The sequence below is a fragment of the Manis pentadactyla genome, chromosome 8 (assembly GCF_030020395.1).
Source record: "Manis pentadactyla isolate mManPen7 chromosome 8, mManPen7.hap1, whole genome shotgun sequence".
In the NCBI taxonomy this organism is placed as follows: Eukaryota; Metazoa; Chordata; class Mammalia; order Pholidota; family Manidae; genus Manis; species Manis pentadactyla.
The window spans coordinates 91,619,588-91,691,676 of NC_080026.1; the positions used below are offsets into that span (position 1 = coordinate 91,619,588).

At 40.6% G+C, this 72,089-nt stretch overlaps 1 long non-coding RNA gene and 1 pseudogene across 1 annotated transcript; one reads left to right on the forward strand and one right to left on the reverse strand.

Annotated features, from left to right (window-relative positions):
* Window positions 1–503: 503 nt before the first annotated feature.
* Window positions 504–6,558, reverse strand: LOC130684594 (uncharacterized). The gene is made up of 3 exons (XR_008998927.1): window positions 5,625–6,558; window positions 2,090–2,236; window positions 504–607 (listed from the first exon to the last, which is right to left on the reverse strand). It is a non-coding gene; the product is annotated as an uncharacterized LOC130684594 (long non-coding RNA).
* On the forward strand, window positions 4,609–10,385 carry LOC130684590 (mannose-binding protein C-like; annotated as a pseudogene).
* The last annotated feature ends 61,704 nt before the right edge of the window (window positions 10,386–72,089 follow it).

The following is a 72,089-nucleotide window of genomic DNA, read 5'->3' on the forward strand; positions in this document are numbered from 1 at the left end:
AGGACACCGCTGACCAGGAGAAAGCAGGCTGACAGCTGGCAGCCGTCTCTCCCAGCCAGACCGTGGCATTCTCTGCTGGCCATAAACAGGCTCACAGAACAGAACACAACTCTGACATATGAAGATCATTCTGAAGTCATATCTGGACAAAGCCATGAAGATTGCTCTGAGAACCACAAAAATGAAAACACTCCCCTCTCCCAGCCAACAAGAGCGTCTGTAGCTCCTAACAGATGCCTCTCCTCTGCCTCGCTCTGTCCCTCTGTCCGCCTGGAAAAAAATTTATTAAGCTAACTCTACTAAAAAGTTGCCTGAGTTTCTTGACAGCATCCTATCAGGCATAGACACCTGTTCCTTCAACGTTCCCCCAGATCACCCAGCACAAGGCCAAATCCCATAAAAATCCCTCCTGACAGCCTGTGACTGAGAAGCCCTATGGCTCACCATTGTATGCAACATCCCTGTTTGTAATAAGTACTCCCAACACACACATACAAAAGAAAAGAAAAATCATCATCTGGATCAACTGTAGGGGTATTCCTTGTAGCTTCTGGCTGGATGGCACTGATGCTTGCCATTCGCTGCCTCTGTCCCACCTGTAGCATCCCTGCAGGAAAGAGGGTGGAGTTCAAAATCAAATTTGATAGGTGTGAGATTTGCAGCTGAGCCAGAATAGGTGGACTGTTTAAGTTCAGAGTCATGAGCCCAAATCAAGCCTTCTCATTGCACATCTCAGGCTATGCTTCCCACACAGGGCCACCCCAAACACTGCTCCACAAAGTAAGAGGAATACTGTTCAGTCCTCCTGGAGGCAATGAAGGCCCTGTCTTAAGCAGACTGGGGCAGTGAGCTGCATGCCCTGCGCTCTGAGTATGGGCCAGAAGAGGGCATACCATGGCACAGCCAAGGCCTGGCACACAGACGGGGAAACAAGAACTGAAGAGATAGAATTTGGCCAAGTCACACAGCTGGAAAGTGGCGAAGCTGGGGTTCCATCCCAGGCAAGAGGAAAGAGGGCGCAGGGGGGCAGGCAGTCCTCCTGCAGGTCAGAGGGCAGAGTGTCTGCAGCCTCTTGGGTGACGTGTGTGTCTGATGGAAGTCCCAGAATGGAGGCAGTGCTAGGAAGGGCCTGGGGTCCCGAGCAAATGGGCACAGTGGCTTCATTTATGAGGCAGAGACGGTAATCAGGGGCTGATGTGTGTGGAGGGGTGTATCACGATGGGAGTGGCCTGCTGGAGGCTGTGGAGAGCAGGAAAGAGCTCGTAGTTGGGCAGCACCCAGAGTGGTAGCTCAGTTGTTAGACTGGCTGCCCACCTAGATGCCTACCTCTTACCACAGTTCCAGGTAATGTCAGAGTCTAGAGGGCAGCTGCCTGACCTCTGAACTTAGTGTTAATAAAACGAGCACTGTGACCAAAGTCAACACTTCCAGCATGACCTGGAGTCAGCTACCACATCTGCCCCTGCCACTGTGGAGCAGGCACCAGGGGAAGGTCCGGCTGCTGAAGAGTAGGAGAGATGAACTATGCGCCTGAAGTAATTTTCCAGACCCTGGATCTCCTTGTCTACATAATTTGTTTTCAGCATGTGACTTTGTACTACCCTGAATGTTTTCAGGGACAGGGGTCAGTGGGAAGAAAGGAAACCAGGACCTTCACAGCCAAGGACAGTCTAATAGGAAGGGACCCGAAGGGAATCTCACCCACATTCCTCTTGGTGTTTGGAGGCCCCTACAACACTTCTGCCACACATCACTGCCACCTCCTGTGATGAGCTCCCCCACACCCCAAGTTAACATGACATTTTATGACAGCTCTATTAGAGATGTTGTTCAGAAATTAATAAATCGTGTTTAAGTTACTGTTCCATCCCATCTAGATTGTCCCTCTTGATCACTGCACATGGTCCAAGCCATTTACCCACAAGATACCCATTATCTAAACCCTCCCCACCAAAGTTTCTTTTGTTTGTTTCCTATCCAGTTGAATGGTACCCAGATATTCAAGTCAGAAACTTGGGTGCCCATTAAAATTCCTCTTTCTTGCTAACTATTTCACAGTCAACCAATTCCCAAGCTCTATCAATTACACCTGGTAGATGTTTCTCAAATGCATCCAACTTCTTAATCCAGCTGCCATTACCCAAAGCCTAGCAGGAATCATCTGCTGCCTGTGTGATGGTATGTATTTCCTCTCTGATTCTTTTCCAGTCCTGCGCCTCTCCAGTCCTTTTCTAGGCTGTAGTCAAACAAAGCTTTGAAAAATTCAGTTCTGATCATGTCTCTATTGGAATTGGTCTAATGAACCTTAGGAGGAGGTCCAAAGTCTTTAGTACAGTTTCAAATCCTGCTGTCCACTGGCTCATGCCTCGGTTCTCACCGATCGGATCTCACACTGTAAACCCAGTCACACTGAATAGTTTTATCCCTGGGAACCTAGTCTGCTTTCTCACTTTCAAGCCATTGAGCAGACTAATCACATCTGGATACTTGGACCAAGCCCTGAAGGAAGCAGGGGCTGAGCCTTTGGAACACCCACAACTTTAAGACTCCTTTGGAAACATTTTCATTTGGAATAATTTTAGTCTCATGTATACATCAAAAAAATAATAAAGAAAGGTCTCCTGTACCCTTCATCCATCATTCACCAATAATCAGATCTATCAGACCAAAGCACAAATATCAAAACCAGCAAGCTGACGTTGGAGCAATACGACAATAAGATACAGCTCTTCCTTTGGATTTAATCATTTATCTGCATATTTGTCCTGGTGTATAGTTCTATGAAATCTTACCACAATCATACATTTATGTAACTACCACAATAAAAGTATAGAACTTTCCATCACCCCCAATGGAATTTCCCCATGCTACACCTTTATAATCACCCTCTCTCCAGCCCTGTTCCCTGCCAACCACTGTTCTCCCATTGTAATTTTGTCATTTCAAGAATATATAAAAAGAATCATACAGTTTATAAAGTTTTGATGTTATATTTCTTTTACTTAACCTAATGCCCTTGAGATTCATCCAAGTTATTATGTAAATCAATAGTCAGTTCCTTTGTGGACCAGCAATTGCCAAGGGCAAGGGGTGGGGGAGGGCGGGTGGGGAGGGAGGGAGAAGGGGACCGAGGGGTATAATGATTGGCACACATGGTATGGGGGGGATCATGGGGAAGACAGTGTAGCACACAGAAGACAAGTAGTGACTCTGTGGCATCTTACTATACTGTTGGGCAGTGACTGCAATGGGGTGTGGGTGGGGACTTGATAATAAGGGTGAATGTAGTAACCACATTGTTTTTCATGTGAAACATTCATAAGAGTGTATATCAATAATACCTTAATAAAAAGAAAATAAAGAAAAAAAAATCGTCAGTTCCTTTGTCTTCTGGGAGTTTTCCTTTGTATGGATGTACCACCGGTTATTTACCCTTTCACTTGTGGAAGAACATTTGGCTATAAAAATGAAGCTTCCAAAATTTGGTATATACATATAATATAATATTATTTAGTCTTAAAAGGAGGAAATTCTGATATATGCCACAACATGAATCTTGAAGACATTATGCTGAGTGAAACAAGCCAGTCACCAAAAACCAAATCCTGTATGGTGCCCCTTATATAAGGTATGTAGAGTAGTCAGATTCATAGAGAAAAAAAGTAGAATAGGGTTACCAGGGGCTGGCGCTGAGGTGGAGCAGGAAATGGGGACTTATTATTTAATGGGTATAGAGTTTCAGTTTGGGATGGTGAAAAAGTTCTAGAGATGGATAGTGGTGGCTGTTCTACAATGTGAATGCTTTTAATGCTCCCGAATTATAAACTTAATAATGGTCAAAATGGTTGTATTATGTATATTTTAGCACAACAAAAAATAGAAAAGTAAAGTAAACTGCTAGAATATATTATCATGTAGTGTTAAGTAATATAAAATAAAATAAACCAAGCCAAAAGGATAGAAAGTGGCTGGGTGGGATTTTTAAAAGGAGACCAAGACAGGTTTCTCTAATATAGAGATATTTGAGTGAAAGAGAAAGATCCAGTTGACAGTCACTGGAGGAGATGTCCAGGCTGGGAGAGTATGAAGTGTAGAACCTGAGGCAGGAGTGGTCTTGGTGTGCTAAGGGCTGCGGGGAGCCTGCTGTGCCTTCATGGATGAGTATATGTGCACACGTGCACGTTTGTGTGTATGGTTGATGTGCACAAGCATTTGTGGGTATCTTTATATTTCTTGGTTGGAAACAAGGATCTTGACCTGACCAACTGTAAGAGCCCACATATGGGGGCTCAGGAATGATAACTGCCAAAATGATGGCAACTGAAAGACAGAATGTGCAATATAAAAGCAGACAGCTGCTGCGCACTGTGTCAGAGGCCCCAGGAAATGCTCCCAAGAAGAGTTTAGTGCAGTCCTAAGAGAAGTTGTTTATTAATCTGGGGTTGGAGGCCAGGCCTATGCTGTCGCTCTTCGTAAGGCTGGCAGGGCCATGTGTTGCAGAGTCTGGCCTCCTCCCTCACTGAGGCAGCTGCCAGAACCCCAGGCTGGAGGGCCAGTTTCCCTGTCTCTGCAGAAGCCTCAGTAACCCTCTGGTGAGTGGATCTGGGGTCCTGGGTCAGGACCTTGGAGGGGAATTGACCTTGGAGCCCTAGAGGAGGCTCTCTGGGCCTGTAGACGGGGTGGGGGCATGGCAGACAGAAGCTATGCTGGGGATTTATCTTTCTTGGCTTATGCTGGGGCATCTGTGACTTTCCTGGGCTCACCTACCATGTGCAAATAAGACTGTACCTTCATTTTCAAAGAGAGCCATGAAGGATTAGACCCATGAGACTGGGAAGCTGAGGTTTCTTCTTGGGGGCAGGACAGATTTCAAAGAGAAATTGAAAGACAGATGAAATGCTAAGATAGAGAAATGGGAAGGGGATTCAAGGAAGGTGGTTTACCTGCTAGTGGTTTTGACTCACAGAACACTGAGAATTCCTGCTGCAACCTAGAGAGAGAAAACTACCTTCAAGGCCAAGGTAGTGAGAAATCTCCAGAGAAAACGTTCCTTCTAGCAAGTTTCTACGGCAGTGGTGAATAAAACATCAAGAGGAAGTAAACTCAAATTAATATGGGGCTGGGTTGGTGACTAGTGGTGGCCCCCCTCTCTGGAGCACCGGCCTGCAGCTCAGAGCCTGGTGCCGCCTGAACGCTGCTTTGATGGCGCTGGGGGAGAACGGGCTGCCCAGCCGAGAGGATGAGGTGCAGGCTGCAGGGGGCCCAGGGGCAGAGGTTGGGGGAGAGAGCTCTCAATGAAATAAGCTTCCTTGACTTTCCTCACACCAAGGTAAGGACCATGTCCCTGTTTCCACTGCTCCCTGTCCTTCTCTTGAGTATGGTGGCAGCATCCTTCTCAGAAACAGAAACCTGTGAGGATGTGCAGAAGACCTGCCCTGGGACGGCCTGTGGTTGTCCAGGAGCCAACGGCTTCCCAGGCAAAGACGGGCGTGACGGCACCAAGGGCGAAAAGGGAGAGCCAGGTACCTTGGGCCATTCCGGTTCTGACTCTTACCTTCTGGAGGAAACTGTCTGGAGATGTGAGGAGGGTAATATTCTATTTAGGTAGGTTGTATTTCTCTCACCTGCATATTATAACTCAAAACAGAGATGTAGCTCTGATTCTCTGGCAGCCCAGCTTCCACACAGGAGTTGGGGTGGTCCTCTACAAGCATCCCATTGGGAAGGTTTTCTTCTTGGGACTGGAAGCAGTGATGAAAGTCAGCTCTGGGTCAATATTTGTTTCTTCTGGAATCAAACTCTCATAGAAACAGAGCAAGAACAGAGATACTGAGTCCTGTTCCCTTGTCCTACAGGCCAAGGGGTCAGAGGCTTACAGGGTCCTCCTGGGAAGTTGGGCCCTTAAGGAATAAAAGGGTCCCCTGGGTTACCAGGAGCAGTGGGCCACAAAGGGGATCCTGGAGATTGTCCAGGTAAGGAGCTTACCTCAGCAAGGTCTGGGCTGAAGGGCACCCAGGGTACTGGGACTTTGACTTCCAGGTGGGAGGTGCCTCTTCCCCTGGTGCCTCATGGGAAGATGTCCAACTCTGCTTCCTGACCCAGAACCCCACAGCCCTCCCTAGGCTTCTTAGAGCCTCAGGGAATTCCTACCAGCACCCTCGTGCAGACTTACAAGCCCTTCAGGACCACTCCCTCACTAGGCTCTCTCTGGAGGAGCTAGGCCCTGGGCCTCCTTCAGTCCAATGTCAGACTCTGGTTCAAAAGGGAGAGACCAGGCCATTGAAGTATTGGGCCTCTTATGTCAGCCTATTTTCACAATAGCAGTAGCCAAGGCATGTCAATTATCTTTTACTTCATAAGACACAAACAATCAAGAAAACACAGCCACAGCTTTAAGCCCACAGTTCTGGGAATCAGCCGGTGATTTCTCTGCTGGTCTCACTCATGGATCTGTGGTCAGCTGATGGCCCAGCGTGCCATGGACATGACTGGATATCGTTTATCTGTCAGCTGAGTGATGAAAGTAAATGAGACACCGGGCTCTCATCACCAAACAGGCTGCCTGGGCTTGTTCACAAAGAGGTGATTCCAGGATTCCCAAGAGTAGGAAGAGCAGAAGCATTAAGGCCTCCTGAAGGCTTAGAACACGTACGTTATTGTTTCTACCACATTCTAATGGTCAAAACAAGTGACAAGGCCAGTCCTGATTCAAGGAGTGGGGAAAGAGACTCATTTCTTAATGAGAAAGTCTGTGTCATATTAAGGCCACATTTGCCATTTATAATACATGGCTTGCCTCATTCCCTGCCCCCTTGAATAATGAGCAGCTCACAAAAAATCTTGGATTAAAAATAGAACAAACATGGGGAAAAACAAAACCAAAATTAAAAAAACAACAGAAACAAAAGTTCCTCAAAGACAAAACTCTGTAATCTTTCTAGTCAACATTCACTAGCTCATAATAATTCCCCCAAAGATTTCTCTTTATATGTGATAGAGCTGTTTAGTTTTGGGAAAAAAAAACAATTAGTGAAGAGCTTGGCATATGGAGTGCTATCATGCTAGGTCAGCAGGGAGCATATGTGTGTGCTTGTGAGTGTGAGTAAGTATGTATACATAAAGTGACTGCAGGTATATTCAACAGATGAAGACTGGACGGAAACAGATAGAATTTTCCTTCTTTTTGCTTCATTTTCCTCCAATATCAAAATGTAATTTTTTTGGTTTAAAAAATATACCCCTTACTGAGACCCCCTTTTCAACAATGCTTTCACTTTATCTTAATTTTCTAGTTTGTGAGAGCCACCTGGATAGTTCAGAAAGAAGAGCTTTGCAAGAAGAATTGGACCGTATCAAAAAGTGTAAGCCTCCTTTCTTACTCTTCAGGTAGCTTGAATTTTGGGAACATGGAAGGTAACAGGTATTTATTAAATGCATATAGTATTTTAGGACCTGGATAGGTGTTTCACATATTCTGATCACATGAAATCCTCACAACACCCTTTTGCTAGAAATAGAGGCAGAAAGGAGTTACGTAACTTGCTCAAACACACAGAGCTAAGTGGTAGAAGTATTTTATAAACTGAAGTCAGTCTGACTCTGGAGTCCCTGATCCTTTACTTTTTACTCTCTGGTTACTGAAAATGGGACCTGTGCCCCTTTTTACTGCTGGCGTTGAGACCTGTCAATGGGCTTGAGCTGTTCCTTCTGTGCCCTCCTACCTTGGGGCAAATACTCTCAGACATTTTTGCTTATTCTTGAGATAATACTGAGGTAGAATTCAGTTTCCTAATTGTATGTGCTCTAAAACTGATTCAAAAAGATAAAGTCCTCTGATAGAGTCTGTCTCTTCAGATTAGGGTTGCCAGTTTTTACTAGGAAAAAGACAGGCTGCCGAGTCAAATTTGAATTTTCGGTAATCAACTTTTTTTTTTTTTTTAGTACACATATGTCTCCAAAATTGCATGGGAGATACCTATACTAAAAAAATTGAGTTGTTTACCTGAAATTCAAATTTAACTGGGCACACTATATTTTATGTGGCAACTCTGTTCTAGACACGTCTACCCAGAAAACTACCTTGGGTTAGGCTTAAAGACAAGCCAGCATCATCCAGAGATTTTTACTTTAGGGCTGACCTTCTCTATGGGCAAAAAAGTTGGGAAGAAGTTCTTCGTGACCAATGGTGAAACGATGAGCTTTGACAGGGTAAAGGCTCTGTGTGCCCGGTTCCAAGCCTCCGTGGCCACCCCCATGAATGCTGAGGAAAACAAGGCCATCCAGAGAATAGCCAGTAGTAGACATGTCTTCCTGGGCACCACAGATGAGGAGACTGAAGGCCATTTTGTGGACCTGTCAGGAAGGGGTCTGACCTACAAAAACTGGAAAGCTGGTGAGCCCAACGATGGTGCCAGAGGGGAGGACTGTGTGATGCTCCTAGAGGATGGCATGTGGGATGACATCTCCTGCTCCTCCTCCTTCTTGGCCGTCTGTGAGTTCGAGTTTGCTGGCTGACGGAGCCCGTCCCTCACCCTTCTCACAGACCCACAGTTGGCTCTGAAAGATGAATCTGTATCAATTTCCCACACCCAGTATTGAGTTGCCACTCTGTGGGGAATGAGAAAATGAGAAGAATGGACTGAATGGTGAGATGTGAAAGTGAGACGAGGGAAGAGGCAGACCACACTGCCACAAGTTTCTGGTTCAGACACAATCACTAAGAGTCACTAACCACCACAACAGTAACAAAATAATAATAGCAGTAAAACACTACTATTATTATCTTTTAATGTATGCAATGAGTCGACCCTATGTTATGCATACTACATTCATTACCTAATTTAAATAGGCTCTAAGGTATAAAAATAAGGTGGATTTATTTTTCCATGCAACTATGAACACCAGAGCTTTCCTTTCTCTTTGGGCAGAGGGCTCCTCTAACGACATTCCCAACCTAATTCCATAGCTTTTCTACCAGTCTCAGGTATTAAGAGGATCTATTTTGTTGTTTTTTTCTCTCTGCACTCTATTTTCTTTTTAATGGTGTACTAAACTATGTAAAGACCATAAATCTCAAGCAAATAGAATTAATAAAATCTCACATGTGTATACAACCATGTAACCACCTTCTAGATCAGATACAGGACATTTCCAGTATCCTAGAAACCCCTTCCTAACCCCTTCTAATTGATTTTTCTAAAGGTAAATACTATTCTGACTTCTATTACCACACCTTAATTTTGTCTGTTTATGAACTTTATACAGTCATATTAAATACACCGTTTTATGTCTTGCTTTTTTTTCATTAAAATTTAAATCTGTGAGATTAATTCATGGTGTTATATGTAGTAGTTGATTTTTCATTTTTATTGACACATAGGGTTCCCCCATATGAATGTACCTCAGTTTATCCATTTGATTGTTTTACACACTGGGACTGCCTCCAATTTTTTGATCATTAAGAAAAACTCATGAACATTTCTGTACTGATATTTTGATAGGCATGTATACTAATTTATCTTGGCTATCTACCCAGGAGTAGAACTGGTGGGTTATGGGATAAACATGTTTAGCTTTAGTAGATACTGACAGTTTTCCAAAGTGATCATGTGAATTTTACTCTCCCACCAGCTATGTGTGTCAAGTCTTGTTCTATAAACTTGTAAAGAGTCAATATTTCCAGTCCTTCTAATTTTGGCCATTCCTGTGGGTGTTATGTGACTATCTCACCATGGCTTAAATCTGTATTTCTCTGACATATAACAACACTGGACATATTTTTATATGCTTATTGGTTACCTGGATATCTCCCACTGTGAAGCACCCATTCAAGTCTTTTGTATTTTGTTTAAATTAAGTAGCCAGTATCTTTCTTACTGTTTTGTAAGAGTTATTTTATAATCTGGATATAAATCCTTTTGCTTATAGCTACACATACATTTTTCTAGTTGGTGACCTGTTTCCAGTGTTGACTTTTGATGAACAGAAGTTCCTAGTTTTAACAAAGACCAATCTATCAGTATTTTCCTTCATATTTAGTACTTCTAATGTCCTGTTTAAAAAATCTTTTCCTATTCCAAAATCATAAGGATATTCTCATATAGTTTTTCTAGTATATTGCTAAACCTACCTATCCGCAGTAGATACCAACTTGATTCATTACTATTAATTTGAAAGACCAGTTTTCTCCATTGAATTAGAGAAGTGCTTTTTTGTAAATTAAGTAACTGCCTATGCATGGGTCTGTTTCTGGGCTTTCTATACTCTTTTACTGGTTTATTTGTTGATGCTTATGTCAAATACTATACTATCTTAATTTGTGTACATTTAGGATAGGAAAGGATATCTGACAGGGTATGCCTTCCAGCTTTCTTCTTCTTCAAGATTGCCTTGGCTCTTGGTTATTTGCATTTCCCACAAATTTTAGAATGAGTGTTTCAATTTCTACAGAAACCTGGTAAGGTTTCCATTGGGACTGCCTAGACCCTCTCCAGCAATTTAGGCAGAATTGACAACTTGATTCCAAGCCTTTAATAAAAAATCGTAGTATATCTCTCCAGTCAAATAGAACTTCTTTAATTTTACTTATAATGTTTTGAAGTCCTACATTTAGACATACTGAATATCTTGTTTTGGTTGTTTGAAGAATAATATATTTCTAATAACTTTCATTATCTACTGCATGTTATATATAGAGATAAAATTAATTTTGTATATGGTTTTATAAAATCCAGTCACCTTGATATGTCCATTGCTTAATTTTAATACTTTGTAGATTCTTCTGAATTTTCTATATACATAGTCATGGAATCTGAAAATGTGGCAGTTACTCTTTCCTTCCCAATTGTTGTGTCTTTTATTATTTTCTTGTTTTACTGCACTGCTTAGCAACCTAAATATAGTATTGAATAAAAATAGTGAAAATCCTGGCCTGGTTCATTAAGATGACTTCATTTCACTTCTGCTATTAAGACTTAATCTTTATTTTTTTTTAAATCTTCAAACTCATGTTTAACTCACCTCTTTTCTCCTCCTATCTATGCTCCTATGCTGCAGGGGGTTTGGGGAATGGGTGGAGTCTTATTTTATATCATCTCATTCCTGCTTTCTTGAACAGTCTTCAGATGTTTGACTGAGAGGTGGAATGATGATCCTTAAAGTGACTAGTTGTGATGACTGCCGGTTCTTTCACCGCCACTAACCTCACTTGTTCTCCATAAATCCCCTGTGAATGGATGGAGTCTCAAGCAACTTGCTAAAAATGAGATCAATCCCAGTTCCCCCATTATATGGCTGTCCTCTGTGGAAATGTCCATACCTGACAGCTGCTCTGTATATTCCTCAGTGACATATAGCCATGTCCAAAAATAATCTTAGGTTCAAAGGATTAATACTTGACAACATTGAGAAAATCCAAACATACCTGAAAATGATTCCTGGAGATCTGTTCAATGATTTATATTCTGGCAGGATAGAATATCCTCAGCCGAGGACTTTAAAGGCAACAGAAATTCTTTGGAGGAATTTGGCCTAGTGGGCTTGTTAAAAGAAAGCCAAATTACTTCCTAAATTAGGAGTTAAATCACTGGTAGAAATAAAAGATGTTGTAAAATTTCAGCTACTGTATTCCCAGGTCCAATACTGAAGGACTGCCAAGAAAACTTCTGCTATTATGTTAAACTTTCAGACACCACCAGAGCAGGCATAGACAACTGAAAGACAATACAATGAAATCTTCCATAGTGTACATTCTCTAATTAGGACTATCTAAACTGGACTCACAGCTCAATCATCTAATGGTTGTGAGACATTGGGCCAGTGTTTTGACTTTTTTGTCTCATTCATCTGTACCTGGGAGAAAAGAATGATTCCTATTAAATGAGATTTGTTAAGACAATCAGTTAATAACATTAAAGTGTTTAGATAAGTGCTAGAATACTACATTTTATGGTTATGTGGTAAATAACATTCTGTGATTTTTGAAAACTAAATTAATCTTGCTTTCAAGGAATAAACTCCAGTTGGTCGCATTATATCCTTTGTATGTATCACAGAAGTTGATTTGCTAATAATTTGTTTAAAAAAATTGCGTCTATGATCATGAGAGATATTGGCCACTTTTTTTCCCTCTAATGACTTGCTAAGTTTTGGTGTCAGGGCTATGCTAGCCTCATAAAATGACATGTTCTCAGGTTCCTTATTCTCTGAAATAATTTGTTTAAAGTAATGCCTTTATGTTAGATAAATTCACCAATGAAGCTGTGTTGGAATTGTGTTTTCTTTCTTGAAAGCTTTTAGATTTCAGATTTAATTTCCTTCAGATCTACATCAATTCATATTTCAATGTCTTTTGTACAGTTTTGGCTAGTTCAGCTTTTTAATGAATTTTTCCATTTCATCCGTACTGTTAAATGTATTGACATGAAGTTGTTACCAGTATCTTCCTATTTCTTTAAGTAAGGCCTGCATTATCTCCATTGCATATTTCCTGATTATTTGTATTTTTTCTTTCTTTCTTAATAAGTCTTGCTAGAGAATCTGTCAATTTTATTAATCTTTTTCAAAACTGATTTTTATTGGTGTTTTTTTCTCTATTAACCTCTATGATCAATTCAATTTATATCTGTTTATAGCTTTATCTTTTCCTTGTGATACCTCTTCTTTGGATTTATTTTGCTATACTTTTTCTGACTTCCTTAATTATTCATTTAAGGTTATAAATTTCCATCTAAGGGCTATTTCAGCTGCATTCCACAGGTTTTGATATGTAGTTTTTGTCACCATCAGTCAATTCAAAATATTGTACAATTTTCACTGCGATTTCTTCTTTGACTCATGCTTTATGTATAGTTTATTTATAAGTGTTTTCTATATCCCAAGTATTTGGCATATGAAAAAAGTTATCTTCCTATAAATTATGTAGTTTAATTCCACCATGGCTACAAACATACTTTGAATATATTTAATCCTTTGAAATTTGTTAAGACTTACTTTTATGGGGCACCTTATGGTTAAGAATGTTATGTGTATCTTGTGCATATGATATATAATGTGTTTTCTTCAACTGATAAGTGTATAATCTACTTTATATCTTCTATATTCTTACCAATATTTTCCATTTTTAAGTCAGTTACTGAAAACTACATATTAAAATATCCAACAGTAATTGCATTTTTGTCTATTTCTAGCTTTCGTTCTTTCTATTTTTGCTTTCTATATTGAAGTTTTATTAATAATTGTGTATAAGTTTAGGAGTATTATAACTTCTGTTTTTATATTTTTTAAGTGAAATATTCATCTTTATTTGCCATTTTCTTCCATAAAAGTGTTCCTTGCCTGTTGCTAATTCACCTCATCAGTTTTCTTTTGTTTAGTGTCTGCACGCTATGTATTTTCCCACCATTTTACATTTACCTATTTTTGTCTTATATTCAGAGTACATCTCTATTAGTAGCATATAATTGGCTCATTCTGAAAATCCAATCTGACACTCTAAACTGGATTACAGCTCTATAATTTCATAGTTATGTGATGTTTGAGCTAGACTTTTATTGAACAGTTTAGTCCATCAATTTTAATTTAATTACTAATATAATTTAATTCAAATTTTATCTGTTCATTCCACCTGTTCATTTTCTCCTTATTCCTTCTTTTCTGCGTTATTTTTTATTCATCATTTTCATTACCATTTTATTTACTCAGACATGTTTACATTATTATTTTAGGGGTTATCATATACATTACAGTATCCATCATTATCCTATTACAGTGAACCTAAATTAATACTTGAATACTTCCCAAGCAATTCACAAACCTCACCACAATTTCATTCCATTTGTCTTCCTGCTTTATTTACTGTTGTTGCTATATATGCATAAGCTCCACAATAAATTATTACTGCCGTGGCTGTATAAACAGTGCTGTGGATTTTACACTTTCTAGAGCTCCTTATTCCCTCTGGCAGTTTAATGTTTCCATTCAGGATCATATTCTTTCAGTGCGAAGAAATTCCTTTCAAGTTTTCTAGTCATCACACTTCCTCTACATGACTGCAAGCATCTTGCCATTTTCTCCATGACCCCACCGCCCCAAAACCCTGTATAATCCCTCTTCTGGATTGAAGATAACCTTAGCCTTGTCCAGAACTGTCAATGCATCCAAAGAAACAAACAGCACACAGAAAAAAACAAAAACAGCTCAACTTGGAAGCACTGTTCATAATCTAGAATTCGTTTACCTAGTTTTTGGTGCTTTACAGTATTCTGATATTATTAAAATATCACTTTGAATTGTTTTTCTGGCTTTTGCTAATTATTACAGTGGAAGCATTGGTATCTTGTAACCTACTCTATTCTATCCAGAAATAGAAGCCCCATTATTCAGTTCATTCTCTAATTCAATCTTTAAAAAACTTTTACAAAAAATAAATTTGAGAGGTTCTCTAGTAACTATCTTCTCTCTGCCCATTGCCTCTTTCTTTACTATATTTACAGGAAAGGTAGCATTTGTATTATATAAAAAATAATACATTCAGACTTCTGGTTTTCACTTCAATATGTAAAGGGCTTAGAAGTCATACTCCTTTCTTCACAACAGTAAAAAGCCCAAACTGGAAATGAAAGATTCTTCTTAGATTCTTCAGAGAATTGAGTTCACAAGGCAAACTGTGTAAATATGAAATCCCTGTCCCTCTGGAGTAATTACAGACAGAATACTTTAATTCTTCCCAATGATCCCACTCCATTTTCTGAGTCCACTCAGGCCAAGCCAGAAGACCATCACCAGTGTAGCCTGGCCCCTTCTTCAGCAGTTTAATGGAGGCCACCTGTCCTTGAAGTAGATGTGGCTCCTCCGGCCCCTGCAAGTGAGGCTCATGACCTCTCAGGCCCCTTATGCTGTACCCTTCCACTCTTTGAGAGGCTGAAATGGCACAAGAGCAGGTCACAGGCCACATCCCTGAATGTGAGAAGACTCCACATGGAAGCAGCAACTGGAGGCTGAAACATGGATATGAAAAACGGAGAAGAGAAAACCTCTCAAACGCATCTTCACTATAGTGACACCCACTCAGTGTCACTGCTTGGGGCCACATTCTGTGAGTATAAACACATTTGGGGAAAATTTCCGGTGGTTATTTTTATCAGAGTTCCTATAATTGTAGGGAAACTCACTTTCAAATGGCACCCTTTCCCTCAATGAATGGCTTTTGAGATGCTCCAATGTGAAAAGGAAACACACTGGCTGCTGAGATCCCAGGCTTTACTTATGACCTCACTTTCCCCCTACAATCCTTCATCCATATTTTAAATCTCCCAATCTCAACTTTCTCTTTCCAATGCAAAGTCCTACCTGAGGTCTTCCCATGAGCAGTCTCCAGCTGATTAGCCGGCCTCTCTACTACTGTCCACGCTGTGGTCTCCATTAGAGGGCTCAGTTGGGGAGTGACCATTAGAAAAACAGCAGAACATACACATCATACTCATCAACAAAGAGGTCGCTGGGGGGTAGGGGCTGAAAATAAATACAAATGTGTGTGCATGTGAGCACACCCTGTCCCCCATCCCCCTTGCAAGTTGAAATTCTTGCATAATATTATTAAACTTCCCTTCCTGCTTCTGAACCAACACATCAGAAGGAATATTTTAGATACTCCAGTACTGGAGGAGCAGCAGAGTCAGGACACAATTTTCAGTACACCCCAGAGGTGGCCCTTGGGTACTGATGATAAGGACATCAGAGTATTCTGCCCTCAGGGTGGCGAGCACTCTGACATCGTCAGTAAGTAAGCAGGGATTGGAGCATCTGATCTGTGACTACCATAGAGCAGTGGATGCCTGAACTGCTAAAAGATAAACTGAGGCACATTAAAAGTTGTATGAGTTTATTTAAGCAAACGTCAGTTTAAATTGGAGCAACACGTAATGGGGAGCGGTTACAGCACTTCACCGACAGAAGCTAGGGAGGGGAAAGACTTTTACAGAGAAGATGCAGAAACTAAGCAGAGAAATGATTTGACTACCGTGCAAGTGCTTTTCTGGTTTGGGAACACCTCCTAGGCTGTTCGTGAGATCGGTTGCTCTTAAGTTTCATTTTCCCAGATTCCAGTACATTGACTCTGGCTTAGGTTTCAGTTTGCTTACATAGGCTGCCAAAACATGACAGCCACTTCCGTCTAGTCTTACATTACTTTAACAAGGCCTAGCAGAATCAAAAACAATTTTGTTTTAATCAAAATCCCACATGAAACACCAACACATACAAGAAGTTAAAGGGCAATTTCATTAGAAAATAATTTTTTCATATTTTTGAGAAGTTCAAATATATAATAACTTTATACAACTGGAGACATAATGCTCTGACAAAATGAAAAGTTTTTGAAATCCAAAGTTATTCATGGTAACTATAATCTTTTGTCAGCTTCTCACATTTAATTTACTTTGTTGGTATCTTCTTTGGCTCTGACAAACTGAAAAGTTTTTGAAATCCAAAGTTATTAATGATAACTATAATCTTTTGTCAGCTTCTCATATTTAATCTACTTTGTTGGTATCTTCTTTGGCTTTGGCTGCCCAATATCAGAATGTGGAGCGATGTGTAAATATTTACAAATGATAGCTGGGTGCAAAGTGCATGATGTGGAATCTTAGTTTAAGTCTACTTGTTGACTCACATGACTTTTAAAGGCCATACCTGTTCTTGGCTCCTCTTGGAGGGACAAAAGGACAGGAAACATGGTCTGTCATCTGGGCAGCAGTGGAAGGAGGAGACCTGGCAGCTGTCCACATAGCAGCCCAGGAGCTATTAACTGTTCCCCAGTGGTAGTTAAGGGGTTGACAGAGCTAGAGCTATGCAAGTTGGTGCAATGGTGGCTTAGATGTGCGATCCTGATTTAGAAGCCTTGCACTCCTAAGAGGAACAAATGTATCTACTTTATTATTATTATTTTATATTTTGTTATCATTAATCTACAATTACATGAAGAACATTATATTTACTAGGCTGCCCCCTTCACCAAGTCCCCGCCACATACCCCATTACAGTAACAGTCCATCAGCATAGTAAGATGCTGTAGAATCACAACTTGTCTTCCCTGTATTGCACAGCCTTCCCCATGCCCCCCTACATGCTAATTATACATGCTAATCATAAAACCTCCTTTCTTTTTCCCTGTACTTATCCCTCCCTTCCCATCCATCCTCCCTAGACCGTTTCCCTTTGGTAACTGTTAGTCCATTCTTTAGTTCTGTGACTCTGCTGCTGTTTTGTTCCTTCAGTTTTTCTTCATTCTTATACTCCACATATGAGTGAAATCATTTGATACTTGTCTTTCTCCACCTGGCTTATTTCACTGAGTATAATACCCTCTACCTCCATCCATGTTGTTGTAAAAGGTAGGATTTGTTTTCTTCTTATGGCTGAATAATATTCCATTGTGTATATGTACCACCTTTTCTTTATCCATTCATCTACTGATGGACATTTAGGTTGCTTCCATTTCTTGGCTATTGTAAATAGTGCTGCGATAAACATAGGGGTGCATCTGTCTTTTTCAAACAGGGCTGCTGCATTCTCAGGGTAAATTCCTAGAAGTGGAATTCCTGGGTCAAATGGTATGTCTATTTTGAGCATCTTGAGGAACCTCCATACTGCTTTCCACAATGGCTGAACTAATTACATTCCCACCAGCAGTGTAGGAGAGTTCCCCTTTCTCCACAATCTCGCAAACATGTGTTGTTGTTTGTCTTTTGGATGGCGGTGATCCTTACTGGTGTGAGGTGATATCTCATTGTGGTTTTAAATTGGATTTCTCTAATGATTGGGGATGTGGATCATCCTTTCATGTGCCTGTTGGCCATCTTAATTTCTTCTTTGGAGAAGTGTCTGTTCAGCGACTCTGCCCATTTTCTAATTGGGTTATTTGCATTTTATTTGTTGAGGTGTGTGAGCTCTTTATATATTTTGGATATCAACCCTTTATTGGATATGTCATTTATGAATATATTCTCCCATAATGTAGGATGCCTTTTAGTTCTATTGATGGTGTTCTTTGCTGTACAGAACCTTTTCAGCTTGATACAGTCCCACTTGTTCAATTTTGCTTTTGTTTGCCTTGCCTGGGGAGATATGTTCATGAAGAAGTTGCCCATGTTTATGTCCAAGAGATTTTTGTCTGTGTTTTTTTCTAAGAGTTTTATGGTTTCATGACATACATTTAGATCTTCGATCCATTTTGAATTTACTTTTGTGTATGGGGTTAGACAATGATCCAGTTTCACTCTGTTACATGCAGCTGTGCAGTTTTGCCAACACCAGCTGTTGAAGAGGCTGTCATTTCTCCATTGTATATCCATGGCTCCTTTATCATATATTAATTGACCATATGTGTTTGGCTTAATATCTGGACTCACTATTCTGTTCCACTGGTCTGTGGGTCTGTTCTTGTGCCAGTACCAAATTGTCTTGATTCCTGTGGCTTTGTAGCAGAGCTTGAAGTTGAGAATCGAGATACCCCCGCTTTATTCTTCTTTCTCGGGATTGCTTTGGCTATTCGGGGTGTGTTGCCATTCCATATGAATTTTACAACTATTTGTTTCAGTTCGTTGAAGAACGCTGTTGGTGTTTTGATAGGGATTGCACTGAATCTGTAGATTGCTTTAAGCAGGATGGTCATTTTGACAACATTAATTCTTCCTAGCCAAGAGCATGGGATGAGTTTCCATTTGTTAGTGTCCTCTTTATATTCTCGTAGCACTGTCTTGGAGTTTTCTAGGTAGAGATCTTTCACTTCCTTGGTTCGGTTTATTCCTAGGTATTTTATCCTTTTTGATGTAATTGTGAATGGAATTGATTTCCTGATTTCCCTTTCTGCTAGTTCATCGTTAGTGTATAGGAAAGCAACAGATGTCTGTGTATTAATTTTGTATCCTGCAACTTTGCTGAATTCAGGTATTAGTTCTGGTGATTTGGGTGTGGAGTCTTTAGGGTATTTTATGTACAATATCATGTTATCTGCAAACAGTGACAGTTTGACTTCTTCTTTAGCAATCTGGATGCCTTGTATTTCTCTGTTTTGTCTGGTTGTCATGGCTAGGACATCCAGTACTATGTTGAATAACAGTGGGGAGAGTGGGCATCCCTGTCTTGTTCCCAATCTTAGGTGGAAAGCTTGTGGCTTCTCGCTGTTTAGTATGATGTTGGTTGTGGGTTTGTCATATATGGTCTTTATTATGTTGAGGTACTTGCCCTCTATACCCATTTTGTTGAGTTTTTATCATGAATGGATGTTGAATTTCGTCGAATGCTTTTTCAGCATCTCTGGACATGATCATGTGGTTTTTGTTCTTTTTGTTCATGTGGTGGATAATGTTGATGGATTATCGAATGTTGTACCATCCTTGCATCCCCTGAGATGAATCCCACTTGATCATAGTATATGATCCTCTTGATGTATTTTTGAATTTGGTTTGCTAATATTTTGTTGAGTAATTTTACATCTATGTTCTTCAGGGATATTGGTCTGTAATTTTCTTTCTGGTGGGGTCTTTCCCTGCTTTTGGTATTAGTGTGATGCTGGCTTCATAAAATGAGTTTGGAAGTATGCCCTCCTATTTTTTGGAAAACTTTAAGGAGAATGGGTATCATGTCTTCTCAATATGTCTGATGATGAAATTCAGTGGTGAATCCATCAGACCCAAAATTTTTGTTCTTGGGTAGCTTTTTGATTACCAATTCAATTTTGTTGTTGCTATTTGGTCTGTTTAGATTTTCTGTTTCTTCCTTGGTCACTTGTATTTTTGTAGAAAGTTGTCCATTTCTTCTAGGTTATCCCATTTGTTACCATATAGACTTTCATAGTATTCTCTAATAATTCCTTGTATTTCTGTGGTGTCTGTAGTGATTTTTCCTTTCTCATTTCTGATTCTGTTTATATGAATAGATTCTCTGTTCCTCTTAAAAATAGTTAAAACTAGGGGTTTATCTATTTTCTTTATTTTCTGAAAAAACCAGCTCTGGCTTTCATTGATTTGTTCTAGTGTTTTATTCTCAATTTTATTTATTTCTTCTCTGATCTTTATTATGTTCCTCCTTCTACTGACTCTGGGCATCATTTGTTCTTCTTTTTCCGGTTTCAAGTATTGTGAATTTAGACTTTTCATTTGGGATTGTTCTTCCTTTTTTAAATAGGCCTGGATTGCTATATACTTTACTCTTAGAACTGCCTTTGCTGCGTCCCAGAGAAGTTCGGGCATTGTGCTGTTGTTTTCATTTGTCTCCATATGTTGCTCCATCTCTGTTTTACTTTGGTTGTTAATCCATTGATTATTTAGGAGCATGTTGTTAAGCTCCATGTGTTTGTGAGGCTCTTTGTTTTCTTTGTACAATTTATTTCTAGTTTTATATGCTTTTTATAATCTGAGATGTTGGGTGGTAGAGTTTCAATCTTTTTGAATTTACTGAGGCTCCTTTTGTGGCCTAGTATGTGGTCTATTCTGTAAAATGTTCCATGTGTACTTGAGAAGAATGTGTATCCTGCTACTTTTAGGTGTAGAGTTCTGTAGATGCACCATTTTGTCTAGCCTTTTCTTAATAATTCGGGGACACTGATACATAAGAGATTGAGTGTCTCACAGTAATCCATCTCTGTTGACAAATAATCAAGTTATTTGTCCCTTTTCTCCTTTTTGTTTATTCTTTATTTTCATGCTGACAGATGCCGTCTATGTTTTATCCAGTTCTCAACCTTTGTTTTCTCCACGGTGTCCGTTTTGGTTTGCTCTCTCTAGTATGAAGACAAAAAAAAATTCAGGATGTAAAACTGTATCAGAAAAAGATTAGAGACAATTTTATTAAAAAGAAATGACAAACATGTATTTGTGTGTTTAGGTCTAAAGGAAATACATCTAGATGTTCGCAGTTTTCTCCGGATTGTTAATTTATTTATTTTCTCTCCTTTGCAGTATTATTGCCAAATTGCTGCCATGAGCATGTGTTTATTTTATAATTAAAAAATCATTTTATTTAATATTTCACTGTAGTTCATTGGTTTTGAAACATAGCTATGCCATTACAACATGGATATCATATTGCTTATATCAACCACCGGATGACCATGGTTAAAACACCTCACTGAGCATCAATTTCTAATCTGTTAAATGCCTCCTTCACAGAACTGGGAGAATTAAATGAAATAAACTAAGTAGAGTGCCTGGCATACAGGGGGTGACTTCAAAGTATCATTCCCGGGAAAAAGACGGCAGCATGAGAAGTGAGGCAGAACCCTCATTCCAAAACCACATGTAACACAAATATACAGCAAATACAACTAATCCTGAAAGAGTGACCTGAAGGCTGCAGAACAGAGCCTACATTTGGGAAATAGAGAAGAACTCATAGAAAATAGTAAAGTAGCAAAGCTGCTATCTGGTGGAACACAAGCCCTCCTCAACCCCCGCTCACTGGCGGGAGGAAGAGAAATGGAGCAGGCAGGGAGTAGAAGCCCAGGACTGTAGAACACCCAGCCTGGAGATCTGCTCTGGGAGCACAAACCCACAGTACATAGTGCTATGGAGACTAGAGGGGCAGGAAATCAAAGACAGATAGAATACTTGGAGAGACTGAGATTCCAGCTGCTTGTGGAAAACAGGTATGCACAACCAGCAGCTCTGGGACAAAAGAAAGGTGGGCCCTTTGAAAGACTTCACTACAGTGAGAGAGGTGCAAAAGAGGCAAAGATTCAGGAGGGCTTGCTGCTCATGAGAAAGGGCAGGTGGACAAAATCACCCTGGCACACTCAGCCTGACAGGCTGGAAACTTTCAGGAGCTTCAAATGCTTCATTCCTCTGGCTGGCAACAAAGCCCAGAGGACCCCCACTGTGAAACAACGCCTGCCACTCCTTCCTCAAAGCAGGCATTAGTCCACACACCTGCTGGACCAGCAACCATGCAAGCCAGCCAGAGGGTGGCCCTGCCTATGGCAGCTACAGAGGCATAGTGCAAAGGCTTCTCCCTGTGCACTCAGCCCACTGGATCTGTCAGTGCAGGCAGGCACGGCAGCTGGGAAGTTGGAAACAGATCGGTCCTCACAGTGGGCACTGGTGCCATATGCTTGTAACCCCCGCCATTGCTCCAGGTGCTCAGCAGCTCAAGAGAGTAGAGCTTCTGGGCACCAGAGGATGCCACCTACACAAAGTTACTCTTCAACAGGAATCACCAGAAAATGAAACAGCAAACAAATTTTGTACAAACAAAAATTCAGATGCCAGAAACTGGGCTAAGTGAAACTGAAATCACCAATATTCTTGATAAAGATTTGAAAATAAAAATCATAAACATCATGGAGCTACCGAAAAATATTTCAGATCTCAGGGAGGACGTTAAGAACGAGATAGAAAATTTGAAAAATAAAGTATCTGAAATGAAACAAAGAGGGGAGGGGTTTAAAACTAGATTACATGAGGTAGAGGAAAGGGTCAATGAAATAGCAATCACATAGCAAGAAAAAAAGGAGCTAAGGCACAGAGAGAAAAAAGGATCTCTAGGGCTGGAAGAATCACAAGAGAACTGTGTGTGACAAATCCAAACAGAGCAATATTTGTATTACAGGGGTACCAGAGGAAGGAGAGAAAGAGAGTTAGAAAGTCTCTTTGAGGAACTAATTGCTGAAAACTTCCCCAATCTTGAAATAAAATTATAGAGATGAAAAACAGATTAGTGATTTCTAGAGACTAGGGATGTTGGAAGGGAAAGGTGGGTTTAACTATACAGAAGCATGAGGGACATCTCTGTGGTGATGGAATAGTTCTGTATTTTTATTCCCCCAGTTTTACTGTGATACAATTGACATGTAACATTGTATGAGTTTAAGGTATACAACATAATGATTTGATACATGTATATATTGTAAAATGATTACCACAATGAGTTTAGTTAATATCCATCATCTCACATAATTTCAATTATTTTTCCTTGTGATGAGAACTTTTAAGGTTTACTCTCCTAGCAATTTTCAAACACATGACATAATACTTAGCTGTAGTCGCCATGCTGTATGTTACATCCTAAGAATATGTTTAACTTATAACTGGAAGTTTGTACCTTTCTACTACTTTCACGCATTTTGCACACTCTGTATCCCATTTTTGATAACCACCAATCTGTTCTAAGTTCAGGTTTTCTTAGATTCCATATATAAGTGAGATCATTCATATATCTCTTTCTTTATCGGACTTATTTCACTTCGCAGAAAACTTTCAAGGTCCATCAGTGTTTTCACAAACAACATGATCTCCTTCTTTCTTATGTTTGAATATTCCATTATACATACATACACATACACACACACATGCAAATAGACATAGTATACATACACATACAGCATTTTCTTATTCATCTGTTGATAGACACACAGGTTGTTTCCATGTCTTAGGTTTTGTATATAATGCTGAATGACATGGGAGTGAAGATAAGTCCATGAGAGAGTAATTTCATTTCCATCAGATATATTATACCTGGAAGTAGAATTGCTGGATCATGTGGCATTTTTAAGTTTTGGAGGAATCTCCATACTGTTTTCCATAGCGGCTGTATCAATTTATATTCCCACAGTGCATAGGGGTTCCCTTTTCTCCACTTCCTTGCCAGCAATTGATAACTCTTGTCATTTTCATAACAGCAATCCTAGTTGGTGTGAAGTCATATCTCATTGTGGTTTTGATTTGCATTTCCCTGATGGTTAGTGTTGTTGAGACCCTTTTCATGTACCTGTTGGCTGTTGGAATATCTTCTTCAGAAAAATATCTATTTAGTTCCTTTGCCCATTCATTAACTAGATTATAGTTTTGTTTTTGTTGAGTTATGTGACTTCCTTACATACGCTAGATATTAATATGTATCTTGATGTAGTGGGGCTTGTATGAATCTATACATGGAATAAAATGACACAGAACTATATACATATAGTACCAAGGTCAAATTCCTGGTTTAATATTGTACTGCAATAATATAAGACATAACCATTGGGTGAACTGCCAAGAGCCTACTTTTTAGTGTTCTGATCATCAATTTCTGAGAGCGTGTGTGTGTGTGTGTGTGTGTGTGTGTGTGTGTGTGTGTGTGTCTTTGTGTTGGGGCAATCCCTGCACCAACAAGCAATTCTCAGACACCAGTTAGGGAACCTAAAACTCAATTCAATTCTGAAACAATCTATCTGGGATATTACAGATTACACAGGTTAGGTTTCAGTCCTCTGAGACTGCACCCTCCATTTCAGAAGACAGCCACAATCCCAGGTCATTGCCTGTGCTTCTGACCAACCAGCCATAGACTGGATGTTTCAACATCCCACCTCCTTGGAATTCAGATGCCACTCCAAAGTCCACAAGGCTGCCTGTACTTTTGACCAATTGGTTATAAATCAGAGGTCTTGGGAAGACCCCAAAATTTCCTCCTCAGGTTCAATTAATGTGATAGTGTGGCTCATGGAAATCATAGAAACATTTCCCTAGCTAGATTTCCACATTTTTAAATGAAAGTTTAAAACTCGGGAAAAGCCACAGAAGAGACGCATAAGGCAACATATGCAGAAAGGGCACAGAGCTTCCGTGCCCTCTCCAGGCACACCACTCTCCCTGAAGCTACGTGCATTCACCAACTGGAGGTTCTCAGAACCTAGTCGTTTTGGGTTTTTACGGAAGCTTCATTATATAAGCACGATGAATGAACTCACTGGTCATTGTCAATTGATTCAACCTGCAGCCCCTCTTCTCTCTCTGGCAGTCTGGGGAGTGACTGAAAGTTCCAAGTCTCTAATTGCACAGTTGGTTCCTCTTGCAACCAGTCCCCATCCTTTGGCTACCCAAGGACTATCCAAAACCTACTTCATTAACACAGCAAAACACACCTTTATTCTTTCATCACTCAGGAAATTCCAAGGGTTTTAGGAGTCCTGTGCCAGAAACAGGAACAAAGACCAAATATATATTTCTTATTATAAATCACATTATCACAGCTACATGGCAAGAAGTAGAAGCTATTCTGTCTGGAGGATGTACGAAAGCTGTGGCCTAGGGATCTGGGAAATCAATATTCTTGTTCCATGCACACCACCAAACAGCTATAGGACTCTCAAAAAGTCCTTTAACAGTCCCAAGTCTGAATTGACTCATGCATAAAATAGAGAGAGTAAAAATGTTTGCCATATCTATCTTGAAAGGTTTTTTGTGGAGACAAAATAAGAAATGTGAAATCCTTAGGAACTATAAAGCAGGGTTTGGTGAACTTCTCTGTAAAGGGCCACAGTAAGCAGTTCAGGCTTTGTGGGCCGCTATGGTCTCTACTCAGTGATGTCAATGTGGCACAAAGCAGCCACAGATAACATGTAAAAGAATGGTTTGCTGCAATTAAACTTTCCTTACAAAAACACGCAGAACAAATTTGACCTACAGGCTACAGTTTGCTAACCCTGCTAGAAAGGCCTATACAAACCTTATTTTTATGTTTAGATCCTTTATCTCATGTGGATAGTAAAGCAGAACAAAATTTAACTTAGGAGAGCTGGCTTCCAGTTCTGTCCATGACACTAATGGCTGTGTTGTTTTGGCAAATTTATTCATCTCACTGGTATCCTGTGGGGATTAGGGGGCGGAGGCAGTGTTCCCAGCCCAGGGTGATTAACTGGTGAGACTGAAATGAGTCTAAGGAAAGGCTAGGTCGGGAGAAACCCGTTTACTGCACATGAAGAATACCAGCTCTGTTTTCCCCTCTGGTGGCCGCTCTCACTCCCCATCTCCCTGCAGTCCCCGCACAAGCTTGCCTCCCTAACCGCCCCTTCTGGGAGAAACTCCAGGGGCAGATCCCCAGGAAATGACAGGTGCCAGAACAATTATGCTACAGAGGGGAGGAGAGAACAGTCTCTCTCCATCCCTTGTCCCAGAAGCTGAGGGAGGAAACAACTATTGATATGTAAATGGCTAAGACCTGGTGAGAGATTCTGGAAATTAACAATTTTACCCCACACCTCCTTTTATTATAATCAGGAAAAGGTGAGCACTATCTCTTCCAAGGTCTGAAGTGTTTAAACCTATCCCCAGTTGCTTTGATAATTCTCATGAAATGTGCTTTCTCAGGTTATGAAACCTCAAAACCACTTCATCATTACAAACTCTTTATGAAAGGTTATGTTTATCACATAGATCATGGGCATGGATCTCTGGTCAATGAATATGAATATGTCTACTTTACTGGAGAAAAAGTCGATGCTGAAAGGAAACCTAGTTGAAAGAACATTAATGGTGCAGCAAATTTATTTTTGGCATTTCATAGTTTGTCGAGCTCCCACGTCAGGTTTCTTAAAAAATGAAATTTAACCAAGTAAATCTGAAGATTGTATTGGCTTTTTAAAATGATTCATGACTCAGGGAGCATCCCATCTAGCAAGTAGAGGGAGCTGCTTTGAGTTGCAGAACAGCAAAGGTTTGCAAAGGCAGAGAAGGAAGGAGTGGAAAAAGGAAATTATTAGCAAAGAATTCGTTGTTTTCAGCAAGTTGGCCCTCCTAGGATTGACTGGGAAATTCCATATCGACTGCTTAACGGTTACAGTCCCGGAGGGGGTTGAAACTGCAGTTACGTATTGTGCAGTGGGAGGCTTTAACATCAGCGACTCCATTTTGGGCCCATGGTTTTCTTTTTTAACAGGGTGCATAGTTTAACTGGAAAGTACTCGATTCCTTTAAAATGCAGTGCTTCGGTGCTTCTGAATTTCTTCAAGTTTCATTGAAATATGTCTTTTATTAATATGGCATGATTATTTGAAAGATATTCCAGTTAACATAAGCTATTATTTCAAAAAAGGGATTAAAATGTATTGAAAATTAATATATAATTTGCTAGAAAATCAAAAGACCTGTCATCAACTATAAATTGCTTTAGATACATTAGCGGTGGTTACATGCTTACATGCTTAAAAATAGAAGAGACGATAAAATACATTAATTATAAATGTATTTGAATTTTTAATATGTATTTCATAAAATTCATGATAATTAAAATTTTGGGAATTTTTCTTGAAGACAAGAAGAATCTGGAATAGTGTGCTTCCTATCACTGCCAAAACTCAATAAACAGCTGATTAATGTTAAACATAATATTAAGAAAATGTGTATAAAGTAAGCCCAAAGTCAGCAGAAGCAAGGAAATAACAATCATTAGAGCAGAAATAAACAAAATAGAGAGTAAAAAAAAGACAAAACGGAATCTATCTTTTGAAAAGACAAACAAAATTGACAAACTCTTGGCTAAACTAAGACTCAAATAAAATCAGAAATGAAAGAGAACACATTACAAGTGATGCCACACAAATAAAAAGAATTTTGTAACTCCAGAGGGAAAATCCCGGCGTAAAATACCTTGAAATCGAAATCAGTCAAAGGGAGAAATAAAGTGGGAGAAACCCATTTATTCCTTTCAAGCAGTCATCCACTTCTGCTCTGCCATGTCTCTCATGACCCAGCTACAGAAAAAGAAAGAGCTCCACCCAACCTCTCCAGTCCAGATAAGCCCTCACTTGCCCCTGTAATTACCTATTGATACGGAGATGAACAACTTCTCTCTACCCCTTGGAACCATACTGATAATGGAGATGCACTGAGGCTAGGCAAGAGATTCTGGAAATGTTGTAATTTTGCCCACAGACTGTAAGACATTATTATGAAGAATTATATGCCAACAAACTGGTTAACCTAGAGGAAAAGAAACATACCACCTATCAAGATGGAATAATGAGGAACTACAAACCTTAACGGACCAATAATGAACAGAGACACTGAATCAAGAATCCAAAATCTCCCAGCAAAGAAATATCCAGGGCCAGGTGGTTTCATTACCAAATTGTACCAAACGTTTAAAGAGAAATTCATGCTAATACACCTCAAATTTTCAAACAATTAAAGAGGGAACAATTACAAACTCATTTTATAAGGTTTGCATTACCTGGATACCAAAGCCAGACAGAGACACTGTAAGCAAGGAAAACTACAAGCCTTATCCCAGATGAACATAAATGCAAAAGTCCTCAAGAAAACACTGGCAAACTCAACAGAGCAGCACATGAAAAGGATCATAAGGAAACGTACGCATTTGCATGAGGGTTTAGAATCACCAAATGTGAAGATAACTTCCAGCTTTATGAGTTTATAAAGCCAAGAACTGGACATACTACTTCTTGAACATATTAACTCCAAGGATTTTTTTAATGTTCTTTGTAGGCAGAGTACAGTAGAGAACACTGAACATATGCTAAGACATGAATGAAAAAAATAAAATGATACAGACCTTTTAATAGAGAACGAAGTTTTTTAGCAGGTTTTCAGAGATGAGGAAACTCGCAGGGCCAGAGTCCTGACTCAACTGTATTATTAAGCTGGTTAGCGGCACAGCTGAAACTCGAGGCTGGGATGCTTCATTTTATTCTAAGTTTCTTTCCACCTTGAACCTACATAAAGAGAGAAAAGTAACATAAGAACACTAAAAACAATATAGATAATACCTGAATGTGGAACTATAAGCAGGGCTTTCTTTAAAAACGCACAGACGTAGTCAACGGATGCTGCCTGAAAGAGGTGAAGAGAAAGGAAGTGAAGGACGGGAGATGCACATCATACTAGGTACTGGAAGGAAGAAATTTCCTCTACCCCTCGAGGTTCTTCTAGCCAGTCTAAGAACCAAACTGACATGAGACAGAGTAACAGGACAAAAAAAAAAAAAAAAAAAAAAACCACACAGAGTTTACTTACATATGTTCAGGGAAGCCAGAGACATGGATCCCAAAGACAATCAGGGACCATGAGGCATATATGTCCTGTCATCCTGAACCAAGGAGAAGGGGGTACTATGGGTCTGAGATTGCAAAGGAAGCGGGAAGTAATTCACAGGAATATGAAAAGAGTAAATGTTTGTAAAGAGAATACTTGATGGGCCACAGAGAGAAATGTTAACAGGCTTTGTCACACTCCTTCCTGTCTATCACCCCTCGTTCACAATATGATATAGCCATCTGTGGTGACGGCGCTCCTCCCAGAGCACTACCTCCATCTCAACACTTCTTAAGCAGTTGTTGTGGGGATATACAAGTATCTTCCTGAGTCTCCTGGGCCTTGATAGTTTTCAGCTCAGAATAATCTGCACGCCCAAGGGCCACAACTTGGGGTGGGTGGTCTGCCTTTGGTCCCTACGCAGGCACAGGGAATGCCTGGCAGCAGTCCTTTCAAAACAACAGGAATTAACTGTGGAAGAGTTTTATATCCTCTCTTGACTTGGGAACAAACTAAAAATTGTCTTGTCCATTCACATATTCATTCATTCAGCAAATGTTTCTTAGCACCTACCGAGCACAATTTCCAGTGCTGAGTCTTGTAAACATGATAAACAAGAAAGGCGTGCCTCTGGCCCTCCAGGAGCATAGGAGCCAATAAAGGAGGCAGATGTTTAGCTTAGCAACAGCAAAACTACAAGAGCTATTTTACAGAAAGTAGTGTGTGGGGAGAAACTTGCCTAGTCAAGGAGACTGGCTGAGAAAAGACGACTTGCCGAGAAGAGGGGCATTCATGTGACTCCGAGGGATTACTCAGAGCTACCATGCAAAGGAGGAGAAAAGAGAGTCCCAGATGAGGAATTCCTTCTCAGTTCCCGTCTCTCGACTTCTCTGCGTACTCAACAGAATTGGCACATCTTCCTGCTTGGACCTCATGACATCACCAGGCACCCTTTTCAGTCTTCTATGCAGGCTTAGCCTCTATTCAACATCTTGATGTTGCTCAGCCCTGCATCCTCTCCTATATCTACTTTCTCACATTTGGTGATTCTATCCAGATCACTAGTTTTGATCTCCAGGCCTGTCCTTAACCACTGAGCTACCGACTAATGCATCCAACCACGTATTTCAACTTTCTGCCTGTAGATTTTAGACATTTCAACATAACGTGGCTTGCCTGCGGTAGCCGTCCACCTCTCTTCCATCCTGTGTGTTGAGCATAGAAGCTCTCTTGGAACACACTACCGTCAGCAAGAGCAGCCAAGGTTGCGAAGGAGAGAAAAGAGCTATTTAACCTAAGTGACTATGGTTGAGTAAGTACTATTCAGCTTGGAGTACGCGTTAAAGGAGAAAAACAATATTCCAAACCAATGACGATCTTCTTGATTTTTCACCTTATTTGTTCTCTTAGTAATAATGATCTCTCTAAATCTTAGGTGGTTTTTATTTTATTCTTTATTCTTTCATGATCAGTTCAAATTTTTATAAAATGTAAACGATATCCAAACTCAACCATGAGTCATCTTTAATCATACGTACTCTTCATCAAGTTAGAGACTAGACTTGGTCTTGCACGGCTCCTCCACCCCACCTAGGTGGACATGTATAGCCAGTGATATCTTGCAGCGATCTGAATGAGTCATTATGAAAGCAAAAGACAACAAAAACGGTTTCTAACTTTTTTGAATCCCTAAGTATATGGCCTCTCCCTTCACTGAAAAGAATCCATTCTGAACCAAACCACATCCTTCTCTGACAGTTTTTTGTTGCAAATATGAAATACAGTAATGAAAGGTATGACTGGCTCAACTCTCAGACTGATTTATGATGACAGTTCTCTGATACAAGGTAAATGAAGAACTGAGTGGATTCTGTGAAGTGAAAATTCCCTATTATGTTCTTCCCCTGTGTTGATTAAGCACGTGTTAGGTAGTTTGCAGACTAGGACCTTTGAGACCTGTGTTGTGCAGAATGACTTATGGCTGTTAAATGTTATGCTTTTCTCAATGAAAGCCCTGATATAAATCCTGATTGAGAATCTTTGAGGTACAAAGGAAAATACCTCTTGGGCTCCCGGGAGGAGTCACGGACTAATCCTGAGGCACCTCTTAGATTTTACCAAAATTTTCGTTAAGAAAAATAATCTGCATTGGAGGTCTTCCAAAATTTATTAAATATGCTACAGACAATACTAGTCTCTTTAAACAGCCTAGCCCATTACACTACCACCCTACTCTATTATTCCCCCAAAAAGATATTTTCACTGAGTCCTATACGTAGAAAAGAAATGGTCCACATTTGTAGCCTAATATTTAAGGTCTCTTGGAAACTGGATCATCTCATCCATGTCCATGGCTTAAACTAATACAAGTGCATGACTTCAAAACCTACAGCTTTTGACAAAACTTCACTTCTGATCTCTCTAATCAAAGAAACTACTCAATTTTATTTCTTAGTTACCTTGCAGGTGACTCAAAATCAACATGCCTAAAACACAACTTTTTTCCTTCAATAAAGTCATTCTTCCATTTATATCCTCTGCTTCTCTGAGTGAACACATGGTATCTCAGACCAGAATCCAAGAAGTTATCCTGGAGTTATTCTTTTCCCTTCCCTGTCATATTCAGTCCATCACTAAGTTCTTTGAGTTCTTCTCCCTGAACATGTTTACAGTCACTCCTACCTCCCCACTACCAACCCTGCTGCCCTACTGCAGGCCTCCATCATATCCCATCTGCACAATTTATAACAGCTTCATTACTAGTTGCTTTTCTTCTGGACATGTCCTCCCTTCCCCATCAGACAGTCATACGACTATGGGAACATGTGTCATGGGATTTATCTTTCTCATTCATAAATCTGATCACATCACTACCATTTTCAAGTTCTTTAATGGTTCCCTATCACTCCACATTACCTAAACTCCTTTGCACGGCTTACAAGACGCTCTGCGATCTAGCAACCTGCCTCTTCTCCCGCCAGTCTTAACCTCTTTCCAAATGCTTTCTTTTTTATGTCCCTAAACATTTATTTTCCATTTCTCAGAAAATCCCTTCACGCAGTCATATATCCAGCCTGTGCCCACTTGGGTTGCTCTGCACATGGAATCGTGACCCCTTCTTGCCCATGCATCAAAATCTAATTTATAATTCAAGTCTAAAGTCAGTAATATCTGCTATATAAACTATCCTTATAAGACTCCTGAGATTTTAGAATCTCTTGTCCCTCTACACAGTGAATATATTTAAAATATAATGACTGTCTCTCCTAATGAAATTTTTTCTCATATGCCTGTCTCCTACTCGCTTATACCTTCTTCAAAGTTATTTGTCTATAAATCTTTGTCCTTCTATCACTTAGGAGAGTGCCTGACACAGTCAGATGCAGTATTTTTAAGAAATTGACTTAGATGCGTTTCCATGATGTTGAGCATCTTCTCATGTGTCTGTTGGACATCTGTATGTCTTGTTTGGAAAAATGTCTATTCAGACCCTCTACCCATTTTTTAAGCAGATTGTTTTTCTGGTGTTGAATTGTACGAATTCTTTATACATCTTGGATATTAGCCCTTTATTGGACATATCATTTGTGAACATCTTCCCCCATTCAGTAGGTTGCCTTTTTGTTTTGTTGATGGTTTCCTTCACTGTGCAGGAGCTTTTTAGTTTGATGGAGTCCCACTTGTTTATTTTTACATTGGTTTCTTTTGCCTGAGAGATGTATCCGGAAAAAAATTGCTAAGGTTGATGTCCCAGATTTTACTGTCTGTGTTTTCTTTGAGAAGTTTTATGATTTCAGGTCCAATGTTTAGGTCTTTGATACATTTTGAGTTTATGGAATAAATAAGCCACAGCAATGAAAGGTACAGCCTAAGGAATATAGTCAGTACTATTGTAATAACTTGGTAGGGTGACAGATAGTAACTACACTTATTCCATGGTAAGCATTTTCTAATGTACATAAATGTTGAATCATTATGCTATCCACCGAAACTAATACTATGCCATCTACAAAAAAAAAAAAAAATTCAGTGAACAAACGAATGTATGAAAATATGCACAGGGTTAACGTGAAAAAATAAGGAATTACTGTTGCTTCATTAGCTTTCCAACGCTACCACCTATTAGTCCAAAAGCCGAAGATGATTTATAAATTGGACATCTGAATCCTACCACTCAGTTGAATTACTTGAAGCCATTTTACCACATTTCTTATAGAGGGGCAGGGACACAATGGGAAGAACAGACTGGGGATGCAAAGATGGGTTTGCCTTGATCAGCTCCAAAGCCCCTGTCAGTTCTGTCCTATGTGCGTCTCTGCCCACGACCGAGGCAAATGTGTGCTATTATTAAGGAATTACTTCATGTCCTTTATCAGGGAGACCAGAAGACCGAATTTCATAAGTGCTAAGAAAGCAAGAACTGAGTGAGGAAAATTACATTAAGCAAATCTGCATCCTTCTGTGAAAGAAAGAACCAACCGGGTTTGCAATGCTTCAGCTTCACAAAACCGGAATGCCCTTCTTTCTGACCTTATAGCGGAAACCTGCCCACTGCAGGACCTTGTTCAGTGCTGGAAGACAGGACAGTGCCAAAGGCCTGGGAGTAGGGCATATGCACAATACAGGCTTCCAAACTCACATAAGCAAGAGCAAAATGGGAATATGACATGAAATAAAGTCAACGGCAAAGTGACCCATACTCTTTGCTTCAACAGACTAGAAAGTCTCTATTACACAAGCTACTATTTTGTTAATATATTCATTCAACCTCCTAAAATGTTTCCTCAGATGTCACGCATAGAAGCAGATGCTGTTAAGAGTTACAAATGGCCTGAGACACCATCTCGTTGGATGCTTCTCCTATCGTGATCCCTGCAACCCTGGGTTCTGATGTGACGCCTCAGGGACTAGCCAAGAAACAGAAGAATTCTATTTAAAAGCTAAACATAATCTGATCTAGTCTAACTCCCTTGATTTAGAGATGAGACATCTGAGGCACAGAAAAGCTAAGTGATTCATCAAGTTCATGGCAGATGTCTACGACCTGCCCAGCTCTTACAATGCCCATTAAAATGGGGACATTATACTTGGACATGTTTTAGAGCCCAACTGCCTCAATTCAAACCCTGCTGCTCTTATATGACTTTGAGCAATTCATTTACCCTTTCTGGGTATCTGAAAAGCAGGGTTCATACTGGTATATGCCTCATAGTATTGTTTTGAAGAATAAGTGGGTAATACATAGGTAGAGCCGAGCACATAGCAAGCACTCAAAGTACTACCTATTGTTACAGTTACTCTTTTTCAGTTTTATCAAACTCAAACCTTCAGGGCTAGGCACTGTATTAATTTCCTATGTTTGCTACAGCAGCTGACCATAAATTTCGTGTCATAAAACAATACAAATTCATTATCTTAAAGTTATCAGGAACAAATGTCCAAAATGGGATTCCCTGAACTAAAATCAAGGCGTCAGCAGGCTGATATCTTTCTGTAGCTTATAGGGGAGCACCTTTCCTTTGACTTCTCCAGCTTCCAGAGGATCCCCATATTCCTTGGCCTGTGTCCCCTTCCTCCACCTTCAAAGCTGGCAGTGCAGCTTTATCCAACCTCTAATTCTGACTCTCTACCCTCTATCTTTTACCTCTCTCACTTAAAAAGGACCCTTGTGATTACAGTGGACTCACTCAGATCATTCAGGAGAATCTCCCCATCTCAAGAGCCTTACCTTAATCACACATGCAAAGGCCTCTTTCCATGTAAGGTGGTATATTCACAGGGTCTCGGGATTTCAACACGGACATCTTTGAAGGACTATTATTCTATGTGTCATAGCTAGATAATATATTTAATGCACAAAACAGCTGTGTGTAAGAGAGGAAGGAATGGTGTATGCTTTTAAATATTAGACTAAACAAATGGATACATCCCAGACCTGACTTGGTATGAGGCCACCGGCTTCGGATCCCTGCCCCATAGCATTGCATTGCTTGGTTAGACCAGGTCTCTGTGAAGCAAAGAAGCAAGGTGGTGACTGCCTGAGTCTATGCTACTTAAGAACCCTAGATAATTCAAGATAGTTATCTCATAATGAAATAAAATGGTAAGATTCCTCCCAAATTCACCCAGTCTGCTCCCTACATGTTTTAAATACCTGACATGGAAATGACCAGAGTTTTTAGCTCCCTCTGTTGACTATTTCAAATTAAATTCTTTCACAGCCGGTAACAACAGGGAGTCATAACAACAGGTGCTTCGGTGTACACTCCTATTTGCCTTCTCTTTTTTAGCCATTACACCTGGTGAACTTGGAGATCCTGCAGGGATGGCATCTGTTGTCACCATCTCCCACGAAATGCAGGCCCACAGTTGTTGATCTGCAAGTGTCGGTGAAAACCCGAACCGTACTTGGCTCTGTTGTCTCATGGCTTTGCCACCACATGCTGAATCAAATCACAATTCACAGTTAGTAGTTGAAAGAAACAGAGAAATGGTCAATGCAAAGACATCTTCCTTGGCACTACTGGGAGGCAAATTACGAAACCTACCTAACTACCTCCTCTATTTCGTCTGATGGTTTCCATTGCCAACGTGGAAAGGGGAGTTTTAAAAGGAGCCCTAATGGATACTTCTGAGACCACAGCCCCGTCGCTAAAATGTAGATTTGTCTTCATAGGCAGGAGTGAGGTGCAAGTATGAAAAGAACACAGCGTGCTTGAAGCCATGACACAGAAGGAAGGATGAGCAAGAAGTAACAAGTTGGCAGGACAGAGAGAGAAAATAGAGGAGGAAGTTATCGTCGATGCCCATACAGTGAGTGTGTGGGAAAACGACTCGGGAATGAGGGTCAGAAGTTGTAGATGAAATAAGGAAAGGTCAGTCTTGGTCCACTACTGGCTGCCAACTAGATGAAAGATGCTAATGGCAAGAGTCTAAAGCCCATCGAGTCATTACATTATCGAACTTTATGAGCCACTGCTTGTTCAACACATGGAAGAAACAACTACTGCCACATGTCGTATTTCTACAAACAAAGCCAACTCTTACCCATTGAGTCTCTTCCCTCTGAACCAGTTCTCATCCCACTAAAACTACATTGGTATGGTCAATAAAACCAAGTGGGTGGAGAAGATGCTGGTAGAAATGGGTGTTAAGGCAACTGTTTTTAACTCTCACACAGTGTATTCATTTCCTGTTATGGCGGTGATAAATCACCACTAACCGAGTGGTTTAAAGGAACACAATGTCACTATCTTACAGCTCTGGGGCCAGAAGTCTGAAGTGGGCCTGATGATGCTAGGATCCAAGTGTGGGTCAGGCTGCATTCCTCCTGGAGGCTCCAGAGGAGAACCTGTTTTCCTGCCCTCCTATTTCCCCGAGACCACCTGCGTTCTCTGACTTCTGGCCGCGTCTCTGCCTTCGGGACTCCAAAGCGCGTGACTGCAGCCTCTGCTTCTGTGGCCACACTTCCTTTGCCTAACTCACACTCCTGTGTCCCTCCATAAGGAACCTTGTGGGGACACGGGGCCCACCCTGAATCCAAGATAATCACCCCATCGCCAACTCCTCAATGTAATCACATCTGCAAAGCCCATTTTTCCAGGGAAGGTGGCATGTTCACGGGTTCTCAAGACTGGGAGGTGGATATCCTAGGGGACCATTATTCTGTGTAGCACAGAGTTGTCAAGGAAGACTTGATTCCAGAAGCTACAAATCCAAACATCCACAGAAGACAGGTGGGCAATATACATGAACAAAAGAGACCACAGGATGGTGGAAAGGAAGGTAAACAGAGAGTTTCCAAGGCCTTCAAATTTTAAAAACTGTATGTAATTAACATGTAGGCAAAACAAAAGATGTCTAATTCATGCTTACCTCTTTTCAACCGTTCTTTGAAACCAGGTATTTGCTCTGTTCTCAAAGAGCCTCTTTTACCAGAACAAAGGGAGGTGCTGTCTGCTAAATGGCCAGTGCACTCTGCTGCCAATTCCACACTGACATGAATATATAAAGGCTAAAAAGAAGAATGAGGTTTAGAGGCCTGTCTTAGCTGAGACACTCACCAAGGACTAATTGGAAGAAATCGGCCAGGAAGGAAGATGACATTTCAGGAAACACGGCATAAATAAAAAAACACAGGGACCTTCTTCCCAGCAGACTCACAAAGAATTCCCTGGCTTGGAGCTGGATGACATCTGTCTGAATAGTCTGTAAGGACTGATGGCCCATAAATTTTTGAAAATAGTAACTGTGACATTCTAGCAACAGGTTCCCAGGACACAGGCAAAGAGGATAGAAATACTATGTTTCTGTTAGACTTCATCTAAGAGGGTTTGGGGTGGGTGAATAAGTGAGAGCGGGTAGAGCACAACTTTGTGAAGGCATGCTGAGCATTTGGCCACAGGAAGCAGTGAATTCATCATCGTTTATGGAATTCCAGCTTTACCAACACTGAGGCCGGCATCAAAATCAGAATACACAGATTTTAGAGAGCTTTAGAGCAAGGGCTGTCAAGAAATGATCCCAGGAGATCAACAGCCCATGTTCACATATGCAGTCTTTAGTAGATGTGCAGCAGGGAGAACAAAAACGATGTCGTCAGAGGAAGACACCAGGGGCAACTCCTGTGTGAGGGGAGCGGCGGAATTCAATTATTTCACACGGGGAGGGGGACATGCCCTTCTATTTAAAAATCAAAGTAAACAGACACGTTCATGGACTTTTGGTAATGAAAGGGAAGTTCCTAAGCCTGTCTCCAAGTTGAGATAAAGAAAGATGAATTTACTTGCACAGAAAACATAACAGAAATACAAATGTGTGTGTGTGTGTGTGTGTGTGTGTGAGAGAGAGAGAGAGAGAGAGAGAGAGAGAGAGAGAGAGAGAGGAAGAAAGAGGGAAAAAAAGAAGACAGAATAACAGAGAAAGACAAAGAAAGAGAAACTACTTTGGTGAATGAATTTTACTCAGTAGCAGTGAAATTATAAATTACTTTTTCTGTTGTTCTGTGCCACTGACTTCCAACAAGTTTTGTCAATCATTTTCTTGCCTCTGGATGAAATCTCAAAAATGTAAAAAAGCTTTCCCATCATTCACACATGTAAGTGAATAGTCTCTTTTAATAAAAAATGCCCAGTTCAGTGGCTCTAATATCAATGCCTTAGTCTTCTGTAAATGTCAAACCTACCTCCCTGTCATCTTGCTCCTTGCGCTGACATAGCCATGAGAGCTGCATTAGGGGAGGGGAGCTTGATCCACTTCTGGACTTTGTTCCCACTCTTTTCTTTTCACTGGGCTGTCTCTGGTCTTTCAGGGCTCAAGATGAGGCAGAGAGGAGAGAGACATGGCAGAAACAATTTTACTTGACTGGTATGGTTGCCCCTGACAGTGGTGGCCACTGAAAGAACCCTGCCCTCTCACAGTCTTTCATGGGCACTTAAGTGGGGTCTTCAGAAATGCCTACTCCCGTGCATTTCCCACCTGACTGTTCCCTGGGGAGACAGCACCTCTGCCATCTCCAACAGGTTGCTCACGACTCTCCCATCAGCCCAAGCATCCAGCAGTCTATCCACACATATTCTCACTCACGGGGTCACCATGCCCTCCTGGAGATCCTCTGGGGCAGGATCTTTCCAGATGGCCCAGGTTCAGCTCCTATATCAACGTACGTCTGGTCCACACCTACGAGAGCAGACCATTTTGACTGCAGCCCTGTGTTTTTGGTGTGCTGCCACACACCGCTCCCTTTAAATTCTTTCCTTAATAATTTCCAGATATAAATCAAGTTCTTAACTATTAGTAATTGCTGGTCAGGCTCTCTAGATGATTTCCTAAAACACTGTTCAGGAGATATGAGGTCAGAGTTACACAGCCGTCTGCTATACCCTTCTCTGCTTACCTATAATCTTGCATTCTCTGTACAGATGGTCTGGTAGATACTGTACTCAGTCTTTGGGATCCTGCCAAGAACTCCTGAGTAGAGGGAAAAGCCCCAGTTAATAACTTGTTGGATGATGACAGATGATAGATGATAGATAGATGATACGTGATAGATAGATAGATAGATAGATAGATAGATAGATAGATAGATAGACAGACGGACAGATAAACAGACACATTCCAAGGACCTAAGTGCCTGGAATAATCTAATAATCCAACAAGGCACTATGCATCTACTAGCACTAGTCTTGTGTATCTCATTGACAGTGAGGGATTTTGGACGACTGCACGGATAATTGTCCTTCCTACCTCTTTTGAGCCTCCAAGATTTTAGTGTTTCTTCTTGGACCTCCCACTTCCACTGCCTCTAAATTCCCGATCCCTTATTCGAGCATATGCTTCCAGTCTCACTTTGAGGCTGACAAAAGGATTATGACGGGACTAAAGCAGAAGACAGGAATATAACTGGTTTTCTCAGGACCCCAGCAGTTCCTGGCGCAGGTCTTGCTATGAGCTGTGCAGGGCAGTGTGCATGCCCGATTCTGGTCCTAGACAAGATGCCATGAATTGCATGGTAGGGCCAGCCATGCTAGGCTGAGCTTCAGTTTCCTCTCTGCAAACTAAGATTTTATACCTTCCGATATTCCAGGACCTTGTAGGTTGACTCATTAAAGCTGCAGGAGAGTCACTCACACCACTCAGGCTCACCCAAGGCTCATTTGTAAACCAGAAAATCCATTTGCTAATTGACAGTGATTCAGATTCAGGTACATTTATTTCAAGCAAGCTACATGTCAGACATTGAGGTTGAGGACTTCTCACCCATCATCTCATTTAGTCCTCCTGCCAATGGTCACAGGATGTCCCCAGAGGGAAGCCTATTTAGAAAAACGAATAAGGTTTAAAGAGTTTCTTGGAAATGTTGAGTGAAGGCAAAGAGAAAGAGATGATCTGGGAAGATGCTCTTGAATCTCTGCTCTGGAAGCTGATCTCAGTGAGGACACACAGAGTCTTCCCCATTAGCAGCACTGGACACTCATTGGCCAAACCCTTCTACTCACTTAGTATTGTATGCGGACACTTTGTGCCTCCCCAAAACAACTTGTCCTCTCCCTTATAACCACGCTGCCTCTGTAGAAGGAATCTAGGCACACAATGTTTTCCTCAATATAGAATGTCCCCGTCTCCTAAATAGATGTATACTCTTTCTTAAATCTGATGTAACTCACTTTCCACAATAGCAAACTCAGTAACTTGCCCCCAGAGGAAATCCCTGCAGACTTTCTCCACCTATGCTGAGCATGTAGAAGGTAATCTATGTCCTTTCTGTGCCTCTAGATATGAAAATGTGGGAGGAGGAAAGAAGGGTATAGATGGAAGAGATTCAAACTTTAAAATCTGCAATCATGTCAAAGAACTGCCCCATAGCTGTATGTTTAGTATTTGTCATTTTCTAAAGAATTTCTGCAGTGCCACGCACTTGGTGTTTAGATATGAATGTCACTCTATTCTCAAAGCACTCATTGTCCAGTGGGGGGCACAAACATATAGGGAAATAATTTCAATGCAGTGAACTAATGGTTGCTTAACATTTAAATGTGGTACCATCAGAGGACTGAGATTCGGAACACTGTGTCTCCATGGTCGGGGAAAGTCTCATAGCTCAGGCAACAAATGAGCAGTTATACATTAAGAACAGAAATTCATTGGACAGGAAAAGGAGGGGCAGTGGAGGAAGGAGTGAGGAGGAATGCTTAGGGGAGGACATTCCAAGCAGAAAGAACGGAGGCCGAAGACAGCATAGGAGTTTGAAGGAAATAGGAGATACTTGGTATGCTATCCTGATTTTCGTGAGTGGAAATGAGGCTGAGAGTCAGCATCAAGTCAAGACTGACACCTATTGCTAAGATGAGAAGTTTGAATGGCATTCAGTAACCAGTAGGTACAGAATTAAAGCAATGTAATATCATGAACATATATGTGTTTCTAAAAGACAGTTTTAATAGTATTATGATTTGTGGAAGCTAAGTTGTTTTGTAACTGCTAAGTAAAATTTATGAATGATAATATTTATTTTAAGGAAGCACATTCTTCTACCACAATGTGTTTTAAATAGTTGTTCTGCAATATACTTTCCTTTGCTCTGGTCTTTCTGGATATACCAACAACTCAATACATAGTACATAGCTCTGGTTTAGTGGGAAGATGGCTAAACCTAGAGACAGAAAACTTGGTTCTGAATCCCTATTCTTTCTCGTTCTAGCTCTGTGACCTTGTGTCAGTCATTTAACTTCTCTGAGATTCAATTTCCTCAACAGGGAAACAGCGACATTGATATCCACCTTCTGGTTTGTAGTGAGGGTTAAATTAAGGAATGAGGGAGGTAGCCCTTGGACCTACAAAGTCCTCCAGGACTCACCCCCAGGGATTCCAACTCATGAAATTTAGGACACAGCTAAATGATATTTAGCAGATCCTGCTGGTCCCGCACTGGCCAACCCCCTTTCCTTTCTGAATGAGAGAACTAGCGATGGAGCTGGAACGAAAGTCTAGATCCTAGAACTATGCACTTTTGTCATTCAAAAGTGTTCCTCTGGAATGGCTTCAGATGGCCAAGACCTCATTCAAACTTAAAACTTACATGGAAGTCTGCTAATACGTATGCAATGAGATCCTGATTCCTTGATCTAAATGTGATTGGTTTGCCCTTAATAGGTTCATTTTCTCTTAATCAAAAAAAAAAATCAGATTTCTTCTTTACTCACCACAAACTTCAGTTGACCCTGAAACACCACAGGGAATAAGGGCACTGACCCGAGATGCAGTGAAAAATCCTCGTATAACTTTGACTCCCCCAAAACTTAACTACTAACAGCCTACTCTTGACCAGAAGCCTTACAACATAAACAGGCAATTTACACATATTTTTGTAGTTATCTCTTGTATACTATATTCTTAAAATACACTAAAGAAACATTTTCAAACTGTTACAAACTCCCCAAATTTTTGAAATACCTTCATTGAAAAAAATCTGCATATTAAATGGACCCACACAGTTCAAACCTGTGTCGTTCAAGGGCCAAATCTGTACTATCAGCGGATAAACAGTTCTACTGCCATCCACCGATTAAAGACTGATACACTAAAAGTGAAGGAAAACTAATGACTTAATTATAATTCCACTAAGGAAAATATGTGGATTTATGTCTTAACCATATGTACTTTGTTATGGAGTTTTAAGTAGCAAGAGTAGACAAATCTGTCAGATATAATCAGAAAGAAAAAAAATTTTCTTAAATGAAGTTTCATATATTAAAAACGGACTTTGGGCGTTTCATTTAAGGTTTCAAAACTGAATTACATAGAATAAATGAATTTAAATAAGACCATTCACGCAGCAAAGAGGAAATTTGTTAGAACTGTAATAAAAATACAGAATAAGAGGTTCCATTTCAGAGAAAAAAGATCCCAGAGTAGAACTGTCCTCAAGGACCTGGTAGAAGTGAAAAATGGATCGTCTGGAGTTGATTCTCCATACGAAGCCTCAGAGATTCATTATTAATAAATATCTTCAATAACAAAGAGTAAATTAAAGTTGAGGATACACAGAAACTTTGCACATCAAGCAAACATCAAAAGACAACAGAAACAAATCCACAAAGACTTCTGGTATTGATACTATATCAACTGTACTATAAATGTGAACATAATAAAGACAAACTTGAAAATAGGTCAATCATGGGAAAATATAGAAAGTAACTTAATATATATTTGAAAAAGAACGAAATAGAATGTCTAGAAATTCTGAACACACTAACCATAAAGGAAAATTCAGTGACGGTGCTTGACAGCAGATTAGACAGAGTTTGCGAGAGAACTGCTGAAAAGGAGAATTCCTTATGAGAATGAGAAAGAATGAAGCTCAGAAGGACATAAAATTGAAAAGATAGGAAAGCAAGTTCAAAAAACAGGGAGAACTGAGTGAGGATGTCTAATATATATTTAATCACAGCTGTAGAAGGTAAGCAAAGAGTACGGGGGCAAAAGCAATATTTGAAGGAACTGCTGAGAACTTTCCAAAACGAATGAAAGACCCAACCTACAGATTCAAGTCCGAGAAATCCAGGGGAAGACAGACGAAAGGAAATCCACATTACGGTAAAACTACAGAAGCCTGAGAACAATCCTAAGATGTTAAAAAGCCGGAGAAAAGAAGAGATACCTTTCAAAGAGGCAATAGTTAAACTGCGAGCAAACTTCTTAACAGCAGCAACAGAATTTACAGGACAATGCAACAATATCTAAAAGTGGCTGAAAGGAAATGGTTAACCTAGAATTCTAAACTCAGAAAAACACATTTCAAGGTTGACGACAAAATGCATTTTCAGGCAAACAAAACAAGTATTTATCCCCTCATGTAAAAGATACATAAAGCATGCATGTCAAATAGTAGGAAGTGTCTCAGATAAAAGGAATAAAGAATATAGAGTGGTCATTATGCAAGATTTTCTCACTTCCCTGCCCTCTGCCTTCTATTATTACTGTTAAGAAATTGCTCTTAGTTTGAAGTCAACTGTCTTTGTTCTCTGCATGATTTTAAGAAGTCTCTATCCATTACTCTACAGTTTCTTTATAATGTTACTGAGTAAGGGTTTCTGTTTATTCTATTTACTATACATCTCGCTTCTTGAATTTGTGGATTAGTGTGTTTGAGTCATTTCCAAGCAAACATCTTCTTGAGAATTTCCTCTGAAAATATTCAGAGCACACTGCTGTGTGTTCCTTCATCAGAAAAAGTAAATGAATCTAGAATATATGAAGAACTCTTGAAACTGCATAATAAGAAAAATAACCCAATAAGAAAATGACAAATAATTTAAGCAGCCCCTTCACCAATGAAGGTGTCTGAATGGTCAGTACGTACATGAAAACATCATCATCAGTCATTAGGGAAATTAAAATTGAAATGTCAAACAAATACCTCAACCAATTCATCAAAATGCCTAAAATCAAAAAGACTAACTCACCATATAAAGTGTTAGGAAGAATACAGAGCAACTAGAACTCTCCCACACAGCTGGTGTGAATGTAAAATGTTACTTTTTGGGAACAGCAGAAAACACTTTGGAAAACAGCTTGGCAGTTTGTTTCAAATTTAGAATGACACAGGCATTTCACTTCTTGATATGTACCCAAAATAAATGGACGTGGATATCCATATAAACTTGTGTGAATATTTGAGCAGCTTTATTTAGAACAGCCCAAATCAAATCAATCCAAACGCCCACCAATAGGTAATGAATAAACAAAATACGGCATGCTCATGCACTAGAATATAACTCAGTAATAAAAAGAAAAGAACGACTTATACACATAACAATGTGGATAAATCTCAAAACTATTATGTAGAATGAAATAAGCCAAATGAAGAAAAGAATAAATACTATATGATTGCATTTCTATAAAATGCCAGAAAATGTAAATTAATCAATAGAGACAGAAATCAGATTAGTGGTTGCCTAGAAATGGAGCGGGGATGAAGGGATGGATGACAAAGTGGTGTGAGGATGCTCCTTGGGGTGATAGCAGTATCTAACTCCCTGACTGCAATGATGGCTTTATGGGTATGCATATGTGTCAAAATGTATCAATTGTACACTGTAACATATTATGTTTATTATAGGTCAGTTATAGCTCAAAGATTTTTTTTAAACAGTTATCAAAGATAAAGGGATTGGGAAGGATAAATTATAGAATTATTTGGTCACACCAAATAGTGCTTCAGAAGGAGGATCATCTGCTGTCCAACAGCGGTTGACTGTGGGTAACTGAAACCACAGAAAACAAAGTCATGCATAAGGGGGTAACTGCCATATACCTTGACCATTCCACTCAGGCTGCTGAAAAATTGTACACCTGACAGACCCCACTCAACATTTCTTTCATTTTTCCTTAGTCTTCTCCTTCCCCTGACCCTGTCAAAAATCATTTAAAATTTTCACACTTTCCTCAAATCCTGCATCTAACATAATACCCGTTATCCTCAAAAGATCACAGGGTGATTTTCCTGAAAAAGTTCAAACACAATTCACCCTGTAACAAGACCTCGTCCATTCTCAAATTCACCTTCCTGCCTCCAGGGTCAGAGGATGCATTTTATCTCCACCTGTCATGGGACAAACCCTCTTCAAAGAGATCTTGATACCAGCCTCTCCCATCTCTTCCAGGATAGTTCCCTATTAGTTACCCACTCTCTTTCCTGTATTTTCAACATTATTATTTCTCTCCTTAACCACACTCTCCACATCTATTGATGCTCCACAACAAAAAAATTGGACGAAGATGAGTTCTGGTTTGAACATGTTGATCTTACTGTGCCTGAACAACATCTCACTTGACATGCGCAGCAGGCTGTACTTTAATCGCATTTTTAAAAAATCTGCTCATTTCAACTTCTATTTTAGCCGCCACCTTTCCTACCTTTGTTGGCACACTCTATGATTTCATTCATGCTCTCATTCTTCAAACTTCTCATGGTTCAGACTTACAATCTAATGGCTTAAATTTTTCTGAAAGGAGACGAGACTTCGGTCTTTAAGTGGACTTTTTTGTTGTTGTCTTCCTCCTTACAGACAACTCTTTGCTTCTTGGATGCCCTTTTCCTGTATGTTCGGTTATATTAGATTCTCTAGTTCTTATCCCAGTTTTATGCAGTTCTTATCTTACCAGTCTTCCTAATAGACATTATTTCTTTTGACTGTCCCATTAATGTCTGTGCTCCCATGTGTACAACTGACTCACAAACAATACCTCCAGCCCTCCCTTGATTTTGATTCTTAATAAACAATACCTGCCAGACTTCTATAGTTAGTTACCTATCTCAGAAGGTTCTTCCCTGATGCTCCTTGCCTTTCAATAGATCAAATTGCTTCTATTTCCCCCCAAACACTATTTTGTTTCTTGCTTCATGTCTTTCCTTATCTATACTAATTAGTATTCCCTTCACTAATGTTTTCTGTTTAATTGCTGCTATAGCCAGGCCTGTGCTGCCTATTCTACACGGATTATAGCTAACTTGCTATTATGAGGCTCATTTCACAGATGAGGACACCGAAACTCACAGAGATTAAGGAAATCGTCCAAGCTCTATAACTGGCAGAGCTAAGTTTCAAATCCCAGTATGCCTGATGCCAAAGTCTTGATATATTTCTGTAAGCCTTTCATGGATATTGGAATGAAATTACTTATCTGTTCTGGAGGTACAAAGCTGATATACAACTAGCTGGGTCTATCAGGTCAACCTTAGATTTTCTGTTTACTCAAATCCTCTCTACCAACACTGTCCCACAGAAATATGGTGTGGGTCACGTAAATAATCTAAAAAATTTTAGGAGCCGCATTAACAAAACCGAACAGTGAAATAGATTTTTTATACTTTTTTTTACTGAGTACATCTAATACATTGTTTTTTAACATTCAATCAATATAAAATTAATAAACAGACATTTTGTATCATTTTTCTTTAAGATTTAGGTGTGTGTTTTACACTTACAGGACGTCTCATTGAATTCACCACGTATCAAGTACTCAACAGCCACAAGTAGCTAGTGGCTACTCGATCGGATAGCGCTATGCTCTTATACTATTTTTCGTTTTTTTCCCTTTTGGTATCGTTACTCAAACAATAATCAATAGTAATTCCCCTTATTCCCCTTCTCACTCCCCCTCCCCACCCACCACCCCCAGTCCCTTTCCCCTTGGTAACGGTTAGTCCATTCTTGGGTTCTGTGCGTCTGCTGCTGTTTTGTGCCTTCAGTTTCTGCAACGTTCTTATGCTGCACAGATGAGTGGAATCATCGGCTACCCCTCTTTCCCTGCCTGGCTTATTTCGTGAAATCCATTCTTATATTTAGATATGAGAACCTTCCTTGCTTTTACATACTTCCTTTTATTCTGGAACAGAAATTGGGGAAAGTCCAGTAATTCCTGAAGGAACCTATGATTTAGTTCCAGTGTTCTTTGGATTCACATTTAGATTAGATGCAGATCTGATGTTATAGTTAAGCATCTTCTCAAAAGTCGACATAGGGCAGATTATTGTTTGTCCATCACTACAATAGTTCATATAGCTGAGAATACAGATCCCAGTTAGAAACTTATCTCTCACCAGCATCTGCTAGTTCGCTGCGGCAAAGAGGACACGTGCGTTTTTCGGCTAACCAGTGATCGATGCAGTACGTATGAAAACTGTGGGAGCAAGGTAAGATACGCACTTTGGTGCCTTCTTTGTAATCTGTAATGCAAATACAACAGGATGTCTCTGTGTCATTCTTCTTGAAAGATCTTACAGGCAAGCTGTCAATCTGTGCTTTGGTGAGTCCTCTAGATTCTTCATCATCAAATAAGATGAATTGTTCCAGATCAATGGACGGCCAAGAGTCACTGTCTTCAAATACTACTGGGGACATCTGTCTGCTCTGTTCGAAGGGCTCTGTTGGTGAGCCTGGTGAAAAGCGGCTTTCATCATTGTTGTCAAACATCACTGAACTTGCATCACTGGAGGTGTAGCTGGACACAGGGCTCCAGTCGCTTGTTGGTGGGCCTGGTGAAAAGCGGCTTTCATCATTGTTGTCAAACATCACTGAACTTGCATCACTGGACGTGTACCTGGACACAGGGCTCCAATCGCTTGTTGGTGGGCCTGGTGAAAAGCGGCTTTCATCATTGTCGTCAAACATCACTGAACTTGCATCACTGGAGGTGTAGCTGGACACAGGGCTCCCGTCCCTTGTAGACACATAACTAGAGCTTGATGAACAAACCGTAGAAGTGCTAGAGAAATCCAATCTCAGATATGAGTTGAAAGTAGTACTACTACTATCATAAGAGCTCTCGCTTGCGTATGGTGACACAGGCCTTTCCATGACACGAAGTGAGCGGAAGACACTAGGCTCTGAAACACAGGCACTGCCTGTAAGGTTCCTTGAGTGACTAACTCCTGTAATGGCCCTGCTCTGATTGGCACAAGATGCAGTATCATTTAAATGAGGATTCACAATTCTGTGACCAGGACTTGTGATGGTACTGACATGAGCTCTTGCATCTTCCTGCTCACAATGTGAAAACATATGCCTAAGTCTTCCTCCTTCATTTTCTAATGGGACATTCGCTCTCTCAGATGTTAATGGAGCTCTAAAAGCTCTGCTGTCTAAAAGATCCCAATTTGGAAACGCAAAATCAGGTGTTTGTTGTCTTGGTGCTTCCTCAGCTTGATGACTCTCACTCTCATTTACCAGAGGCTGCTCAGAAGTCTGAGATAATACACTATCATGATGTCTTCCACAACGTTCTCTCACTGAATGTGGAGTTGACATACTTTCAGTTCTTGCTCTGGTTCTCCGATGGTCTGGGCTCCTGCTTCTGATTCTTCTTCTTTGCTGACCTCTGGTACGTGGGACTTGCATTAATCCTTCGTTTGTGCTTCCTTCCGATCTCGATGGTGTTGCAAATGATGACGCAGGTTGTGGATTTTCCACTTGCCATGGACTATTTTCCAAAATTTCCTGGGAGAATCTTGTGAGAAGTAGTCTATATTCGTTCTCTCCATTTGGTCTCCCATCATTAATGTGATTTGTTACAGATATTTGTGAATCGGGTCCTTCAGTTCTTGCTCTGGTTCTCCGATGGTCTGGGCTCCTGCTTCTGATTCTTCTTCTTTGCTGACCTCTGGTACGTGGGACTTGCATTAATCCTTCATTTGTGCTTCCTTCCGATCTCGATGGTGTTGCAAATGATGACTCAGGTGGTGGACTTTCCACTTGCCATGGACTATTTCCCAAAATTTCCTGGGAGAATCTTGTGAGAAGTAGTCTATATTCGTTCTCTCCATTTGGTCTCCCATCATTAATGTGATTTGTTACAGTTATTTGTAAATCGGGTACCAAATGGTTCCTGGTGGGAATAATCTGGCTCACGCCTCCCCACGGCTGGTTTCCTCTGGGCCCACTTCCCACATTCTCAGTTTGTTCTGGAGAGAGAAGACATTCCATTACAGAGTCATCACTCCTCTCAACATTGGAGGACTCTGTGTCTTTGTTTTCGCCTGAGTGCTGCGGTGGGCTTTCTTTCATGAACTGAGGTCTCTCCGGCACTTCTTCGTCCGTACTTTCGCCTGGAGAGCCCAGCAAGTTGTTATCCCTCGGAAGTCTGTAATCTTCCGCACTCAGGTTACTTACAAACTCATAGACATCTTCCTCCCGAACCAGTGGGCCCATCTGAGGTTTCTGCTGGTCCACAGAATCTTGTTCATTGTTGGGACCTGAATTTTCCATCTTGATGAACAACTGGAAAACTACTCGCCTCTTACAACAGAGTGTAAATGGAATTTAGAGCTTTTCTCTCTCTGCTTCAGTTGGGTATCAGGATGCGCCTCAGTCGGATCCTTTCCACCTCTCCTTCCACAGTGCCGCAGCTTCTCATGGGTCTGTGGTTGAGACCCACCTCCAGCCCAGGGCCTGTAGGTTCTGTTGCCTAGGTGCTCATTATTACCCAATAGTTTCTGGATTCCAGGTCAGAGGGTGTTATGTTATGCTCAGTGACAAATAGCATGTAATTGCACCCATCTGAGGGATATAAAAACAAGGCAAAATAGAAGGAACAAAACAGCAGCAAACTCACACACTGAGAAGTGACTTGTGGCTACCAAGGGGGTGGGGCTGAGATGGGTGGGTGGGGATCGTGAAGGGGATGAAGAGGCACTAATTCGCAATCACGATAGGAGTTGGTCACAGGGACGGCAGTACAGCGTGGAGAATATAGTCAGTGACACCATAACATCTTTCCACATCGATAGATAGTAACCGCAGAAGAGGGGGTGAAGATTTAATAATGTGGGTATCTGCTGAACCACTCTCTTGTATATTTGAAACCAACATAAGATTGTGTATCAATGATAGTTCAATTAAACGCCCCCCCACCAATAAAAACAGCAAATATTGCCAAGGCTTATTGTGTACCAAGCATTTCACCTCCTTTTACCCACATGAGCCTATTCTCAGGCTTTCAGGACGCTTCTCTGTCTCTGATATGCTCTAGTTATTACTATGTCAAATTACACACGACTGCCTTTTTTAAATGCCATGTCAAAGTCATGCTACTTAAATGAAACAATTCTCTTTTTCAGACACCCAGGGAGGTCTAGCTTCTCTCCTCGTGAGTTCCTCAAATTGTGGACACTCACTAAGAAAGGCAGCAGTTGTTGATAGTTCTCCGGGACCAAAGCTGAATCTCTTTAGTTGGATCCTCTCCTTTTAGCCCCTAATGGCTTCATCATGCATTATACAAACCCTCAAGCCTCTGTTAAAAAAACAGAAAAAGAAACAAACAAACAAACAAAGCTCTGGCAGTTTTTTCCGTTCACCCGAAGAATTCTACTTTTCTCTTCTTGGAAAAAGGAAATCTCCTCTGAAACAGGAACATATGCAGCATTAAAACTACTCAAAGTTAATGGACTGTCATTCAGCACAGAAGTTTTGCATGTCCCAAGTGTAAAAATAACAATAACATGATGACATTTGTAGCACTTAAAGTTTATAAAGAAGCTTTATGAAAGTGATCTTCTGTCCAAATTGGATGTTTTTCATGCTCCTATAGGACCTCTTCTTCATATTGTTATTACTCTTTTTTATTTTGGTTCCATTAATGTACAATTACATGAGCAACATTATGGTTACTAGACTCCCCCCATTATCAAGACCCCACAACATACCCCATTACAGTCACTGTCCATCAGCATAGTAAGGTGCTATAGAATCACTACTTGACTTCTCTGTGCTATATACTGCCTTCCCCATGCTATCCCCTACATTACACGTGCTAATCGCTATGTCCCCTTTGCCCCCCTTTTCCCTCCCTTCCCACCCATCCTCCCCAGTCCCTTTCCCTTTGGTAAGTACGAGTCCATTCTCGGGTTCTGTGAGTCTGCTGCTGTTTTGTTCCTACAGTTCTTCCTTTGTTCTCATACTCCACAGATGAGTGAAATCATTTGATACTTGTCTTTCTCTGCCTGGCTTATTTCACTCCGCAAAATACCCTTTAGCTCCATCCATGTTGTTCCAAATGTTACGAATTGTTTTCTTCTTATGGCTAAATAATATTCTATTGTGTATGTGTACCACATCTTCTTTATCCATTCATCTACTGATGGACACTTAGGTTGCTTCCATTTCTTGGCTATTGTAAATAGTGCTGCAATAAACACAGGGGTGCATATGTCTTTTTCAAACTGGGCTGCTGCATTCTTAGGGTGAATTCCTAGGAGTGGAATTCCTGGGTCAAGTGGTATTTCTATTTTTGGTTTTATGAGGAGCCTCCATACTGCTTTTCACAATGGTTGAACTAATTTACATTCCCACCAGCAGTGTAGGAGGGTTCCCCTTTCTCCACATCCTCACCGACATTTGCTGTTGTTTGTCCTTTGGATGGTGGCCATCCTACGTGGTGGGAGGTGATATGTCACTGTGGTTTTAATTTGCATTTCTCTGATGATTAGCGATGTGGAGCATCCTTTCATATACCTGCTGGCCATCTGAATTTCTTCTTTGGAGAAGTGTCTGTTCAGGACTCTGCCCATTTTCTAATTGGGTTATTTGCCTTTTGTTTGTTGAGGTGCGTGAGCTCTTTATATATTTTGGATGCCATCCCTTTATTGGATATGTCATTTATGAATATATTCTCCCATACTGTTGGACGCCTTTTTGTTCTATTGATGGTGTTCTTTGCTGTACAGAACCTTTTCAGCTTGATATAGTCCCACCTGTTCATTTTTGCTTTTGTTTGCCTTGCCCGGGGAGATATGTTCATGAAGAAGTTGCTCATGTTTATGTCCAAGAGACTTTTGTCCATGACTTTCTCTAAGAATTTCATGGTTTCATGACTTACATTCAGGTCTTTGATCCATTTTGAATTTACTTTTGTGTATGGCGTTGGACAATGATCCAGTTTCACTCTGTTACATGCAGCTGTGCAGTTTTGCCAACACCAGCTGTTGAAGAGGCTGTCATTTCCCCCTTGTATATCCATGGCTCCTTTATCGTATATTAATTGACCATATGTGTTTGGGTTAATATCTGGACTCTCTATTCTGTTCCACTGGTCTGTGCATCTGCTCTTGTGCCAGTACCAAAATGTCTTGATTACTGTGGCCTTGTAGTAGAGCTTGAAGTTGGGAATCAAGATACCCCCGCTTTATTCTTCTTTCTCAGGATTGCTTTGGCTATTCAGGGTGTTTTGCCGCTCCATATGAACTTTACAACTATTGGTTCCAGTTTGTTGGAGAATGCTGTTGGTGTTTTGATAGGGATTGCATTGAATCCGTAGATTGCTTTAGGCAGGATGGCCATTCTAACAATATTGATTCTTCATAGCCAAGAGCATGGGATGAGTTTCCATTTGTTAGTGTCCTCTTTATATTCTTGTAGCACTGTCTTGGAGTTTTCTGGGTAGAGATCTTTCACTTCCTTGGTTAGATCTATTCCCAGGTATCTTATTCTTTTGGATGCTACTGTGAATGGAATTGTTATCCTGATTTCTCTTTCTGCTAGTTCGTCGTTAGTGTATAGGAAAGCAACAGATGCCTGTGTATTAATTTTGTATCCTTCAACTTTGCTGAATTCAGATTTTAGTTTTGGTCATTTTGGTGTGGAGTCTTTAGGGTTTTTTATGTACAATATCATGTCATCTGCAAATAGTGACAGTTTGACTTCTTCTTTACCAATCTGGATGCCTTGTATTTCTTTGTTTTGTCTGATTGTCATCGCCAGGACCTCCAGAACTGTGCTGAATAACAGTGGGGAGAGTGGGCATCCCTGTCTTGTTCCCAATCTTAGGTGGAAAGCTTGTGGCTTCTCGCTGTTTAGTATGATGTTGGTTGTGGGTTTGTCATATATGGTCTTTATTATGTTGAGGTACTTGCCCTCTATACCCATTTTGTTGAGTTTTTATCATAAAGGGATGTTGAATTTCGTCGAATCCTTTTTCAGCATCTATGGACATGATCATGTGGTTTTTGTTCTTTTTGTTCATGTGGTGGATAATGATGATGGATTTTCGAATGTTCTACTATCCTTGCTTCCCCTGAGATGAATCCCACTTGATCATGGTGCACGATCCTCTTGATGTATTTTTGAATTTGGCTTGCTAATATTTTGTGGAGTATTTTTACATCTATGCTCATCAGGGATACTGGTCTGTAATTTTCTTTTTGGTGGGGTCTTTGCCTGCTTTTGGTATTAGAGCGATGCTGGCATCGTAAAATGTGTTTGGAATTATGCCCTCCTCTTCTATTTTTTGGAAAACTTTACGGAGAATGGGCATCATGTCTTCTCTACATGTCTGATGATAAAATTCAGCGGTGAATCCATTTGGTCCAGACGTTTTGTTCTTGGGTAGTTTGGGATTACCGATTCAATTTTGTTGTTGCTATTTGGTCTGTTTAGATTTTCTGTTTCTTCCTTGGTCACTTGTATTTTCATAGAAAGTTGTCCATTTCTTCTAGGTTATCCTGTACGTCACCATATAGATTTTCATAGTATTCTCTAATAATTCTTTGTACTTCTGCGGTGTCCGTACTGATTTTTCCTTTCTCATTTCTGGTTCTGTTTATGTGTACAGATTCTCTGTCCCTCTTAATGAGTCTGGCTTGGGGTTTATCTATTTTCTTTATTTTCTGAAAGACTCAGCTCTTGGTTTCATTGATTTGTTCTAGTGTTTTATTCTCAATTTTATTTATTTCTTCTGTGATCTTTATTATGTCCCTCCTTCTGCTGACTCTCGGCGTCAGTTCTTCTTCTTTTTCAGGTTTCAATTATAGTGACTTTAGACCATTCATTTGGCATTGTTCTTCCTTCTTTAGACCTGGATTGCTATATACATTCCTCTTAGAACTGCTTTTGCTGCATCCCACAGAAGTTGGGGCATTTGCTGTTGCTTTCATTTGTCTCCGTATATTGCTCGATGTCTGTTTTAATTTGGTCGTTAATCCATTGATTATTTAGGAGCATGTTGTTAAGCTCCATGTGTTTGTGAGGCTTTTGGTTTTCTTTGTACAATTTATTTCTAGTTTTATACCTTTATGATTTGAGATGTTGGCTGGTAGAGTTTCAATCTTTTTGAATTTACTGAGGCTCTTTTCGTGGCCTAGTACGTGGTCTGTTCTGTAAAATGTTCCATGTGTATTTGAGAACAGTGTGTATCCTGCTACTTTCGGGTGTAGAGTTTTGGAGATGCACCATTGGGTCTAGCCTTTTCCTAATGCTTCGGGGACACTGATGCATATGAGATTGTCTCACAGTAATCCATCTCTGTTGGGAAATAATCAAGTTATTTCTCCCTTTTCTCCTTTTTGTTTATCCTTTACTTTCATGCTGACAGATGCCATCTATTGTTTACCCAGTTCTCCACCTTTGTGTTGTCCACTGCTTCCCTTTTGGTTTGCTCTCTCTAGTATGAACAACAAACCAACTCAGGAAGTACAACTGTATCAGAAAAAGATTAGTGACAATTTTATTAAAAAGAAATGACAACCATGTATTTGTATGTTTATGTCTAAAGGAAATACATCTAGATGTTAGCAGTTTTCTCTGCATTGTTGACTTGTTCATTTTCTCTCCTTTGTAGTATTATTGCCAAATTTCCGCCATGACCATGTGTTTATTTTATAATAAAAAAATCGTTTTATTTAATGTTTCACTATAGTTCATTGGTTTTGAGTCGTTGCTGTGCCATTACAGCATGGATGTCATCTTGCTTATATCAACCACCAGATGACCTTGGTTAAAACACCTCACTGAGCATCAATTTCTCCGTTTGTTAAATGCCTCCTGCACAGAACTGGGAGAATTAAATGAAATGCACTAAGTAGAGTGTCTGGCATGCAGAGAGTGACTTAAAAGTATCACTCCCGGGGAAAAAGATGGCAGCATGAGAAGTGAGGCAGAACCCTCATTCCAAAACCACATGTAACACAAATATACAGCAAATACAACTAATCCTGAAAGAGCGACCTGAAGACTGCAGAACAGAGCCTACATTTGGGGAATAGAGAAGAACTCATAGAAAACAGTAAAGGAGCAAAGCTGTTATGTGGTGGGACCCAAGCCCTTCCCAACCCCAGCTCACTGGCGGGAGGAAGAGAAACGGAGCAGGCAGGGAGTAGAAGCCCAGGACTGCTGAACACCCAGCCCTGGAGATCTGCTCTGGGAGCACAAACCCACAGTACACAGACAAGTGGGGCTGGAAATCAAAGACAGACACAATACTTGGAGAGACTGAAATTCCAGCTCCTTGTGGAGAACAGGTATGCACAACCGGCAGCTGTGGGACAAAAGAAAGGTGGGCACTTTGAAGGACTTCACTTCAGTGAGAGGGGTGCAATAGAGGCAAAGATTTACAAAGGGCTTGCTGCTCATGACAAAGGGCAGGTGGACAAAATAGTCCTGGCACACTCAGCCCGACCAGCTGGAAACTTTCAGGAGCTTCAAAAGCTTCATCCCTCTGGCTGGCAGCAAAGCCCGGAGGACCCCCACTGTGAAACAAACCCTTCTGCTCCTTCCTCCCAGCAGGCATTAGCCCACACACCTGCTGGCTCAGCCAACATGCAAGCCAGCTGGAGGCTGGCCCTGCCTATGGCAGCTACAGGCGCATAGTGCAGAGGCTTGTCCCTGTGCACTCAGCCCACTGGATCCGTCAGTGCAGGCAGGCACTGCAGCTGGGAAGTTGGAAACAGATCGCTCCTCACAGCGGGCACTGGTGCCATACGCTTCTAAACCCCGCCATTGCTCCAGGTGCTCAGCAGCTCAAGAGAGTAGAGCTTCTGGGCACCAGAGGATGCCACCTACACAAAGTTATTTTTCCATAGGAATCACCAGAAAAGTGAAACAGCAAACAAATTTTGTACAAACAAAAATTCTGATGCCAGAAAGAGGGCTAAGTGAAACTGAAATCACCAATCTTCTTGATAAGGATTTCCAAATAAAAATCATAAACATGATCATGGAGCTACAGAAAAGTATTCAAGATCTCAGGGAGGACTTCAAGAAAGAGACAGAAAATTTGAAAAATAAAGTATCTGAAATGAAACAAACAGGGGAGGGGTTTAAAACTAGATTAGATGAGGTAGAGGAAAGGGTCAATGAAATAGAAATTACATAACAAGAAAAGAAAAGGAGCTGAGGCACAGAGAGAAAAAAGGATCTCTAGGGCTGGAAGAATCACAAGAGAACTGTGTGTGACAAATCCAAACAGAGCAATGTTTGTATTACAGGGGTACCAGAGGAAGGAGAGAAAGAGAGTTAGAAAGTCTCTTTGAGGAACTAATTGCTGAAAACTTCCCCAATCTTGAAATAAAATTATAGAGATGAAAAACAGATTAGTGATTTCTAGAGACTAGGGATGTTGGAAGGGAAAGGTGGGTTTAACTATACAGAAGCATGAGGGACATCTCTGTGGTGATGGAATAGTTCTGTATTTTTATTCCCCCAGTTTTACTGTGATACAATTGACATGTAACATTGTATGAGTTTAAGGTATACAACATAATGATTTGATACATGTATATATTGTAAAATGATTACCACAGTGAGTTTAGTTAATATCCATCATCTCACATAGTTTCAATTATTTTTCCTTGTGATGAGAACTTTTAAGGTTTACTCTCCTAGCAATTTTCAAATACATGACATAATTATTAGCTGTAGTCACCATGCTGTAGGTTACAGCCTTAGAATATATTTAACTTATAACTGGGAGTTTGTACCTCTCTACTACTTTCACACATTTTGCACAAACCTTGCCCCCATTTTTGATAACCACCAATCTGTTCGTTCTAAGTTCAGGTTTTCTTATTAGATTCCGCACATAAGTGAGATCATACATAAATCTCTTTCTTTGTCTGACTTATTTCACTTGGCAGAAAACCTTCAAGGTCCATCAATGTTTCCACAAACAACACGATTTCCTTCTTTCTTATGTTTGAATATTCCATTATACATACATACACATACACACACACAAGTATACACAGGATACATACACATACAGCATTTTCTTGTCGATCTGTTGATAGACACTTAGGTTGTTTCCATGCCTTGGCTTTTGTAAATAATGCCGAATGACGTGGGAGTGAAGATAAGTCTCTGAGAGAGTAATTTCATTTCCTTCAGATACATACCTGGAAGTAGAATTGCTGGATCATGTGCTACTTTTAAGTTTTGGAGGAATCTCCATACTGTTTTCCGTAGCGGCTGTACCAACTTATATTCCCACAGTGCATAGGGGATCCCTTTTCTCCACTTCCTTGCCAGCAATTGATAACTCTTGTCATTTTCATAACAGCAATCCTAGTTGGTGTGAGGTCATATCTCATTGTGGTTTTGATTTGCATTTCCCTGATGGTTAGTGTTGTTGAGACCCTTTTCACGTACCTGTTGGCTGTTGGAATATCTTCTTCAGAAAAATATCTATTTAGGTCCTTTGCCCATTCTTTAACTAGATTATTTGGTTTTTTTTGCTGTTGAGGTATGTGACTTCCTTACATATGCTAGATATCAATATGTATCTTGATTGTAGTGGTGCTTGCATGAATCTACACATGGAATAAAATGACACAGAACGATATACATTTTGTACCAAGGTCAAATTCCCAGATGTAATATTGTACTACAACTATATTAGATGTAACCATTGGGTAAAACTGCAAGAGCCCACTTTTTAGTGTTCTGATCATCAATTTAGGAGTGTGTGTGTGTGTGTTTGTCTGTGTGTTGGGGGAATCCTTGCACCAACAAGCAATTCTCAGACACAAGCTAGGGATCCTAAAACTCAATTCAATTCTGAAACAATCTATCTGGGTTATTACAGATTCCACAGGTTAGGTTTCAGTCCTCTGAGACTACCCCCTCCATTTCAGAAGACAGCCACAAGAACAGGTTATTGCCTGTGCTTCTGAACAACCAGCCAGAGACTGGATGTTTCAACAACATCCCACCTCCTTGGACTTCAGATGCCACTCCAAAGTCCAGATTGCCACCTGTACTTTTGACCAAGTGGGTATAAATCAGAGGTCTTGGGGAGACCCCAAGATTCCCTCCTCAAATTGAATTAATGTGATAGTGTGGCTCATGGAAATCAGAGAAACATTTTTCTAGCTAGATTACTAGATTTTTTGATGAAACTTTATAACTTGGAAACAGCCACGGAAGAGACGCATAAGGCAACATATGCAGAAAGGGCACAGAGCTTCCATGCCCTCTCCAGGCACACCACTCTTCCTGAAGCTACGTGCATTCACCAACTGGAGGTTCTCTGAACCCAGACGTTTTGGGTTTTTACGGTGGCTTCATTATATAAGCACGATGAACGAACTCACTGGTCATTGGCAGTTGATTCAACCTGCAGCCCCTCTCCCCTCTCTGGCAGTCTGGGGAGTGACTGAAAGTTCCAAGTCTCTAATTGCACAGTTGGTTCCTCTTGCAACCAGTCCCCATCCTTTGGCTACCCAAGGACTATCCAAAACCTACTTCATTAACACAGCAAAACACACCTTTATTCTTTCATCACTCAGGAAATTCCGAGGGTTTTAGGAGTCCTGTGCCAGAAACAGGAACAAAGACCAAACATATATTTCTTATTATAAATCACATTATCACAGCTACATGGCAAGAAGTAGAAGCTATTCTGTCTGGAGGATGTACGAAAGCTGTGGCCTAGGGATCTGGGAAATCAATATTCTTGTTCCATGCACACCACCAAACAGCTATAGGACTCTCAAAAAGTCCTTTAACAGTCCCAAGTCTCCGTTGACTCATGCATAAAATAGAGAGAGTAAAAATGTTTGCCATATCTATCTTGAAAGTTTTTTTGTGGAGACAAAATAAGAAATGTGAAATCCTTAGGAACTATAAAGCAGGGTTTGGTGAACTTCTCTGTAAAGGGCCACACTAAGCAGTTCAGGCTTTGTGGGCCGCTATGGTCTCTACTCAGTGATGTCAATGTGGCACAAAGCAGCCACAGATAACATGTAAAAGAATGGTTTGCTGCAATTAAACTTTCCTTACAAAAACACGCAGACCAAATTTGACCTACAGGCTACAGTTTGCTAACCCCTGCTACGAAGGCCTATACAAACCTTATTTTTATGTTTAGATCCTTTATCTCATGTGGATAGTAAAGCAGAACAAAATTTAACTTAGGAGAGCTGGCTTCCAGTTCTGTCCATGACACTAATGGCTGTGTTGTTTTGGCAAATTTGTTCATCTCACTGGCCTCCTGTGGGGGGAGTTAGGGGGCGAAGGCAGTGTTCCCAGCCCAGGGTGATTAACTGGTGAGACTGAAATGAGTCTAAGGAAAGGCTAGGTCGGGAGAAACCTGTTTATTGCACATGAAGAATACCGGCTCTGTTCTCCCCTCTGGCGGCCGCTCTCACTCCCCATCTCCCTGCAGTCCCCGCACAAGCTCGCCTCCCTACCCGCCCCTTCTGGGAGAAACTCCAGGGGCAGATCCCCAGGAAATGACAGGTGCCAGAACAATTATGCTACAGAGGGGGGGAGAGAACAGTCTCTCTCCATCCCTTGTCCCAGAAGCTGAGGGAGGAAACAACTATTGATATGTAAATGGCTAAGACCTGGTGAGAGATTCTGGAAATTTACAATTTTACCCCACACCTCCTTTTATTATAATCAGGAAAAGGTGAGCACTATCTCTTCCAAGGTCTGAAGTGTTTAAACCTATCCCCAGTTGCTTTGATAATTCTCATGAAATGTGCTTTCTCAGGTTATGAAACCTCAAAACCACTTCATCATTACAAACTCTTTATGAAAGGTTATGTTTATCACATAGATCATGGGCATGGATCTCTGGTCAATGAATATGAATATGTCTACTTTACTGGAGAAAAAGTCGATGCTGAAAGGAAACCTATTTGAAAGAACATTAATGGTGCAGCAAATTTATTTTTGGCATTTCATAGTTTGTCGAGCTCCCACGTCAGGTTTCTTAAAAAATGAAATTTAACCAAGTAAATCTGAAGATTGTGTTGGCTTTTTAAAATGATTCATGACTCAGGGAGCATCCCATCTAGCAAGTAGAGGGAGCTGCTTTGAGTTGCAGAACAGCAAAGGTTTGCAAAGGCAGAGAAGGAAGGAGTGGAAAAAGGAAATTATTAGCAAAGAATTCGTTGTTTTCAGCAAGTTGGCCCTCCTAGGATTGACTGGGAAATTCCATATCGACTGCTTAACGGTTACAGTCCCGGAGGGGGTTGAAACTGCAGTTACGTATTGTGCAGTGGGAGGCTTTAACATCAGCGACTCCATTTTGGGCCCATGGTTTTCTTTTTTAACAGGGTGCATAGTTTAACTGGAAAGTACTCGATTCCTTTAAAATGCAGTGCTTCGGTGCTTCTGAATTTCTTCAAGTTTCATTGAAATATGTCTTTTATTAATACGGCATGATTATTTGAAAGATATTCCAGTTAACATAAGCTATTATTTCAAAAAAGGGATTAAAATGTATTGAAAATTAATATATAATTTGCTAGAAAATCAAAAGACCTGTCATCAACTATAAATTGCTTTAGATACATTAGCGGTGGTTACATGCTTAAAAATAGAAGAGACGATAAAATACATTAATTATAAATGTATTTGAATTTTTAATATGTATTTCATAAAATTCATGATAATTAAAATTTTGGGAATTTTTCTTGAAGACAAGAAGAATCTGGAATAGTGTGCTTCCTATCACTGCCAAAACTCAATAAACAGCCGATTAATGTTAAACATAATATTAAGAAAATGTGTATAAAGTAAGCCCAAAGTCAGCAGAAGCAAGGAAATAACAATCATTAGAGCAGAAATAAACAAAATAGAGAGTACAAAAAAAGACAAAACGGAATCTATCTTTTGAAAAGTCAAACAAAATTGACAAACTCTTGGCTAAACTAAGACTCAAATAAAATCAGAAATGAAAGAGAACACATTACAAGTGATGCCACACAAATAAAAAGAATTTTGTAACTCCAGAGGGAAAATCCCGGCGTAAAATACCTTGAAATCGAAATCAGTCAAAGGGAGAAATAAAGTGGGAGAAACCCATTTATTCCTTTCAAGCAGTCATCCACTTCTGCTCTGCCATGTCTCTCATGACCCAGCTACAGAAAAAGAAAGAGCTCCACCCAACCTCTCCAGTCCAGATAAGCCCTCACTTGCCCCTGTAATTACCTATTGATACGGAGATGAACAACTTCTCTCTACCCCTTGGAACCATACTGATAATGGAGATGCACTGAGGCTAGGCAAGAGATTCTGGAAATGTTGTAATTTTGCCCACAGACTGTAAGACATTATTATGAAGAATTATATGCCAACAAACTGGTTAACCTAGAGGAAAAGAAACATACCACCTATCAAGACGGAATAATGAGGAACTACAAACCTTAACGGACCAATAATGAACAGAGACACTGAATCAAGAATCCAAAATCTCCCAGCAAAGAAATATCCAGGGCCAGGTGGTTTCATTACCAAATTGTACCAAACGTTTAAAGAGAAATTCATGCTAATACACCTCAAATTTTCAAACAATTAAAGAGGGAACAATTACAAACTCATTTTATAAGGTTTGCATTACCTGGATACCAAAGCCAGACAGAGACACTGTAAGCAAGGAAAACTACAAGCCTTATCCCAGATGAACATAAATGCAAAAGTCCTCAAGAAAACACTGGCAAACTCAACAGAGCAGCACATGAAAAGGATCATAAGGAAACGTACGCATTTGCATGAGGGTTTAGAATCACCAAATGTGAAGATAACTTCCAGCTTTATGAGTTTATAAAGCCAAGAACTGGACATACTACTTCTTGAACATATTAACTCCAAGGATTTTTTTAATGTTCTTTGTAGGCAGAGTACAGTAGAGAACACTGAACATATGCTAAGACATGAATGAAAAAAATAAAATGATACAGACCTTTTAATAGAGAACGAAGTTTTTTAGCAGGTTTTCAGAGATGAGGAAACTCGCAGGGCCAGAGTCCTGACTCAACTGTATTATTAAGCTGGTTAGCGGCACAGCTGAAACTCGAGGCTGGGATGCTTCATTTTATTCTAAGTTTCTTTCCACCTTGAACCTACATAAAGAGAGAAAAGTAACATAAGAACACTAAAAACAATATAGATAATACCTGAATGTGGAACTATCAGCAGGGCTTTCTTTAAAAACGCACAGACGTAGTCAACGGATGCTGCCTGAAAGAGGTGAAGAGAAAGGAAGTGAAGGACGGGAGATGCACATCATACTAGGTACTGGAAGGAAGAAATTTCCTCTACCCCTCGAGGTTCTTCTAGCCAGTCTAAGAACCAAACTGACATGAGACAGAGTAACAGGACAAAAAAAAAAAAAAAAAAAAAAACCACACAGAGTTTACTTACATATGTTCAGGGAAGCCAGAGACATGGATCCCAAAGACAATCAGGGACCATGAGGCATATATGTCCTGTCATCCTGAACCAAGGAGAAGGGGGTACTATGGGTCTGAGATTGCAAAGGAAGCGGGAAGTAATTCACAGGAATATGAAAAGAGTAAATGTTTGTAAAGAGAATACTTGATGGGCCACAGAGAGAAATGTTAACAGGCTTTGTCACACTCCTTCCTGTCTATCACCCCTCGTTCACAATATGATATAGCCATCTGTGGTGACGGCGCTCCTCCCAGAGCACTACCTCCATCTCAACACTTCTTAAGCAGTTGTTGTGGGGATATACAAGTATCTTCCTGAGTCTCCTGGGCCTTGATAGTTTTCAGCTCAGAATAATCTGCACGCCCAAGGGCCACAACTTGGGGTGGGTGGTCTGCCTTTGGTCCCTACGCAGGCACAGGGAATGCCTGGCAGCAGTCCTTTCAAAACAACAGGAATTAACTGTGGAAGAGTTTTATATCCTCTCTTGACTTGGGAACAAACTAAAAATTGTCTTGTCCATTCACATATTCATTCATTCAGCAAATGTTTCTTAGCACCTACCGAGCACAATTTCCAGTGCTGAGTCTTGTAAACATGATAAACAAGAAAGGCGTGCCTCTGGCCCTCCAGGAGCATAGGAGCCAATAAAGGAGGCAGATGTTTAGCTTAGCGACAGCAAAACTACAAGAGCTATTTTACAGAAAGTAGTGTGTGGGGAGAAACTTGCCTAGTCAAGGAGACTGGCTGAGAAAAGACGACTTGCCGAGAAGAGGGGCATTCATGTGACTCCGAGGGATTACTCAGAGCTACCATGCAAAGGAGGAGAAAAGAGAGTCCCAGATGAGGAATTCCTTCTCAGTTCCCGTCTCTCGACTTCTCTGCGTACTCAACAGAATTGGCACATCTTCCTGCTTGGACCTCATGACATCACCAGGCACCCTTTTCAGTCTTCTATGCAGGCTTAGCCTCTATTCAACATCTTGATGTTGCTCAGCCCTGCATCCTCTCCTATATCTACTTTCTCACATTTGGTGATTCTATCCAGATCACTAGTTTTGATCTCCAGGCCTGTCCTTAACCACTGAGCTACCGACTAATGCATCCAACCACGTATTTCAACTTTCTGCCTGTAGATTTTTAGACATTTCAACATAACGTGGCTTGCCTGCGGTAGCCGTCCACCTCTCTTCCATCCTGTGTGTTGAGCATAGAAGCTCTCTTGGAACACACTACCGTCAGCAAGAGCAGCCAAGGTTGCGAAGGAGAGAAAAGAGCTATTTAACCTAAGTTACTATGGTTGAGTAAGTACTATTCAGCTTGGAGTACGCGTTAAAGGAGAAAAACAATATTCCAAACCAATGACGATCTTCTTGATTTTCACCTTATTTGTTCTCTTAGTAATAATGATCTCTCTAAATCTTAGGTGGTTTTTATTTTATTCTTTATTCTTTCACGATCAGTTCAAATTTTTATAAAATGTAAACGATATCCAAACTCAACCATGAGTCATCTTTAATCATACGTACTCTTCATCAAGTTAGAGACTAGACTTGGTCTTGCACGGCTCCTCCACCCCACCTAGGTGGACACGTATAGCCAGTGATATCTTGCGGCGATCTGAATGAGTCATTATGAAAGCAAAAGACAACAAAAACGGTTTCTAACTTTTTTGAATCCCTAAGTATATGGCCTCTCCCTTCACTGAAAAGAATCCATTCTGAACCAAACCACATCCTTCTCTGACAGTTTTTTGTTGCAAATATGAAATACAGTAATGAAAGGTATGACTGGCTCAACTCTCAGACTGATTTATGATGACAGTTCTCTGATACAAGGTAAATGAAGAACTGAGTGGATTCTGGTGAAGTGAAAATTCACTATTATGTTCTTCCCCTGTGTTGATTAAGCACGTGTTAGGTAGTTTGCAGACTAGGACCTTTGAGACCTGTGTTGTGCAGAATGACTTATGGCTGTTAAAAGTTATGCTTTTCTCAATGAAAGCCCTGATATAAATCCTGATTGAGAATCTTTGAGGTACAAAGGAAAATACCTCTTGGGCTCCCGGGAGGAGTCACGGACTAATCCTGAGGCACCTCTTAGATTTTACCAAAATTTTCGTTAAGAAAAATAATCTGCATTGGAGGTCTTCCAAAATTTATTAAATACGCTACAGACAATACTAGTCTCTTTAAACAGCCTAGCCCATTACACTACCACCCTACTCTATTATTCCCCCAAAAAGATATTTTCACTGAGTCCTATACATCGAAAAGAAACGGTCCACATTTGTAGCCTAATATTTAAGGTCTCTTGGAAACTGGATCATCTCATCCATGTCCATGGCTTAAACTAATACAAGTGCATGACTTCAAAACCTACAGCTTTTGACAAAACTTCACTTCTGATCTCTCTAATCAAAGAAACTACTCAATTTTATTTCTTAGTTACCTTGCAGGTGACTCAAAATCAACATGCCTAAAACACAACTTTTTTCCTTCAATAAAGTCATTCTTCCATTTATATCCTCTGCTTCTCTGAGTGAACACATGGTATCTCAGACCAGAATCCAAGAAGTTATCCTGGAGTTATTCTTTTCACTTCCCTGTCATATTCAGTCCATCACTAAGTTCTTTGAGTTCTTCTCCCTGAACATGTTTACAGTCACTCCTACCTCCCCACTACCAACCCTGCTGCCCTACTGCAGGCCTCCATCATATCCCATCTGCACAATTTATAACAGCTTCATTACTAGTTGCTTTTCTTCTGGACATGTCCTCCCTTCCCCATCAGACAGTCATACGACTATGGGAACATGTGTCATGGGATTTATCTTTCTCATTCATAAATCTGATCACATCACTACCATTTTCAAGTTCTTTAATGGTTCCCTATCACTCCACATTACCTAAACTCCTTTGCACGGCTTACAAGACGCTCTGCGATCTAGCAACCTGCCTCTTCTCCCGCCAGTCTTAACCTCTTTCCAAATGCTTTCTTTTTTATGTCCCTAAACATTTATTTTCCATTTCTCAGAAGATCCCTTCACGCAGTCATATATCCAGCCTGTGCCCACTTGGGTTGCTCTGCACATGGAATCGTGACCCCTTCTTGCCCATGCATCAAAATCTAATTTATAATTCAAGTCTAAAGTCAGTAATATCTGCTATATAAACTATCCTTATAAGACTCCTGAGATTTTAGAATCTCTTGTCCCTCTACACAGTGAATATATTTAAAATATAATGACTGTCTCTCCTAATGAAATTTTTTCTCATATGCCTGTCTCCTACTCGCTTATACCTTCTTCAAAGTTATTTGTCTATAAATCTTTGTCCTTCTGTCACTTAGGAGAGTGCCTGACACAGTCAGATGCAGTATTTTTGAGAAATTGACTTAGATGCGTTTCCATGATGTTGAGCATCTTCTCATGTGTCTGTTGGACATCTGTATGTCTTGTTTGGAAAAATGTCTATTCAGACCCTCTACCCATTTTTTAAGCAGATTGTTTTTCTGGTGTTGAATTGTACGAATTCTTTATACATCTTGGATATTAGCCCTTTATTGGACATATCATTTGTGAACATCTTCCCCCATTCAGTAGGTTGCCTTTTTGTTTTGTTGATGGTTTCCTTCACTGTGCAGGAGCTTTTTAGTTTGATGGAGTCCCACTTGTTTATTTTTACATTGGTTTCTTTTGCCTGAGAGATGTATCCGGAAAAAAATTGCTAAGGTTGATGTCCCAGATTTTACTGTCTGTGTTTTCTTTGAGAAGTTTTATGATTTCAGGTCCAATGTTTAGGTCTTTGATACATTTTGAGTTTATGGAATAAATAAGCCACAGCAATGAAAGGTACAGCCTAAGGAATATAGTCAGTACTATTGTAATAACTTGGTAGGGTGACAGGTAGTAACTACACTTATTCCATGGTAAGCATTTTCTAATGTACATAAATGTTGAATCATTATGCTATCCACCGAAACTAATACTCTGCCATCTACTAAAAAAAAAAAAAATTCAGTGAACAAACGAATGTATGAAAATATGCACAGGGTTAACGTGAAAAAATAAGGAATTACTGTTGCTTCATTAGCTTTCCAACGCTACCACCTATTAGTCCAAAAGCCGAAGATGATTTATAAATTGGACATCTGAATCCTACCACTCAGTTGAATTACTTGAAGCCATTTTACCACATTTCTTATAGAGGGGCAGGGACACAATGGGAAGAACAGACTGGGGATGCAAAGATGGGTTTGCCTTGATCAGCTCCAAAGCCCCTGTCAGTTCTGTCCTATGTGCGTCTCTGCCCACGACTGAGGCAAATGTGTGCTATTATTAAGGAATTACTTCATGTCCTTTATCAGGGAGACCAGAAGACCGAATTTCATAAGTGCTAAGAAAGCAAGAACTGAGTGAGGAAAATTACATTAAGCAAATCTGCATCCTTCTGTGAAAGAAAGAACCAACCGGGTTTGCAATGCTTCAGCTTCACAAAACCGGAATGCCCTTCTTTCTGACCTTATAGCGGAAACCTGCCCACTGCAGGACCTTGTTCAGTGCTGGAAGACAGGACAGTGCCAAAGGCCTGGGAGTAGGGCATATGCACAATACAGGCTTCCAAACTCACATAAGCAAGAGCAAAATGGGAATATGACATGAAATAAAGTCAACGGCAAAGTGACCCATACTCTTTGCTTCAACAGACTAGAAAGTCTCTATTACACAAGCTACTATTTTGTTAATATATTCATTCAACCTCCTAAAATGTTTCCTCAGATGTCACGCATAGAAGCAGATGCTGTTAAGAGTTACAAATGGCCTGAGACACCATCTCGTTGATGCTTCTCCTATCGTGATCCCTGCAACCCTGGGTTCTGATGTGACGCCTCAGGGACTAGCCAAGAAACAGAAGAATTCTATTTAAAAGCTAAACATAATCTGATCTAGTCTAACTCCCTTGATTTAGAGATGAGACATCTGAGGCACAGAAAAGCTAAGTGATTCATCAAGTTCATGGCAGATGTCTACGACCTGCCCAGCTCTTACAATGCCCATTAAAATGGGGACATTATACTTGGACATGTTTTAGAGCCCAACTGCCTCAATTCAAACCCTGCTGCTCTTATATGACTTTGAGCAATTCATTTACCCTTTCTGGGTATCTGAAAAGCAGGGTTCATACTGGTATATGCCTCATAGTATTGTTTTGAAGAATAAGTGGGTAATACATAGGTAGAGCCGAGCACATAGCAAGCACTCAAAGTACTACCTATTGTTACAGTTACTCTTTTTCAGTTTTATCAAACTCAAACCTTCAGGGCTAGGCACTGTATTAATTTCCTATGTTTGCTACAGCAGCTGACCATAAATTTCGTGTCGTAAAACAATACAAATTCATTATCTTAAAGTTATCAGGAACAAATGTCCAAAATGGGATTCCCTGAGCTAAAATCAAGGCGTCAGCAGGGCTGATATCTTTCTGGAGCTTATAGGGGAGCACCTTTCCTTTGACTTCTCCAGCTTCCAGAGGATCCCCATATTCCTTGGCCTGTGTCCCCTTCCTCCACCTTCAAAGCTGGCAGTGCAGCTTTATCCAACCTCTAATTCTGACTCTCTACCCTCTGTCTTTTACCTCTCTCACTTAAAAAGGACCCTTGTGATTACAGTGGACTCACTCAGATCATTCAGGAGAATCTCCCCATCTCAAGAGCCTTACCTTAATCACACATGCAAAGGCCTCTTTCCATGTAAGATGGTATATTCACAGGGTCTCGGGATTTCAACACGGACATCTTTGAAGGACTATTATTCTATGTGTCATAGCTAGATAATATATTTAATGCACAAAACAGCTGTGTAAGAGAGGAAGGAATGGTGTATGCTTTTAAATATTAGACTAAACAAACGGATACATCCCAGACCTGACTTGGTATGAGGCCACCGGCTTCGGATCCCTGCCCCATAGCATTGCATTGCTTGGTTAGACCAGGTCTCTGTGAAGCAAAGAAGCAAGGTGGTGACTGCCTGAGTCTATGCTACTTAAGAACCCTAGATAATTCAAGATAGTTATCTCATAATGAAATAAAATGGTAAGATTCCTCCCAAATTCACCCAGTCTGCTCCCTACATGTTTTAAATACCTGACATGGAAATGACCAGAGTTTTTAGCTCCCTCTGTTGACTATTTCAAATTAAATTCTTTCACAGCCGGTAATAACAGGGAGTCATAACAACAGGTGCTTCGGTGTACACTCCTATTTGCCTTCTCTTTTTTAGCCATTACACCTGGTGAACTTGGAGATCCTGCAGGGATGGCATCTGTTGTCACCATCTCCCACGAAATGCAGGCCCACAGTTGTTGATCTGCAAGTGTCAGTGAAAACCCGAACCGTACTTGGCTCTGTTGTCTCATGGCTTTGCCACCACATGCTGAATCAAATCACAATTCACAGTTAGTAGTTGAAAGAAACAGAGAAATGGTCAATGCAAAGACATCTTCCTTGGCACTACTGGGAGGCAAATTACGAAACCTACCTAACTACCTCCTCTATTTCGTCTGATGGTTTCCATTGCCAACGTGGAAAGGGGAGTTTTAAAAGGAGCCCTAATGGATACTTCTGAGACCACAGCCCCGTCACTAAAATGTAGATTTGTCTTCATAGGCAGGAGTGAGGTGCAAGTATGAAAAGAACACAGCGTGCTTGAAGCCATGACACAGAAGGAAGGATGAGCAAGAAGTAACAAGTTGGCAGGACAGAGAGAGAAAACAGAGGATGAAGTTATCGTCGATGCCCGTACAGGGAGTGTGTGGGAAAACGACTCGGGAATGAGGGTCAGAAGTTGTAGATGAAATAAGGAAAGGTCAGTCTTGGTCCACTACTGGCTGCCAACTAGATGAAAGATGCTAATGGCAAGAGTCTAAAGCCCATCGAGTCATTACATTATCGAACTTTATGAGCCACTGCTTGTTCAACACATGGAAGAAACAACTACTGCCACATGTCGTATTTCTACAAACAAAGCCGACTTCTACCCATTGAGTCTCTTCCCTCTGAACCAGTTCTCATCCCACTAAAACTACATTGGTATGGTCAATAAAACCAAGTGGGTGGAGAAGATGCTGGTAGAAATGGGTGTTAAGGCAACTGTTTTTAACTCTCACACAGTGTATTCATTTCCTGTTATGGCGGTGATAAATCACCACTAACCGAGTGGTTTAAAGGAACACAATGTCACTATCTTACAGCTCTGGGGCCAGAAGTCTGAAGTGGGCCTGATGATGCTAGGATCCAAGTGTGGGTCAGGCTGCATTCCTCCTGGAGGCTCCAGAGGAGAACCTGTTTTCCTTCCTTCCTATTTCCCCGAGACCACCTGCGTTCTCTGACTTCTGGCCGTGTCTCTGCCTTTGAGACTCCAAAGCGCGTGACAGCAGCCTCTGCTTCTGTGGCCACACTTCCTTTGCCTAACTCACACTCCTCTGTCCCTCCATAAGGAACCTTGTGGGGACACGGGGCCCACCCTGAATCCAAGATAATCACCCCATCGCCAACTCCTCAATGTAATCACATCTGCAAAGCCCATTTTTCCAGGGAAGGTGGCATGTTCACGGGTTCTCAAGATTGGGAGGTGGATATCCTAGGGGACCATTATTTTGTGTAGCACAGAGTTGTCAAGGAAGACTTGATTCCAGAAGCTACAAATCCAAACATCCACAGAAGACAGGTGAGCAATATACATGAACAAAAGAGACCACAGGATGGTGGAAAGGAAGGTAAACAGAGAGTTTCCAAGGCCTTCAAATTTTAAAAACTGTATGTAATTAACATGTAGGCAAAACAAAAGATGTCTAATTCATGCTTACCTCTTTTCAACCGTTCTTTGAAACCAGGTATTTGCTCTGTTCTCAAAGAGCCTCTTTTACCAGAACAAAGGGAGGTGCTGTCTGCTAAATGGCCAGTGCACTCTGCTGCCAATTCCACAATGACATGAATATATAAAGGCTAAAAAGAAGAATGAGGTTTAGAGGCCTGTCTTAGCTGAGACACTCACCAAGGACTAATTGGAAGAAATCGGCCAGGAAGGAAGATGACATTTCAGGAAACACGGCATAAATAAAAAAACACAGGGACCTTCTTCCCAGCAGACTCACAAAGAATTCCCTGGCTTGGAGCTGGATGACATCTGTCTGAATAGTCTGTAAGGACTGATGGCCCATAAATTTTTGAAAATAGTAACTGTGACATTCTAGCAACAGGTTCCCAGGACACAGGCAAAGAGGATAGCAATACTATGTTTCTGTTAGACTTCATCTAAGAGGGTTTGGGGTGGGTGAATAAGTGAGAGCGGGTAGAGCACAACTTTGTGAAGGCATGCTGAGCATTTGGCCACAGGAAGCAGTGAATTCATCATCGTTTATGGAACTCCAGCTTTACCAACACTGAGGCCGGCATCAAAATCAGAATACACAGATTTTAGAGAGCTTTAGAGCAAGGGCTGTCAAGAAATGATCCCAGGAGATCAACAGCCCATGTTCACATATGCAGTCTTTAGTAGATGTGCAGCAGGGAGAACAAAAACGATGTAGTCAGAGGAAGACACCAGGGGCAACTCCTTTGTGAGGGGAGCGGCGGAATTCAATTATTTCACACGGGGAGGGGGACATGCCCTTCTATTTAAAAATCAAAGTAAACAGACACGTTCATGGACTTTTGGTAATGAAAGGGAAGTTCCTAAGCCTGTCTCCAAGTTGAGATAAAGAAAGATGAATTTACTTGCACAGAAAACATAACAGAAATACAAATGTGTGTGTGTGTGTGTGTGTGTGTGAGAGAGAGAGAGAGAGAGAGAGAGAGAGAGAGAGAGAGAGAGAGGAAGAAAGAGGGAAAAAAAGAAGACAGAATAACAGAGAAAGACAAAGAAAGAGAAACTACTTTGGTGAATGAATTTTACTCAGTAGCAGTGAAATTATAAATTACTTTTTCTGTTGTTCTGTGCCACTGACTTCCAACAAGTTTTGTCAATCATTTTCTTGCCTCTGCATGAAATCTCAAAAATGTAAAAAAGCTTTCCCATCATTCACACATGTAAGTGAATAGTCTCTTTTAATAAAAAATGCCCAGTTCAGTGGCTCTAATATCAATGCCTTAGTCTTCTGTAAATGTCAAACCTACCTCCCTGTCATCTTGCTCCTTGCGCTGACATAGCCGTGAGAGCTGCATTAGGGGAGGGGAGCTTGATCCACTTCTGGACTTTGTTCCCGCTCTTTTCTTTTCACTGGGCTGTCTCTGGTCTTTCAGGGCTCAAGATGAGGCAGAGAGGAGAGAGACATGGCAGAAACAATTTTACTTGACTGCTATGGTTGCCCCTGACAGTGGTGGCCACTGAAAGACCCCTGCCCTCTCACAGTCTTTCATGGGCACTTAAGTGGGGTCTTCAGAAATGCCTACTCCCGTGCATTTACCACCTGACTGTTCCCTGGGGAGACAGCACCTCTGCCATCTCCAACAGGTTGCTCACGTCTCTCCCATCAGCCCAAGCATCCAGCAGTCTATCCACACATATTCTCACTCACGGGGTCACCATGCCCTCCTGGAGATCCTCTGGGGCAGGATCTTTCCAGATGGCCCAGGACCAACGTACGTCTGGTCCACACCTACAAGAGCAGACCATTTTGACTGCAGCCCTGTGTTTTTGGTGTGCTGCCACACACCGCTCCCTTTAAATTCTTTCCTTTATAATTTCCAGATATAAATCAAGTTCTTAACTATTAGTAATTGCTGGTCAGGCTCTCTAGATGATTTCCTAAAACACTGTTCAGGAGATATGAGGTCAGAG